Below are 62,225 nucleotides of genomic sequence, written 5' to 3'. Positions count from 1 at the left end.
ACACCTGGCTCTAGGAATTATTTTCTATTTTTCTATTTTTTGTTGGTTTTTTTTTTTTTCAAGACAGGGTTTCTCTGTGTAGCCTTGGCTATCCTGGACTCACTTTGTAGACCAGGCTGGCCTCGAACTCACAGTGATCCACCTGCTTCTGCCTCCCGAGTGCTGGGATTAAAGGCTTGCGCCACCGCCACCCAGTTTAGGAATCATTTTCTATAGTAGGTCTCTGAGCTATCCCAGCCTCTGGCTCCTGACCCCCTGACAGTGTCAGTGGTGGGCTCTCCCGGTCAGCCATTGGTTGGCCACTCCCACAATTTCTACGCTACCTTTTCCTCCCCAGCATATCTTATAGCCAGGGCAAATTGTAGGTGAAAGGTTTTGTGGCTGGGTTGGTGTCCCAGTCCCTCCACTGGAAGTCTTGCCTGGTTACAGGAGATGGCCAGGATTCTCCATTGCTAGAAATCACCCTCACAGATTCCTGGGATCTTCCATTGTACTGGGTTTCTAGCTTGTTCCAGAGATGGGCCCCCACCATCCCACCCCACCCCATTCCATCTGTTCCTGTACCCACCCCCGACTTAGATCTTCTTCCCAGGCACCCCACTCTGTCCACCTTCAATGTCTATTCTATTTCATTTTCACAGGGAGATCCATGTGTCCCTTGAGCCTTGCTTGTTACTTAGCTTCTCTGAGTCTGTAGACTGTAGCATGGTTATCCTTTTCTTTACAGGTAATATCTGTTTGTAAAAAAAAAAAAGCCGGGTGTGGTGGCGCACACCTTTAATCCCAGCACTCGGGAGGCAGAGGCAGGTGGATTGCTGTGAGTTCGAGGCCAGCCTGGTCTACAAAGTGAGTTCAGGATAGCCAAGGCTACACAGAGAAACCCTGTCTCAAACAACAACAACAACAACAACAACAACAAAAAGTACATGCCATATTTGTCTTTCTGGGTCTGGGTTACCTCACTCAGGATGATTTTTTCCCCCTAGTTCCATCCATTGCCTGAAAATTTCACAACGTCATTGTTTTTAACAGCTGAGTTATACTCCATTGTGTGAATATACCACTTTAAAAAAAATCCATTCTTCAGTTGGGAGACATACAGGCTGGAACTCACTATTTAACCCAGGCACAGGTGTGACCTGGCAGGGTAGGAGAAGGTCCTGTCACCTTGCCCTGACTCCAGGGTCTTGGAGGCCCAGGCTCCCTTTTCAATTGTGCGGACTTTCGCTTTCCCTCAGTGTATTGTGGTCTCGCTGACAACGACAGAGGGCAGCCCAGGGAGGACTTTGGCAATCTCCCTGAGTGTCACAACTTGCCTTGCACGATGAAGGGTAAGCCCCTGCCAAAACCCTTCACGTTTGCCCAATGGCTCTGAGGAAACTGGAGACCTCCGGGAACTCAAAGGGGATGCTCCGTGCATGGCCAGCCAGCCATGTCACTAACACCAGGCTAGCCCATTAGTCAAGTGCATGTCAGCCAGTCTCTCTGGGAAAGGGCAGGAGGGAACATATTTTAGGCTATGCTCAGCTCTACCGCCCCCCAGGGCCATGGCAGAGGTTACACTGTTCTAGAGGAAATATCAAAATCTGACCCTGAGCCTCAGTTTCCACATCTGCAAAATGTGCGTGACTAAGTGGCAGTGAGGGCTTAATGGGATAAAGTCTACAAAGTGTGAAAACTAGCATATGTATGCCAAAGGACTGCGTAAATAGAGCTGATATTGCTAATTACTTGCTTGACAGACTGCCCTGAAAATGTGAATTCACACTTATACAGCTTTCACGCGGTCTGCATCGTTGCTTCCAAAGAGGTTAGGAGTTAGCTCAAGACAGTCTGACCCACAGCCAGTGTCCCACTGTCCACCTTCTCTCTCCCTCTGTCTGTCTGTCTGTCTGTCTGTCTGTCTGTCTCTCTCTCTCTCTCTCTCTCTCTCTCTCTCTCTCTCTCAGAGTTTCTCTGTGTAACATCCCTGGCTGTCCTGGAATCCACTTTGTATACCAGGTTAGCCTCGAACTTACAGAGACTTACCGACCTCTGTCTCCCAAGTGCTAAAATTAAAGGCATGTATGGCTGCCATTGCTGCCACCTGCTCTTTCTACTTCTTCTTTTGAGACAAGGTCTCACTAACTTTTCTAGGCCAACCTTGCACTCATGTTGGAATCTAACCAGTTCTTGAGTTCATGATCCCCCTGCCTCAGCCTTCCCAGTAGCTAGGATGACTGGAAAGTGCCCTCCTGTCCATTTTACTGCCTGTCGGCTAAAGAGATTGAGCAACTGAGAGTACAACTGGGGGAATTAGCTGGTCCAAGCAAATAAACACAAGCTCCACCGGCCACGGGATGCCACGCTGGATTTCTGCCCAAGATGTCAGCTTGTAGCGCCTTTGCCTGCCGCCCTCCTCTCTTCATCTCCAGCTGTGTTTTCTTTGGATCCCAGCCCAGCTTGGGGAAGCTGAATCAGCCATCTCCTCTCCTGCCCATCCCCCCACTCAGTGACCACCCAAGTTGCTCCTCAGGAAACCACAACACCTCCAGTGCCCCATCCACAGAGTTCATGTGGCCTGTGTGGGTCATCATAGGCCAGCCTGGGATCACGTGACAGGAGACCCGAGGTGGGACACACGGAAAACGGGCAGCTGTCTGGCCATAAAGACCATGATTTACATCTGTTTCCAGAATGCAGCGGACAAAACAGTCCCCGTGAGCCTGGACAGTCGCCAAATGGGGAAAAGGGAAAGGCAGGGCTGGGTTTTTCTGAGTTCAGAACTGTTGACTGTCTCTCCGAGGCTATCAAGGCTTGAGGCCGATGTTCTCTGTTCCTCTTTTCTTCCTTCCCATTTCCTCCTTGTAAACCAGTTTCTGTTTCTGGGGGAAGAGCCATCTGCCCGATCCCTGGAGGCCTTTCCAGGTTTGAAACTTGAGGGTTTGAAAGTTTCTTTCATGGTGCCATTTCCTCACATCCTTCCTACCCAGGGTCATCTTACTGGCTGACCTGGGCCTTTCCATCTTGATCCCGTTGTTAGCCTTGAGCAGCCTCTTTTTTCTTTTCTTTTCTTTCTTTCTTTTTTTCTTTTTTCTTTTTTTTTCCGAGACAGAGTCTCTGTGTTAGCCTTGGCTGTCCTAAACTCACTTTGTAGACCAGGCTGCCCTCAATCTGCCTGCCTCTGCCTCCCGTGTGCTAAGGCGTGCGCCACCATGCCCGGCTTAGTTTACTGTTTTAGTTTCCTGTTTTCTTATGGTGGTCCTGGGCCTGCCTAGTCTGTACTCCACACTTTTTTTTTCAATTATTATTATTTATTTATTGTATATGAGTACTTTATCTGCAGAAGAGGGCACCAGATCACATTATAGATGGTTGTGAGCCACCATGTGGTTGCTGGGAATTGAACTCAGGACCTCTGGAAGAGCAGGCAGTGCTCTTAACCACTGAGCCATCTCTCCAGCCCCTGTACTCCACACTTTTATCCCCAGCTTTTCTTCCTCTCCTCCTTGCTTGCTTGCTCACTATGTGTATGAGTGTTTTGCCTGCATGTATATAATGTGTACCTGGGGTCCAAGGAGGTCAGAAGAGGGCATCGAGTTAACCACAGTTGTGAGCTGTCATGTCGGGGCTGGGAATTGAACCCGGATCCTCTGAGAGAGAAGTGGGTGCTCTTAACCACTGAGCCATCTCTCCAACCCTATATATGTTTATTTTTGAAGCAGGATCTCTCTACATAGCTATGGGTAACCTGATACTTGTTATGTAGACCAGGCTGGTTTCAAACTCACAGAGATCTGTGATAGCCTGTCTCAGCTGCTGAGACTAAAGGTGTGGGCCATGACACTGCTGAGGCTCTTGTTTCTCTTTTGTCTGTCTGTCTGTCTGTCTGTCTGTCTGTCTGTCTCTCTCTCTCTCTCTCTCTCTCTCTCTCTCTGTGTGTGTGTGTGTGTGTGTGTGTGGTAAGATAGATAGATAGATGATAGATAGATAGATAGATAGATAGATAGATAGATAGATAGATAGATCGTATGTACATGTGGAAGCCGGGGATCAACTTCAGGTTTCCTTGTATCAGCTACCAGTGACCTTGGTTTTTCTGTTTGTCTCTTTCAAAGACAAGCTCTTTCACTTGGCTAGGATCTCATAAGCTGCTGTCTAGACAGTGATGGAGCCTCAAGATTTCTGCAGTCTCCACTTCCCCAGCACTAGCATTTCTTGTGACTGCACCCGGCCAGTGTTTTCAAAGGTGCTCTGGGGTCCAGCCTGAGGTCCTCATGTTTTCACAGCAGGCTCTTTAGGAGTTGAGCTGTCTTCCAGGCCTCCTCTCCCCTTCCTGTTCCGCCTTCCTTTCCCATTTCTCTGCCTCTTTCACAGGCTTGACACTGACTCACAGGGGCCCCCGCCCTCCCTGGTCCTAGGTCTTCTGACACTCTGCTTCATTACACTGTCTGGCTCAAACTGTTAGAAGGAGAAGGGCATCTGTTTCACCAGCTACAGGGGGGACAAAGGGAAGGACTTCCTCTTTAGTCGGGCTACCATCACCAGCCTACGCTTGATGGCTTTTTCCAGGGCCTTCCTGGAGCTTACAAACAAAACAAAACAAAAAAGTGCCAGGCAGTGGTGGTACACGCCTTTAATCCCAGCACTTGGGAGGCAGAGGCAGGAGGATCACTGTAAGTTTGAGGCCAGCCTGGTCTACTGGTCTACAAAGCGAGTCCAGGACAGCCTAGGCTACACAGAGAAACCCTGTCTCAGAGAGAGAAAGGGGGAGAGAGAGAGAGAGAGAGAGAGAGAGAGAGAGAGAGAGAGGAAGAAGAAGAAGAAGAAGAAGAGGAGGAGGAGGAGGAGGAGGAGGAGGAGGAGGAGGAGGAGGAGGAGAAAAGAGAAGAAAAGAGAGGCTGAGAATGGTAGCAAATGCCTAAAATGCCTAGAGTCCCAGGAAAGTGGAGGCAAGAGGCTCAGTAGTTCGTGATCATCTTGATAACATAGTAAGTTTGAGGCCAGCCTGGATTTTCTTTCTTTCTTTCTTTCTTTCTTTCTTTCTTTCTTTCTTTCTTTCTTTTTTTCTTTGTTTTTTTTTTTTTTTCAAAACCAGGTTTCTCTGGGTAGCCCTGGCCATCTTGGAACTCGATCTATAGACCATACTCAGAGATCCACTTGCCTCTGCCTCCCCAGTACTGAAATTAAAGGCATGTGTCACCATGCTTGGCTAAGCCTGAGCTTTTTCAATTGCTTTCATTAAAAAATTAAAACAGCCCCACGGCGGTGGTGCATGCCTTTAATTGCATCACTCAGGAGGCAGAGGCAGACCAACCTGGACTACAGAGTGAGTTCCAAGACAGTCAGGGCTACACAGAGAAACCTGTCTCAAAAAGCCAAAAAACAAAAAATAATTAAATAACGTAAAAATTAAAACAGAGCCCTCGTCTCAAAAAAAAAACAAACCAAAATATAAAAATAAATAAAGTAAAAATTTAAAAAAAAGCCAGGTGGTGGTGGCGCACATCTTTAATGCCAGGACTCAGGAGATAGAGACAGCTACAGAGTCCCAGGACAGCTAGGACTACACAAAGAAATCCTGTGAAGCAAACAAACAAACAAAAATTAAAACAAATAAACAAAGTGCAAGGGAAAGGAGGAGGAAAATAAGAATGCTAGGCACGGTACCTGCCTATAATCCCTGTATTTGGGAGGCAGAGGTGGAGTTCTATGAGTTTAGGGTCAGCCTGGTCCATGGACTGAGTTCCATAACAACTAAGGCTACACAGAGAACCCCTATCTTGAAGGGGAAAGAAAGTAAGGAGGAGGAGGAAGAGGAAGAGGAGGAGGAGGGAGAGGAGGAGGAAGAAGAAGAAGGAAAAGAAGAAAGAAAAGAAGAAAGAAAGAAAGAGAAAGAAAGAAAGAAAGAAAATTCAAAGCCAGCCTGACTCAAAACAAAGGGTGAGGGGGGTAGAAACCACAGCATTTTTTTCACCCTTCTCAAACCCTCTATGGGTCCCCCATCCCACACACTACTAAATCAAGATCCCTGCTCTAAGTGCCCTAGCTCTTGCCTGCCTCCTCCTGTAATTCCATCAATCTGCCACTATTTGGACCACACAAGCAGGATCAGCCTCAGGCTTTTCGTGACTTTCCCTGCCATATAGAACTCTGCTCTCACAAATCATCCCTGAGAGAGCCCCCTCCACACACCGGCTATCTTGCTTAGTTTCTTTTCCTTTTTTTTTTTTTCCCTTGCTTTTTGTTTTTGAGATGGTCTCACTTAACCTAGGCCGCCCTTGAACTCCCTCGGTTTCTGGAGATGACTTTGAACTTCCATCCCTCCTGCCCCCACCCTCCGGACAACTAGGATCACCGGTGTGTGCCGCCATACCAGCGCCATCACACTAAATTGTTTTCTTGGTTCTTTACTGCCTGTGTCTTCTCACCTCAGGGCTAGGCAAGAAGCCTGAAACTGACGTTGACACTGACTCCATAAACATTTGTTGAATTCAAGGATGGGTGGATGTCACCATCTGTGACCCCTCAAAGGGAGGAGATTCAGGGTTGGCTTTGTGGGCCCTGGCCTAATTCCCTGCTGAGCCTCTAAGCTCTTTTCTGTATCCTGCTGGCACCGTCCATCACCCGAATTTCTCTGGGGTTATGTGGAGCTGGTCTGCAGCCAGGACTGTCATACTTTCCTAAGCTCTTCTGAGGCCCTGCAGATCCCTATGGTCCTGGGAGTTACCCCTTTGGGATCTCAATTATTTGTGCAGAAATGTGGCCTTTTTTTGGGGGGGGGGGTTTGGTTTTGGTTTTTGGTTTTTCAAGACAGGATTTCTCTGTGTAGCCTTAGCCTTGGCTGTCCTGGATGTACTTTGTAGACCAGGTTGGCCTCGAACTCACAGAGATCTGCCTGCCTCTGACTCCCAGGATGTAGAGATTACAGGGGTGTGCCATGGCACCCAGCTATTTTGAGAGGCTCTTAGTAACTCAGAAGGCCTTGAACTCGTCTTGTTGCCCAGGACGTCCTTAACTTCCGATTCTCCTGCCCCCCTCACTGGAGTGATTACAGGCATTCAACTGACTAGAGCTCTTATGGTGGGCTGCTTCCAAGAACAGCTCTGCAGTTGCCTGGAACCAGAGGTGTATTCACTATACAGAGACACTTACTCCTAAGCATTGTTCAGCAACCAAGGTAAATGTACACTCAAACAAACATGTTTGCGTGTCCATTCCTAGCGGCAGTAATTTTTCCTAAGTGGGGAAGCTGGGTGTGGTGGTGCAAGCCTGTGATCCCAGCACTTGGGAGGCAGAGGTAGGAGGACTTAATGTTGGCCTGGTCTACCTGAGGCATTCAAGGGCAACCAGGGCTATACAGCAAGATCCTGTCTCAAAGAAAGAGAGCCGAGGGGGAAGGAAATGGGAAAACATGGTAGCTATCTTTTTTTGGGTTTTGTTGTTGTTGTTGTTGTTTTTGTTTTTTGAGACAAGGTTTCTTTATGTAGCCTTGGCTGTCCTGGACTCGCTTTGTAGACCAGGCTGGCCTCGAACTCACACCGATCTGCCTGCCTCTGCCTCCCAAGTGCTGGGATTAAAGGCGTGCGCCACCACGCCCGGCCATGGTAGCTACCTTATATAGGGTTTCTGTTGCTGAGATGAAACACCGTGACCAAAAAAAAACAAGTTGGGGAGGAAAGGGTTTATTTGACTTATACCTTCCATATCACCTTCCGTCATCAAAGGAAGTCAGGACAGGAACTCAAACAGGAGGCAGGAGCTGATGCAGAGGCCATGGAGGGGTGCTGCTTGCTGGCTTGCTCCTCATGGCTTGCTCGCCCTGCTTTCTTATAGAACCCAGGAGCCTCAGCCCTAGGTGGCCCCACCCACCATTGGTTGGGCCCTCCCACATTAATCACTAATTAAGAAAATGTTCTACAGGATCTTGTTTGTTTTTCTCCAGACAGGGTTTCTCTGTGTAATATCCCTGTTTGTCCTAGAACTCACTTTGTAGACCAGACTGGCCTTGAACTCACAGATCTGCCTCCCTCTGTCTGTCAAATGCTAGGACTAAGGGTGTGTGCCACCACTTGTCTGCCTCCCAACAGGATTTTATGGAGGCATTTTCTCACGTGAGGGCTTTATTCAAGTTTACACAAAACTAGCCAGCACAGCAGTATACTCCTGGCATTTAGGATGCTGAGGCAGGAGGATTTAAAAAAAAAAAAAGCCAGGCATGGTGGTGCATGCACTTAATCTAAGCACTCGGGAGGCAGAGGCAGGTATTTGCTCTGAGTTCGAGGCCAGCCTGGTCTACAAAGCGAGTCTAGGACAGCCAAGGCTACACAGAGAGACTCTGTCTCCAAAAACCAAAACAAACAAACAAACAAAAAGATTATATAAGGTTTATTAAATGAGCATGGGGAGAGAAGAAAAGGAGGAGGAGAGAGAGGTACAGAAAGAGTAAGAGAGAGTAAGAGAGAAAGGAGATAAGGGGGTAAGGGGGGGTACAGGCGAGGTAGGTCTGTCCTTTTACATACTGGGCCCCCATGGCAGGTAGACAATGACATCACAGGTAGGCCAACTGAAGCAGAATTCTAACAGACATAGCGAGCAGGCTGAGAGGGGGTTCCTCAGGGCAAGCTGGCTGGCTAGACTATCTGAATCGGTCAGCTCTGGTTCAGTGAGAGACCCTGCCTCTGGAATCAAGTGGAGAGTCACCAAGGAAGACATCCAAAGTCCACCTCTGATACACGCACGCACGCACGCGCACAAACACAAACACTCGCATACACATACTTTCTATAGTGTTGGGAGCACTGCAGGAAGGCCCTTGCACCCACAGATCTCCGGACAAAGCAGGAATGCCAAGCATGCAGGATTGTCTTTGCAGTGGAAACGCTGTAAAACCTGTTTTTTCCCATCCAGAAATCTGGGAATTGGAAGTGATTACCAGCCTGGTGATCTGCATTATCTGTTGGGCCAGGCCATAACAAGCTCCTACAGACAGGTTTGGAGGGGCTAGTAATCTAAATGACCCTTAACAGCCATGGGCTCCCCAAGCTCCTCCAACGAAGACCAGAGATACCTAAGAGTCTAAATGACCCTTACATTATCTATATAGCCAGGGGCTCCTGCAAGCTCCCCCAATCAAGACCAGAGGTGGCTAATAGCCCAAATGACCTCTACACTATCTGTATGACCAAGACCAGGCCAGAGGCTTCCTTGGGCCCTTAAGCTAGTACAGGTAGCCTGTCTCTAGAACTCATCCTCTTAGAAATTATGTGTACCCCGAGTCCAGTTTCAATGTAATAATGCTTCCTTGTGCATCAGGAATTGTAAATACACCAGGAAACCTTCCAATCATACTGTAGCTAAATTGTTTTTTAAAATATTTATGTATTTTTATGAATATGAGTGCATGCCAGAAGAGAGCATCAGATCACCTTACAGATGGCTGGGAGCCACCATGTGGTTGCTGAGAATTGAACTCAAGAGCAGACAGTGCTCTTAACCACTGAGCAGTCCCTCCAGCCCCCTGCAGTTGAATTCCTTACCTGGGAATAAACCACCTGGCATCAGGCTTCTCTAGAAAGTTTGAGCCCAAGCTGGCGAAATCAATCTGAGCCGAGTTATCGGTTTCCCTTCTTTGCAGTTTGTTTCCCTGTCTGACACATGCCGGGTTCCCCTCAGTATAGGACCCAGCAAGCCTCTCTTCGGCATGTGCCCTAAGGACTCCAAACCAGCACGGATCAGAGAAACCGAGTGTCAGGGTTTTCGTGTAGCTCTGGTCTGTTGTATTAAAGAGAATTCTGTTATGAAGAGATTTATTTGAGGGAAGGAAAGGGGAGAGGAGCGAGGGCCTGCGTGGGCCGCGAGTATTAGGATTTATGTGGTGCAGCTGTATGGAGAAACAGAAATCACAGCAGGCGACAGATCCTCGTGAGAGAGTTTACTGGGGGAGCGAGGGGGGAGTATACAGAGACAGTGTCTGGAGACACAGGAGGGGACAGAGAGAGGGGGATGGGAGGAATTCCCTCTATAAGACGACTCAGCGTATGGGCAGAAAGTGCACGCATAGTTTAGGGGACCTAAATCGGGCTAGCTGGCCGTGATGTGTTTCTGGGGTGGCTTTGAAGTTGCCTGTTTTCCCAAGGACGTCATGGCCTTTGGGGTGGCTGCATTGTTGCCTGATTACCAACAATGAGGATAGAGAGAGACAGAGACAGAGAGACAATGAGAGAGAAGAGATGGGGGAAGCAGAGGGTGGGAGCCCAGACATAAGGAGGGAGAGAGAAACCCAGGGGGGGGGGGAGAGAGAGAGAGAGAGAGAGAGAGAGAGAGAGAGAGAGAGAGAGAGAGAGAGAGAGAGAGAGAGAGAGAGAGAGAGAGAGAGAGAGAGGGCGCGCGCACAGTGATGAGTGGGGGGTGGGCCTTTACATCTGCTGAGCAGCTGAAGAGCATCTGGCGCACACCTGGCAGTGGCAGGTGATAACATCAGAGGTTGCTAAGCCTAGAGTCAGGCTAGCTGGGGCTGCCTATATGCTAATTTACCTCCCTTTTCCTTTACTTTAAAAAAATGAGGGCTGAGCCGGACGTGGTGGCCCACACCTTTAATCCCAGCACTCAGGAGGTAGAGGCAGGCAGATCGCTGTGAGTTCAAGGCCAGCCTGGTCTATAGAGCAAGTCTAGGAAAGCCAAGGCTACACAGAGAGACCCTGTCTTGAAAGAGAGATGGGGGGGGGGGGCTGGAGAGATGGCTCAGAGGTTAAGAGCACTGGCTGCTCTTCCAAAGGTCCTGAGTTCAACTCCCAGGAACCACATGGTGGCTCAAACCATCTGTAATGAAATCTGGTGTCCTCTTCCAGCGTGCAGGTGTACATGAAGGCAAAACACTGTGTATATAATAAATAAATCTTTGAAAAAAAAATGAAGCTGGGCGGTGGTGGCACACATCTTTAATCCCAGGACTTGGGATGCAGAGGCAGGCGGATCGCTGTGAGTTCAAGGCCAGCCTGGTCTACAAAGTGAGTCCAGGACAGAGAAACCCTGCCCCGAAAAAACAAACAAACAAACAAACAAAAAAAAAAAATGAGGAACTCGGAAAGAGTGGTGAGGTGAGAGTGTTGTGTTCATAAAAGACTGCTTCCAGTGCAAGACCAGTTAACCAGTATATGAATGTAGGTTCATTGGAAGCAGCTCTTGGCTGCCATGCAAGGGCTGGGGGGACAGCAAGACTACCAAAATGTGCGAAGTATCTGCTGAAGGGGAGGAGGAAGCCCCTGTCCTGGAAAGTGCAGGATGGATGGCGGAGTATCTGGGAGAACTTGGAGCTGTCTGTCCCGTCTGAAGCACACCATTCCAGCCTTTGCTGATAATGGATAAGGGGTGAAGAAATCAGTCACCTTTGGCTGCTTCCTATTGACACTGAGGTGGTGATGGAGGGGCCAAAAGGCTGTCGAATTTGCTCTCCAGGGTCTGAGGACATCTGCGGCAGGAGGGAAAATGCAGGTCCAGCTGGCGCAGTCTGTGAGGCTGGACTGGAGCACCTGTGGGTAGCTGCTTTGGCACTGTCCTGGATGTAGGAAACCTGGCAGGATACTGGAACATATGTATGGCAGAAGACAAAGTTAAGTAGGTTAGGGAGAAAATTCTTTTAGGTGTATATTTGAAACGTTTGGGGAGAGCAAGCAGAGAGGGAAGGTTTGGAGCAAGGAAGAGAAAAAGCTTAAACCTGGGGGGAGGGGTCTCCTTCCATTTACCCGATTACTGGCAGTAATTTAAAAGGTCCCGTTTTGGGGCTGGAGAGATGGCTCACAAGTTAAGAGCACTGACTGTTCTTCCAGAATCCTGAGTTCAATTCCCAGCAACCTCATGGCTGCTCACAACCATCTATAATGTAATCTAATGTCCTCTTCTGGCCTACAGCTATACATGCAGAGCATTTTTTACATAATAATAAATAAATAAAATATTAAAAAAAAACAAAGGTCCCATTTTGGATCTCTCATCGAAAGGATATTGAGGCCAAGTTTGGTTGCAGAGGCATGTAAGCTTGGAAGCCCTTAAAGCAGGTGCAAGAAGTAGGGATCTGAAATTCTCCAGAAGGCTTTCCAGAGGGGAACCTGGAGGGATAGGCGAATGGCCTTCCCATGGGGACAGTAGGAGTCAATGACCTGTCAAGGAGTCCCAAGAGCAAGGCTTGACTCAAGGAAATTGGTACAACTGTTCCAGCAGCTCATCAGGCAATCTCTGGTCAGAGATCGGGGCACGATTGCCCAGACAGACACGGTTTACTGAGAGAGATGAAACCATGCTGGTAGAGGGGAAAATCTCACCCACAGGAGACGGTCCTAGATGAAGGCTTTGGATGTAGGTTGGCAAGAACTTCAGGAAGCATTTATTCCAACCAGAAGGGGAAACTTACCAATTAGCTGGTGTTGGGGACAGGAATGTAGTGATCAGGCATCCAGAAAGCTGAGGGAGGGGAGTCCCAGAGGAATCCTACCTCTGAAAAAGGCTAGAGGTAGGAAACTTAGGATGTTGGTTAGAAATACTTGTCTGGAGTCCATTTGACCCGAGAGGTGGATTTGGGTGAATTTCTTGTAGCTTATAAGAATCTTTTTATTTTTAATTTTTTTATTTAATTATTTATTTATTATGCATACAGTGCTCTGCCTGCAGGCAAGAAGAGGGCATCAGATCACATTACAGATGGTTGTGAGCCACCATGTGGTTGCTGGGAATTGAACTCAGGACCTTTGGAAGAGCAGGTGGCGCCCATCCCACAGTAGAGGCTTGGGGGAAACCTTGGGTTAAAAGCATGAATATTCTCTGAAGTGAGTTTAGGAAAGGCAGATGCTTTACAGACCTTTCTGACATCTGTGAAACAATATCATGGGTGTCCTCAGGGAGGACAGAGACCTCCTGTAGAGCATGAACGAGGCGCTTCTTCCACCTATCCAGAAGACTGGATGTATTTAATCAAGCACAATTAGAAACATTTTAAAGTCTGTACTTAAAAGATAAACCAAGAGCCGGGCATGGTGGCGCATGCCTTTAATCCCAGCACTCAGGAGGCAGAGGCATATAGATCTCTGTGAGTTTGAGGCCAGCCCATTCTACAAAGCAAGTCCAAAACAGCCAATATAACACAGAGAAACCCTGTCTTGAAAAACTAAAAAAAGTTGGGCATGGTGGCATACGCCTTTAATCCCAGCATTCAGGAGGCAGAGGCAGGCAGATCTCTGTGAGTTGGAGGCCAGCCTGGTCTACAAAGTGAGTCCAGGACAGCCAAGGCTACACAGAGAAGCCCTGTCTCTAAAAAAACAAAACAAAACAAAAAACCAAAAAAAAAAAAGGTTGCATCTGAGACCTGCTTTTTAAGTCTGGTAACAAGGTAAACTGTATCTACTCCTGGCAGTAGCAGCTCTAGTACTGAGGCTTAAGGCCCGGTCCCTGCACATGAAGAGGACTGAGAAGGCCGCTGAAGCCAGTTTATCTTTAACATGAGGTCAGAAAGTAAGGCAACCCTGTTTGCCTTTTTAAATAAGAGATCTAGTGCCTAGTAGTTTTAACTAGCTAATAAGTTAACTAATGAACTGACAGTGGATCTAATTGTCTGTTCTCTGGCTGTCAAGTGTCGGACTCTGCTGGCTAAGGTCAAAGTCCTTCTTCAGATAGCCAGTGTTGAGCTAGGTCTAAGAAGAATGGACTCCCTTTCTCAGCGGGGTCCTCACTCCACCTGTTCCGATGACTTCGGATTTTGTAAGGGATGTCACAGAGTCCTAAAAGAAAAAAACAGGCCCGACCTTTCCTGATAACAAACAAGCACAGGGAATTCCAGGAAGTACCCTACCCTGTGATGAGATCTTAGCCTCCAACAAACGGCCTTTAATTATACCTTGGCACCTTCCCTTCACACATAGGATAATCTGGTTTCTTCCTGTGATAAGGGCCCCCATGTTGTGTTACCGAGGCTCTGTATCACTGACTATAGATGAGGTATCCTGCCACCCTTAGCCCTAGTGAATCAGACACATTCGCCCTCACTCCCAGGGTGTACAAATCCATAATTTACAAGTAAAGTTCTCTTTGATTTCTCACTCCACCATGACTGTCTGAGACTTCATTTGTCCTGGGGGGGGGGGGGCGGGGAACCTCTGCTAGATGCCCGGTGACCAGGCTGCAATGACGGAACTGCCTTTGGAGCTGCTGGGGTTTGCTCGACTACTGCCAATAGCTTGGTGCTGACCCCTGGAGAAGCACTGGCTAAGCTGCATCTCACCCTATCTGCCGGCGGGTTTTCGGTGTCCGACTGAATCCCCTACCAAGCCAGGCTTGGAACCACAGTCAAGGTATTGTTAGCTTAGCCCTCAATGTGACCAGAGACCTGAGAAGGATAAACTGTAACCTAGAGGAGTCCACATGCCAATCAAAATGACAGGGATGACTAGACGGTCCACCACCCAGACAGCTGTCCCAGGCTCCTCTGCTTTCCATGGCACCGTGGGCAGAGACAGTCTGGCCATCGGGCACGGAAGATGAGAAGCTGTTTCTATGGAAGAAGAACATCAGAGAGACTGACTTCATTTCATTTTCAGCAATATGAGATAATAACTCTCTGGGTGTCTGGTTTGTTCACAGTTCAGGCTGTGGTCAAGGCATTGGGGGCAGGCTTGACCAGAGGTTGGAGTACCCCAATCCATGGTTGAAGTCATCTGTCATTGTGCCCAAATCGTCTTGGAGACCTTGGGGAGCTACTGCTAGGACTTGGAAGTCTCTGTCTGTCATAATAAGCTTACATATGTTTTTGTTTTGTTTTGTTTTTTAAGCTTACATATGTTAAATGCCATATTCAGCAGATCTCTGACAAGCTTGAGGGTTGGCATATTTGAGTTAAGAAATCTTTGTCTGTTTTTAGTTATCTGCTCTAAACAATGCCTTGCAAATTTCCAGTATGATTTAGTTTAGAAAAAAATCTATAGCTTATAAAACTTTAAGGCTATATTAATAGATTAATTACATTATCATATTTAGAAAACAAGGATATATGTATATATACTTTTTTTTTTTTTTCTGAGGCAGGGTTTCTCTTGTAGTCCTGGCTGTCCTGGACTCACTTTGTAGACCAGGTGGGATTAAAGGTGTGCACTACCACACCTGGCTCAGGATGAACACATTTCTAAAACAGTGATTTTTTTTTAACCTTTTAAGAGTGGAGGTAGGACATAATAACAAAGTTCTAACATGGTAAACAAATGAATGTCTCCAGAATCAATGTATCCCAGTTTCCAGAGCTGGCAATACAATAGAACATCATTAGACCACCACTTTAAAACTGCATTTGAGGCAGGTCCGCGCAATAGGCACAGGTCACGGAGTTTGAAAGATGAGGACCTTAATGCATTCTGAGGAGGAGGATTATGTTCCAGAGCTACACAGAAATGTTCCCCACCACCCCACCCCACTCCCGAGAGCGCTCTGATTAAGAGGAAACACTTAACGTAAAAAGGGGGAGGTGTAAAAAAAAATACCCAAGGGAACAACAGTGAGTGCACAGCCACCAAAGGACCATACTGAGAGCTCCAAAACACAGTGTTGGTGTTTCCCAGAAAGCAAGAAATCCTGTCATGTGGATTGCCCATGCCGTCTCGCTGCAGGACCATGAGATCACGCTCAGGCCGCTTTTCGGATTGCGGCCCAGTGCAGTGAGCACCAAGGAGATGGCGTTCGAGGAAGGGGTGCTGTTCGAACCGAGGACTGCACCACTCATACCACAGGCCTCACGGACCTCCTCTCACAGGCCGGAACCATGGTCAGTGCCATGAGCTGGATCATGCAGAGGTGGACACTAGGGGCAGCACAGAGGCGGGGACCCATGGCAGATGGAACACGCAATGGAACCAGAGACTCAGGAGGCAGAATCAACAGAGTCACAAGTTCCCCTGGACAAGGAGCTGAGCTGGGCCAACATCAATGGTTTCTGTGAGCTATTCAACAAAGACTTTGAGGGGCCTCTACTTGCCACCTGCTTGATGTCCCACAAGATCTCATAGGAGTAGGAGGCCATCCAGGCCTTGACAGCCAGCAACAATCTGGCGAATTGAACAGGAGCAGGGGAGCAGACCTTGCCCTGAGGACATGGGAGCGTGTGCGCTGGTCCAGCCTTGATGACATAGGAGCAGGAGAATGGGCCCTGCCCTGAGGACAAGGGAGTAGGTGAGCCAGCCCTGCCCGGAGACATGGGAGCAGGAGAGCTGGCCCTGCCATGATGATATGGTATCGAGAGAGCGGGCCCTGCCCTGAAGACAAAGGAGTGGCTCTGATTCAGGGCTCTGAGTGAACCTCACCCCAACATCTACTCCATGTATGGCCTGCTAGAACACATGAAAGGGCCAGATCTGCAGATTCAAAGATTAAGAATCTCCTTGACACACAGAAACAATGGGATATCCGACAGCAGTCCCAGTGAGGATCTGGTAACAATAGTGTAGGCCTCCAACCAGACCCATGACTCAGCAATGAACATGTGAAAGTAAACATATGTGAACAAAAGGCTATATACTGCGTGATACACTACAGCTTCTGTGACAAGATTTTTTTGTTTGTCTGTTTCATTTTACTGGGGGGAGGCGAGGGATTTGGTGCATGACATATAAATCATAGACATTCAATAAAAGTTTTTTTAAAAACTGCATTTGAATTTATCACATCAAACCCATTGGCCAGGAAGCCTGTAGGTGACCCCTGAGCACAGGCAGCTGGTGACAGGAAAAACAGCATTTACTGACTCATGCATCCAGGAACAAGTAAAGACATAAGTAGTTAGACATACATTTTAAATTAGTGTATTAATCTCAATAGACATTTATAACCTTGAAATTTCATCATCATATAAAAACATTTTGAAAGCCAGGCATGGTAGTACACACCTTTATTCCCAACACTCAGGAGGCAGAGGCAAGGGGATCTCTTTGAGTTCAAGGCCAGCCCGATCTACAAAGAGAGTTCCTGGACAGCCAAGGCTACACAGAGAAACCCTGTCTCAAAAAACCAAAAAGAAGAAGAAGAAGAAAGAAAAGAAAAACCAAAAAACCAAAACAGAAACAAAAACCATTTTGAACCAGGATTGAGGGATTGTGTCATATATATATATATATATATAGTATGATGTAAAAGTATAACTTTGAATTTCTTTTTTTGTTGTTTTGTTTTGTTTTTCAAGACAGGGGTTCTCTGTGTATCCTTGGCTGTCTTGGACTCACACTGTAGACCAGGCTGACCTCAAACTCACAGTGATCCGTCTGCCTCTGCCTCCCGAGTGCTGGGATTAAAGGCGTGCGCCACCATGCGCAGCATAACTTTGAACTTCTATAAAAATCCATACCAATTTAAAACAAGACTTGTTTTTTAGTCTAAAAGGAAATAAAATGATGAGCAGAGAGTTCATTAGGACTCAGAGGCTTTATAAATGTTGTTCCATACCATGTGGTCATCTTAAGATGGTGACGACACATGGCAGGTATTTTAAAAATCTGTGTTGACTTAAGTGAGCTGCATTTAAGTTAGACAAATATACACATGGAGTTGAGCTTCTTGTTTTCTTTTGTTGGGTTTTTTTACTTTTTTTTGTTTGTTTTTTTGGTTTTTTGAGATAGGGTCTCTCTGTGTTAGCCTTGGCTGTCCTGGACTCACTTTGTAGACCAGGCTGGCCTCGAACTCACAGCAATCCGCCTGCCTCTGCCTCCTGAGTGCTGGGATTAAAGGCATGCACCACCATGCCCAGCACTTTTTGTTGGTTTTTTTTTTTTTGAGACAGGGTTTTGAAAAGATAGAAAAGTTGTTTTTCAACCCTGGCCACTCGGTACCTTCCGAGATGGCCTCAGGGCTGTTCTATACTCTCTGAGAAAAACCACACCCTCATACCTGTCCCCAGCACCTGACAGCACATGATGTCCCAAGCTGAGCTCTTGCCCCCTCAGGGATAAAATAACTAACCAATCATTTTAAAGGGCATTTTTAAGAACCAGTCATGGTCCAACAACTCTGCACAACCTCCAATTCTGCTCCTGTAAGAGTATAAAAGACCCAAGCTTTGCTTATTTGGGGTCTCCAGCTCAATAGAGCTTGGTAGACCCCGTCGCAAAGGATTAATAAACCATCCCCCTGCTATTTGCATCGGATTGGACTCTCATGTCTCACTGGGCTCTGGGAAGTAACACCTAGCCTCCCAGATCTTACATTTTCTCTGTGTAGCCTTGACTGCCCTGGACTCACTTTGTAGACCAGGCTGGCCTCGAACTCACAGCGATCCACCTGCCTCTGCCTCTCGAGAGCTGGGATTAAAGGCATGAGCCACCACGTCTGGTAGAGTTGAGCTTCTTAAGAGTTGGGAAGTAAAGTCTTAAAGATAAGAAACTTTGAGAGGGTATAGCCGACTTTAGGTATCTGGGAATCATGTGTAAGAATTGGGAAATTTGCCGGATGGTGGTGGCACACGCCTTTAATCCCAGCACCTGGGAAGCAGAGGCAGGTGGATTGCTGTGGGTTCGAGGCCAGCCTGGTCTACAAAGTGAGTCCAGGACAGCCAGTGATATTAGAGAAACCCTCTTTCAAAAAAAAATAAAATAAATAAAACAAAACAGAAAGGAAGGAAGGAAGGAAGGAAGGTGGGAAGAAAGAAAAAGACAGACAGACAGACAGACAGAAAGAAAGAAAGAAAGAAAGAAAGAAAGAAAGAAAGAAAATAGAGTTTAGAAAAAGTAAATCTGTTCGGGACAGGTGGGAAAAGGTATTCCAGTGTACAAGGACAATGGAACTGCCCCCCAAGTCACAACACCAATGTTATAATATTGATAAACATAGCGACCATGCAACAGATCTGGTGGGAAGGTATTTATTATATGGAGGCTGAGAGAGAGAGAGTTGCTTAAGAAAGCAAGCTGGGAAGACAGGGATGATGGTGCATGCCTGTAATCCCAGCGCTCAGGAGACAAAGGCAGATGGATCTCTGTGAGTTCGAGACCAGCCTGGTCTACAAAGGGAGTCCAGGACAGCCAAGGCTACTCAGAGAAACCCTGTCTTGAAAAACAACAACAATAACAACAAACTGGGTGGGGCTGGAGAGATGACAGTCACTTAGGGAAAGGGGACCTGAGTTGTAAGCCAAATAAACCCTTTCTTCCCCAAATTGCTTTTGTCCATGCTGTTTAACACAACAGAAAAACAAACTAGGACAGGAACCAGTCTAGGTGTCTGTCAACAGAGGGACGGATGAAGAAAATGTGCCATTCATGATAGAATGTTTTTTGTTTTTTTCAGAGCTGAGGACCAAACCCAGGGCCTTGCACTTGCTAGGCAAGCGCTCAACCACTGAGCTAAATCCTCAACCCAAAAGATTGTTTTTAAGCCATAACAAAGTTATGTTGCTTGCAGGAAAATGGATGCAAGTAGAGCTACTGAGCAAAGACAAATATTATGTTTTCTCTTATTTACGAGGAGGGAAAACCTCCAGTCCCAGCACTTGAGAAACAGGTAGAACGCTAAAGGTCAGCCTGGTGTAGATTTTTATATAGTGACATAAAATCATGTTTGTGTTGGTGAAAGTAAAGGCCTAGAAGACGGCTAATGAAAGTACTGGGGGGTAGAAGGAGAGAGTGGAACTGAAACTGCCTGAGAACAAAGGAGGTTCAAGGGGGGATTCAGGTTTAGACAAGGGAGCACGGAGGATGTGCTCAATCACAGTATATATTTATATAAAAAATAAAAGTACTGGGAGATTGCTCGGTTGGTAAAGTTCAGCCCTGAAAGTGTAAGTTTGAGCTGGGTGTGGTGGTGCACGCCTGTGATCCCATCACTCAGGGAGGCGGAGGCAGATCACTGTGAATACGAGGCCAGCCTGGTCTACAAAGAGTGTCCAGGACAGCCGAGGCTACACAGAGAAAGCTTGTCTCAAAACAAAACAAAAACATAAGAAAGTGTAAGTTTGATTGTTAGAACATGTCTGTCATCCAGCCTTGGGGAGGCAGAGACAGACAGGTGGATCCCCAAGGCTCCCTGGTTACCCAGCCCAACCTAAAGGCTGAGCTGCAGGCCAGTGAGGGACTCTGTGGCAAAACAAACAAACAAACAAACAAACAAACAAACCAAAAACAGCCACTGAGGAATGCTGACATGGGGCTTGTCCTCTGGTCTCTACACATGCATGTACACACACATGAACACACACTCAAAACTGAATAGTTATGATTGTAAATTGCTAACTTGATAAAAATATTTGATTGTATGCTTAAACAGTCAACTGTACAGATGCATTTGAGACAAGTGAGTCTCCTGTGTATAAGTCACATTCCTTAAAAAAGCAGTTTAAAGGCCGGGCATGGTGGCGCACGCCTTTAATCCCAGCACTTGGGAGGCAGAGGCAGGCGGATCTCTGTGAGTTCGAGGCCAGCCTAGTCTACAAAACCAGATTAGGACAGCCAAGGCTACACAGAGAAACCCTGTCTCGAAAAACCAAAAACCAAAACAAACAAACAAACAAAAAAGCAGTTTAAAAGCGGGGTGCTGGTGGCATACACCTTTAAGGTCCAGCACTCAGGGAGGCAGAGGCAGGTAGATCTCTGAGTTGAAGGCCACCCTGGTCTACAGAGCAAGATCCAGGACAACAAAATGTTTCTCCAGCTAGTGTCAAGCCTGCTGGCTTTAGAACTTAAGTGTCTTAGGAATCCTTCAGCTATGTTCACTCAGCCAGATGGCCTCCTCTCTCCCTCCTCTCTAGGACATAGTTCTCTATGATCTCAGGGTTTTAGGAATGTCAAACTGTCACTGGGTCTCTTCTTTTGGAGAAGTCTGGAATTTAAATCTGCTTACTCGGCCCCTCTGGGTGTAAACATGTTGGCTGTTGACCGAAGTAGAAAAAAATGTAATGGATATAGTGGAAAGTAGAGGATGGACAGTGGTGTCCTCCAAGTCTAGTGAGGTGCTAACCTGAAACAGTACTGCAAATCAAGCCCTGGCAAGGCCCGCACCCCTCCCACTCCCCCTTTGTGCTAAGACTGGCCTGTTGTCCAAGCTCACCATCCCCTGACAAACCTCCCAGCCCTGGTACAGGCTGTCCCCTTTCCTTGGCTACCTGGAAACTTCTCCTTTGTCATCTCCTTTGAAGGCTTCTTGGCACACTCACTGGCTTGGTATCCCCTTCCAGCCTTATCTCCCTGCACAGAGGGATTGTTTATGTGCCTGCTTCCCCCCACAGCCCTGTGGGGGCTCCCTGAACACAAAGCTTGTTCTATTTATTGCTTGTTCCCAAGGCCCTAGTACAAACCTCAACACATATCCTGCCTAGCCAACCAAAGCAATGACGGGACCCTCCCGCCACATCACACAGGGGCCAGGAAGACCCAAGCGGACACTCCTTTCCCTAGTCTATTCTTGGCTAAAAGGGTTTCTCTTATGTGATCCCAGAATGGCCAGAGAGCCACTCCCTTTAGTAACCTCAATAGGGCAGAAGCCTGCCCTCCGCTTGCTTTGAAAACTGCCTTAGTGTAATTGAAACCACAGAACAGGGTCCTGGAGCCACTGCAGCCAGCCCAGAGTAGGATCCTGCTGGAGCCTCCCTCCCACGCTGCCAGGACCTGGGCAGCAGAGTGAGGTGCTGGTCCCTCAGGACAAGACTGGATTGCATGACAACCTGAGGAGTAGGACTTTTTTTCATACACGCTGTTTTCTTCTCCTGGGCAACGTCTGTGAGGGTCCTTGTACAGAGGTCTCTCTTTCAGCTTTTTCCATAGGTTCTGGGAATTGAACTCAGGACCTCAGGGTTGTGCAAAAAAAAAAAAAAAGCACTTTTACCAGCTGGGTGTGGTGGCGCACGCCTTTTATCCCAGCACTCGGGAGGCAGAGGCAGGCAGATTGCTGTGGGTTCCAGGACAGCCTGGTTTACAAATCGAATCCAGGACCGCCAAGGCTACACAATGAAATCCTGTCTCAAAAAACCAACCAATCAACCAAACAAACAAAAAGGCACGTTTACCAGATGAGCCATCTCACCTGCCCTGTGTGTTGTTACAGGCCAAGCTGATTTACATAGTGACGTCCAGGACAGCAAGGGGCTGTGTAGAGAGATGAAACCCTCTATAAAGGGGGCGGGCTGGGCAGTTAATCACTTGCTGCTCCTCTAGAGGAACCACGTTCAAGTCCTACTACACACAAAACACTCACAGCCACCTGTAACTCCAGTTCCAGAGGATTTAATGCCCCCTTCTGGTCACCTGCTGAGACTACAGGTGTCACTTATATCTGCAATGTCTCACTGTGTAGCCCCAACCGCCAGCCTAGAACTCAGAGACCCGCCTGCCTTTTGACTCTTAGTGTTGGAATTAAAGGTGTGCCACCTCAAAATCTGAGGGTCCTCACCTGAATGTGTGTGTGCCATGTGCTGGGATTAAAGACATATACCACACCACCAAGCTCATAGTTTTAGTTGATCAATCTCACTGGGGTTTGGTGACTTCCCCCGCCCCTTTCCCCGAGACAGGGTTTCCCTGTGTAGCCCTGGTTTGTCCTGGACTCACTTTGTAGACTAGGCTGGCCTCGAACTCTGTGATTCGACTGCCTCTACCTCCCAAGTGCTGGGATTAAAGGCATGCACCACCATATTCGGCTTGGTCTTTGGTTTTGAAATTGCTACGGGGCAAAAAAACAAAACAACAAAAAAAGAGCCGGGTGTGGTGGCACAAGCCTTTAATCCTAGCACTCGGATGAGAGGGGCAGGCAGATCTCTGTGAGTTTGAGGCCAGCCTGGTCTACAAAGTGAGTCCAGTACAACCAGGGCTACACAAAGAGACCCTGTCTCAAAAAACAAAACAAAACAACAACAAAAAAGGGAAACTGCTATGGGGTATAGACTGGCCTCAAACTCCTCATCCTTCTGCCTCTACTTCTTGTGTGCTGGGTTCACAGGCATCAATTTCTGCCTGTGTGGTTTTTTGTTTTTGTTTTTTAAGATTTATTCATCATGCAGTGCTCTGCATGCATATATAACTGCAGGCCAGAAAAGGGCATCAGATCACATTACAGATGGTTGTGAACCACTGTGTGGTTGCTGGGAAACTGAACTCAGGACCTCTGGAAGAGCAGACAGCCATCTCTCCAGCCCCACCTCCGGTTTTAAAAACTCTGTATCAGAAAAATTGATCTTTAAAAAGATCTATTTACCCTGCCCTTAGGACACAGGAGCAGGTGAGCCAGCCCTGCCATGATGACATAGGAACAGGTGAGCCATCCCTGCCCTGAGGACACGGGAGCAGGAGAGCGGGCCCTGATCCAGGGCTCTGAGTGGACCTCACTCCAACATCTACCCCATGCATGACCTGCAGATTCAAAGATTTAACAATCTCTTTGACAAACGGTAACAACAGGATATCCGACAACAATCCCAGTGAGGTTCCAGTAACAACAGTGTAGGCCTCCAACCAGACCCGTGACTCGTAGCAATGAACATTTGAAAGTAAACATATGTGGACAAAAGGCTATACTGCGTGATACACTACAGCTTCTGTGACAAGATTTTTTGTTTGTTTTATTTTACTGGGGGCGGGGAGGAGAGGGATTTTGGTGCATGACGTGTAACTCATACATACAATAAAAGTAAAAAAAAAAATCTATTTATTTTATATGCGTTTGTACTGCAGAAGCCAGAAGAGGGCATCAGGTCCCCAGAACTGGAGGTGCAGGTGTTGGTGAGGCACCAAACCAGAGTGCTGGGAACCAAACTCAAATCCTTTTAGAAAAACATTAGCTATCGCTTCTGGCCCCAAATTGAGTATTTTGAAGCCAGTTTCTTTCCCAGGAGTATGGGGGGTCCTAGGTTTGGTTCTCCAGCATCTTAAGTCAGAATGTGGGGGTGCATAGTGAGGGAACATTAAAGCAGCCACAGGGCTTAGCATGAGCTCATGCTTTGCTTGGCTTCCCCAAGTACACCACTTCCATGTTTCCTCTGGGACGCCTGAAACTCAGCTTTCACACTATGAGACCATCAAACAAGAAGTCGGACACAGGGCTGGGCAGGGAGGGAGATGGGAGTGCAGTCTCTCATCATCCTTCTGCAGTCTTAATGATGTTGCTAAATTCCTCTGCTGAGGAAGATGCATACAATAGTTACCCCTACTCCTGATGTCCCAACAGCACGCCAAAGTACAGATTTCTCCCAGCCCCCCAGAGTGGGACAAGGCATTTATTAGGCATTCTCACAGAAGAATAGGTGAAGGTTACTGACAAGAGCAAGCACTGCAACAAGAAATGATGGCCTGCCCATGGCTGCATCCTCTAGCCCCAAGACTACAGTGCAATCAGGGCAGAATTGTGAGGCGGGTTAGACACTTAGTCCAGAGTCCTGGGGCCCTCCCCACCACCTGTGCCTGTAGGGGAGTAGTTCACAGCACCAGCTGTCATCTTTCACAAGTGGGTGAAACAAAACTTTCCAACATGGTAGCAGTTTGGCTAGGAAGGTACCCCCCTGTACAGCACAGGCAAAGACAGTGGGCAAACGCCTTAAGCTCAGGCCATTGTGAGAATACCAAGTGGGAGGGAGGATGGACTGGAGGTGGGAAGGTGTCAAAGAATTCAGGGAGGTTTACCCAGTGCTTAGCCTCCGTGGGCCTGGACCTGAAGGGTGAATCATGCAAATGGTGGAATGGGGGGGGGGGGGCACAGACAGCCGCAAGCGTCTGCTGTCAGGCTGGGCGTGGTGGCGCACACCTTTAATCCCAGCACTCGGGAGGCAGAGGCAGGAGGATCTCTGAGTTCAAGGCCAGCATGGTCTACAAAGTGAGACCAAGACAGTCAAGGCCACACAGAGGAACCCCCGCCCGCAAATAATGGTTGTGAGGAAGCACAGCTGTGAAAGCAAGGAGAGAGTACTCTAAAGCAGAACAGGGCTGCAGGAGCTTCTACTTGGTGAGTTGGTCAACTGGCTGAATGCTGCCAACCCACTGTTCACTTTCTGCACTTTATGAAGCAACTGCTTCTGCAGGCATGCTTTATTTTCCTCAGATGGCACGTCCCTCTGTCATCCAGGCTCCTCCTCATTCAGCCTCCTGGTACCTGGACCTATAGACCATGCCCCACTCTGGCTTTGCTTGAGAGTATCACTACACTGTGTAGCCCAGGCTGACCCGGGACTTAGAATCCTCCTGCTTGGGCTTTTCTAGTGCTACAGAGCTGTTGGGGTTTCAGGTGTGCATATACTTGACTCTGTTTTTTGCTTGACAGACCAGAATCCTGGGATTAAAAGTACCCTCTACACCAAGCGACACCTCTAGTCAAGCCCCCTTTTAAACTTCTCACTCTTGTTGCTCTGCTGACCCCAAACCAGTGCCTCCTGTGTCAGTCTCCCAAGAGATGGGATCACAGGTGTGAGCTGAAAGGCCCAGCTGCTACTGCTTTTCTCTAAATAAGGTCTCCTGTATGACTCCTACCCTCTTGCCTTCACCTCTCCAAGCGCAGGCAGTGCACACTACCACCACCACCACCCATTTTAAAAAAGGCTGGAGAGGCAAGCTAGTGCATGCCTTTAATCCCAGCACTCAGGAGGCAGATGCATCTCTGAGTTTGAGGCTATCTTAATCCAGAGAGGCTGCCATCCAAAGCCACACAGTGATATCCTGCTCCCTTACCCCTCCCCCAAATAACTGAACGTAGTAGTCGTGCCTTTAATCCCAGCATTTTGGAGGTAGAACTCCTGAGTTGGAGACCATCGTGGTCACAAGTTCCTGGTCAGCCAGGGTTATATAATAAGACTTTCAAACAAACAAACAAAAAAATACTAATATGGGGTTGAGGGTGAGGGTAGACTGGTTAAAATCCGAACTTTTTTTTTTCTTTTTTGTTTTTTTTGAGACAGGATTTCTGTGTAGCCTGGTTGTCCTGGACTCGCTCTGTAGACCAGGCTGGCCCTGAACTCACAGCAATCCGCCTGCCTCCCGAATGCTGGGATTAAAGGTGTGCGCCACCACGCAGCTGATACCAACTCTTAGTAGCTTATATTGTGTACTGCCATTTTTTGTCACCTCCCAACATCCTTCCTCGAAGCTACAGGAAGCCAGCATGGCCATCAGAGGCTGACCAGCTGGGGTATCTGCTTCACTAGTCCAGCAGCAGGTGGCAAACTTGTCCTTCAAGCTATTTTAACTGGGCGGTAGCTTCCTTAGGAGGCCACAAGTGGGTGGAGCTAGTAGCCTAATTCCGGCAGGGAGCCTAGCAAGGGCCCCTGGCATTTCCGTCTCCAGCTAAGCTAACTTGTATAGCTGTCACAACTTTCCAAATGCTTAAAGCCACCTCTACTGTACCAGCACTCCTCCGAGAGCTAGGATTATTCAAGAGCAATTTGTGATCAGGTTATTAACAGGAAAAGGGTTCGATTTGCACGTGATCTGGCTTCTGGGTAGAGAAAACATTCCAAGACCTTTATAGGACAGAGGCCCTGAGGGAGGGTAGGACCCAGGTGCCCACAACGTGGAGGGCTTATGTCATTACTCCGCCTATGCGTCCGCAACTAACCCAAGAGCCCCCAGAAGATTCCAAACCAGTTTCATGTATCCTAAATGGTCCGAGTAGACCCTCGGGCCCTGGGAGTTATGTCCGGCAGGGAAATTGAGGCAGGGGCGTGCGTATAGATTCATTCCTTCCCACCTACACGCCAAGAACAGTAAATTGTTCCCCCTCCCCGACCCATCGGGACCACACGGGACAACAGGGAAGGAGGGGAAAATGGGGAGGGGGGCCGAAAGCAATCAAGGGCTGGGGAGCCAGCCAACATTGCCACACTCAAGATGGCGGCGGCGCCGTGGCGAGGTCCCTCAGAGGCGGTACCAACGCATGCGCAGCGCGGAGTCCCGGCTCGGGACACAAGATGGCGGCAGCGGCGCTGGGGAGGGCGAGGCGGAGGCGGCAAAACGGGCGGTCGAGCAGAACGTGTGGCCGCATCCCCTCGAGTCCGCTTCAGGCAGGTAAGAACCCCAGGAAGCCATGGTCCCGCCGCGAGCCGCGCCAGGGTCCCGGAGTCCGAAGCAGAACGGTGGAGGCCCCTCCGGCGCTTCCCGCTCGGGGCTGCCGCTCGCCCGGTCTCCTTCGTCGCCGCCATCTTAGACCCGCGGGTGGGCAGCAGGGCCGCTGGCTGGGGTGAGTGCAGTGGGCCCGGAGAGCACGGGCGGAGCGGCCTCTAGGGTCCCTCCGCTGCTGCCGCTGCCTCCGTCGCCACCGCCTTTGTGTCGGGCTCCGACTCTGAGTCGCCTCAGCCCGGGGGCGGGAGCGCGCGGCAGGGCGGGGGGCGGAGCCCGGGAGATAGGCCTGCGCGCGCGCACGCCGAACATCCCGCCCCGCTGTGTTTGGGGGTGGGGTGCGCGGGAGCGCGCTGGGGGGGGGGGAGTAGGTCCCGTGTGCGCGCCTGCGCACTTCGCATGCCCCCCTCCCCCCGTGGCTCCGCCTGCCAGAGCCGGAGCTTTACGATTGGTACACTGGGAAGTGCTCCCGCCCGAAGTTCCTCCAATCCCGGAATCGGATGCTTTTTCTTGCACGGGTTCCGCTCGTTACGCAGATACAGTTGTTTGTCCCTAGACTACGCTGCGCTTCTCCGACTTTGGTATGCCTGGGGGGTCCGGAAGGCACAGGCTGAGTGAAAACCTTAACATACTGGGAGCAGCAGCGAGAGCGCACCGTGTGCCGGGGTCAAGTGGGTCTGTCTTAGAAATCGGGATGGAATTTGGGTCTGGCCAACTTCAGAGCTGGTGTTTTGGACAGAGACCTGCTGCACGCACCGTCTAAAGGAATTTATCTCGTTTTATTTTTAAGAGACAGGGTCTCTTTGTCTGGCCCTGGCTATCCTGTAGCTTACTATGTAGACCAGTCTGGCTTCGAACTCACAGAAATCCGTCTGTCTCTAGAGTACTGGGATTAAAGGCTTTTGCCATCATACTTGGCTCGTTTAATATTTAAATTATTATTTGTGTGTGTATGTATGTGGCGCTGGGGCTATAACATATGCCGGGCAGTCACAGCATTACGTGTCTTCACCACCAGCCCTTAAAGTCTAAGTTGATAACATTTTCAAGCCGTGTAAAGTGAAAACAATTAGTCATCTTGCCTCCCACTCCCACCTGGCTGCGTTTAGAAATTCCAAGGTCGTGTCCAGGGTGATGGCACAGACCTGAAATTCTAGCACTTACAGATGGAGGCAGGATGGGATGACCAAGGGCAGAAACCTTCACACTTGGAGATAATTGGCAGGATGATTGCAAGTTTAAGGCTAGTCCCAGCTATGGGAGAGCCTGTCCTAAAGTGACACTTCTGTAGCTCCCCTTCCTGTTTCTGACTCCTAACAGGTGTAATGGGGTACAGCAATCTGCCCCACACGAATCTGGTGACAGCTGGTTTGGGATTGCTGCAGTGTCCCATTTGGGTGGCACTGGGCCAGGTTGCTTCTGCCTTCTCTAACAAATGCATCTATGAGGTGCATCCTTCACGTTTTCTGGGATACACAGTTTTCAATAAAGGTGAATGAGATGTGCTATACGTGTTTGCATGTTTTAATTTTTAAAAGACATTATTTGAAGAATTATGTCTTTTAGTAGTTGGGGGTGGCTTGAGATAGTACCTCAAATCTTCCATATGTGTGCTGTTCCCTTTGGTCTATAGACACTTTGGTTGGCACAGCTGGCTGTGCAATGTATGGGGGCTCTAGAGTGCAAAATGAAGACATGATTCCCATTGGCATGTGTCTGTATCCCACCTAACGGGAACGCTGAAACGGAAGGATCTTTGGACCCCAGTGGTTGAAGACTAAGCTAGGCAACACAGGTAGATCCAATTCAAAAAAAGCTGATGATGGTGGCTTCTTATCTGTAATCCTAACACTTGGGAGGTCAAAGAAGACAGATTGGGAGGTCATGGCCATACTCAACTGCAAAGTGAGTTTGAGGCCAAACCTAGACTATTTGAGTCCCTATCTCAACCCAACAACCAAAAAAAGAAAAAAATGTCAGTAGGGTATGGTGGTGCACGCCTTTAATCCCAGCACTCAAGAGGCAGAGATGGACCTCTGTAAGTTCGAGGCCAGCCTGGTCTACAAAGAGAGTCCAGGACAGGTAAAGCTGCAAAGAGAAACTCAGTCTTGAGAAGAAAAAGGGGCGGGGGGGGGGGGAGTGAGAGTGTTTGTGTGAGTGTGAGTCAATCCAGGACCACAGGTGGGATTGCTTATTGGAGCGCTTACTTATCCTCCTCAGATCTGACTTTGATCTCCAATAAAGCAGTTTTGTTTTTTCTTCTTCAAGTCCCTGTAGTACAGGCTGTAATCTCAGCTAATCCCAGAGACCAAAGCAAGAGGATCCTATATTCAAGGCCTTCTTGAACTACAGATTAAGTTCAACAATATTCTTGTCCATTTTTTGAGACCCTGTCTCAAAAGCTAGAGAGGTCTGGCTCAGTGGTGGAGCGCTTATCTAACATGAGCAAGGACCTAGCTCCCTAGTCCCTCATGTAGGTATTTGTTGACCTATACATAGTGGTCTCAATCAAGGGCACTTGCCTGCCATGTACTAGGCTCTGGGTCCCTAGCACTACAAAAGCAGCCAACCAACTTCAAGGTGATAGGGAAGCATTAAGCCAAGCTCAGAGCTCTGTTGACGAACCAAGGTCAGGACCCAGGAAAGCAAAATTTGTTGGTTGAAAGCTTGAGAAGTACATAAAGCCAGAGATGGTGGGGAACATCTTTAATCCCAGAACTCTGGAGAAAGAGGCAGGTGGATCTCTGAGTTTGAGGCCAATCTGGTCTACAGAGTGACTTCCAGGACAGCCAGGCTACCCAGAGAAAGCTTGTTTCAAAACATCAAACCAAAACCAACCAACCAACCAAAGGGTCTGTTTCAGCATGTTTATTTAGACAGGATCTTGAACTTTGGCTCCTTGAGCCTCTAACCCTCCCAGTGTGTCCTTGTCCTTCTGCTGTTGTCCTTGCCAGGCAAAGTTTCATAGGCCAATGACTCTTTTCTTATATTTGCTCTCCAGCTGCTGATGCACGGAGTCCCCTGGGTCCCTGTCAACTACACTGCTGACCAGCCCACCCATCTGTGCTGCGCCTTCCTGTGGGCCTCCCCCCTCTTCTGTGGGACCCCGTGACGTGGGTCCAGTCCAGTCAGAGAAGAAAACCCTCTCATGCTAGTGTTGCAGACCCCAGAGGGTGAGAGAAAAGGGAACCTTATTCAGCCTTGAAACCCATGGGCTCAGCCCCTCAAGAAGTCATTCCAAATCTTTCTGTAATCAAGGCCCTCCCTCGTGTTACATGTGTCCTGCTGCCCTGTGATTTTTATCTATCTGCCAAACTGTGTAGATAAAGTAACTATTGACTTTTCCCTTTCCAAATTATCAGATGTCTCTTGAGTGTACAATAAAATAAATGTTCAATGATTCCTATGATGTTGTCAACAACCAGTCAGGGCTCCTGATCAGCTTGCAAAGAAAAATCTGTGAATCATCAGCCTTTGTGGTCTTACTGTGGGCAAGGGTTTCTTGTGGGATTTGTAACATACTAAAAACAATACACGCATCATCAGTCTGATCCCAGGCGGCCCCTTAGTGGTACCAGATCCAGACTGGGACACTTGTGGCCTCTCAGGCCTCTGCCGAGCGTGCTTCGGGAGTATGGGGGAATACAAATCTGAAGAAGCTGGCTTCCTGCTGGTGTGTTTACGTGGGACTTCCGAGGGACTGAATCAGACAGTGCTCCTCTCTTACACCGGTTCTTTTAGCAACAAATTGCAACCAGCTAAGAGTCCACACTTCCTCCCCAGCTGTACTACTAGCTAGTAGAAGCAGTAAGTTTTCCCAAGAGAAGGCACTGCACCTTGTAGGAACAGCTTCTCAGGGGCTGACCCTGTTCTTGTAATTTGTAAACATCTGCAGGATTAGAGCTCTTGGGTCCAGGGGCCATTCTTAGCTCTGGAGAGCAATGCACTGGACCCAGTCTAATGAGGCAGTCCCACTATCTTGTTTAGGCATCTAAGCGCTACAATGTATTTTTTCTTGGTACTGGAAGAGCTTTGCCTTGCCCCATCAAACCTGGGCAGGAGGGCCATAAAGGAAGGTTCCTGGAGGCTGTGCGCCCATGGGCAAGCTAGGCTAATTAGGAGGAAACAGCCTGTGGGCACCTTACAGTTGAAGGGACAGCAACTTTAATCTCTAGTGTTCCTCTGGCACCAGAGCCCTAGCTTGTAATTGGTGGGTGGAATGGAGCTGACACTCTTGGTCCTGTGTGGCAGGTCCCGTGTGGGTGCTGAGATGGCCAATGAGAATCACGGCAGCCCCCGGGAGGAAGCATCCCTTCTAAGCCACTCTCCAGGCACCTCTAATCAGAGCCAGCCCTGTTCTCCAAAGCCAGTTCGCCTGGTACAGGATCTCCCAGGTACTGGAGGGAGTGGTGTGGGTTGGCAAGATAGCAGGGGGTGCTACGCACAGCCCTGACTCTGGGTTGTACTCTTGTTTGCAGAGGAGCTGGTACATGCAGGCTGGGAGAAGTGCTGGAGCCGGAGGGAGAGTCGTCCCTACTACTTCAACCGATTCACCAACCAGTCCCTGTGGGAGATGCCCGTGCTGGGCCAGCACGATGTACTTGTGAGTGCCAGCTTGGGGCAAGGGTCTCAGAGCAGGCCTCTAGCCTTCCACAAACGCTGTCCTGAACAGCTAGGTGTCTAGCCCTGTGCTGATATCTGCAGGTAAAATGTCAAGCAAGATAGTCCCTGACCTCACAGAACCTTCAGTCAGGAGAGACTGACAAGTGAGCAGATGGCTAGTTTAGCATACTAAGCATGCACTGTGTGAAGGAGATGGCCACCAGCAAGACAGACATGCTCCTTGTCTTGGTCTCATGTTTGTTCTGTGGCAGACAGATTCCAGGTGTGGGCTTACTTAATGCTACTGAAGCTAGGCATGGTGGAGGCAGGTGGATCTCTGTGAGTTTAAGGCCAGCCTGGTCTACAAAGCAAGTCCAAGACAGCTAGGGCTACACAGAGAAACCCTGTCTCAAGCCCCCTCCCACTCCCCCATCCCCCCAAAAAAGTGCTGTTGAAATCCTCTGGAGATCCTGGTCTGGGGAAGAAGCAAGAGTTTCCCTGAGAATCCAGGTTTAGAGTGAGGCTAAGTAGGAAAGGAAGAGTGTTCTAGGTTTCTTACCTTACCACAGTTGTCAGGTAGGAACCTCTGCTCTTGGATCCCTTCCTCACCTGGAACACTCCCTCCCTCCCTAGTTAAGCAGGGGCCTCTTTATTCTGCCAGTGAAGACACTGAGGTTCAAAAGGAGGTAACTGGCCCAAGGCCATACGGCTGCTTGTAGGCAGAGGGGCATTTGCAGCAACTCTTGGTGTTACTAAGAGGTCTATGCAGAGCCTTGCTCTTCTGAAAATAACATTCTCCTGATTGCTGACTTCTGTTTTGTTAAGGCACTGACCTAACACTAGACATCATGGCACTGACTTGTGTCATAATGTCATGGTGAGGTAGGGCTAACAAGGCCTTCCTGAAGGTGAGGGAACCAGGAAGCAGATAGCTCACCCCTGGCCACAGTGGCAGGTAGCAGGCACCAGTGGAGCCCAGGGTTCTCCATCTGCATCCCAAGCCTCTGGCTTTCTTGAAGAGCCAGAGCTGGGTGGGAAGGCCAGAGGCTGAAGAGCTGGGGCTCCTAAGCCACTGGCCCTGTTTGCATTTCTGCCGTTTTCCCTCCTCTAGTCGGACCCTTTGGGGCTGAATGCAACCCCACTGCCCCAAGACTCAAGTTTGGTGGAGACTCCCCCAGTGGAGACCAAATCCAGAAAGCGGCAGCTCTCAGAAGAGCAGCCAAGTGGCAACGGTGTGAAGAAGCCCAAGGTTAGTGTCTGGGGTCCCAGGACACGGCTGCCAGTGGTTACCCTGGGCATGTGGCCAGCTGCGCCCTATAAGGGCTGGGTCAGGAGGGACTCCCAGGTGCAGCTGGACATGACCTGGGCCTGGCTGCTGACTTGATGTCTTGTGGTTTCTTTCCCTTCAGATTGAAATACCTGTGACACCCACAAGCCAGTCGGTGCCCAGTTCCCCCAGCATCCCAGGAACCCCAACACTAAAGATTTGGGGTGCATCCACTGAAGATAAACAGGCAGCTCTCCTCCGACCCACTGAGTGAGTCCCTGCTGATTGCCTTGGATCCCTCCATTGTTGATGGGCAGCCTACCCAGGACTGTGTAGTGGTGGTGGGCAGGCCATCTTCACAACTGCTGTCTGTGCCCCTAGGGTGTACTGGGACCTGGACATTCAGACCAATGCTGTCATCAAGCACAGGGGTCCTTCAGAGGTCCTGCCCCCACACCCTGAGGTGGAGCTGCTCCGCTCTCAGCTCATCCTGAAGCTCCGCCAGCACTACCGGGAGCTGTGCCAACAGCGGGAGGGTGAGGGCCCTGCAGCCTCTCCTTGGCTCTACCGCTTGGGCTCGTGTGGGAAGGGGGCCTGGTGGGTCTCAGTGCGTGCTGGGGGAAAGTAGACCTGTCGGAGCCCAGCTTGAAGTGCTGAGTGTATTGCTCGGCTCATCTGCAGTTTGCACACCTGTGAGCTGAGGACCCAGAGTCTTAGAGAAAGCATGCTTGGAGCCCACACCACCCAGCTCTGGGGAGGTTCAGGCAGGATTGTGAATTCTAAGCTAGTCTGGGATGCATCACCAGGCCCAGTCTTAAAATATAAAGCACTTGCTGGCCATGGTGGTGCAGGCTTTTAATTCCAGCACTTGGGAGGCAGAGGCAGGCAGATCTCTGTGAGTTCGAGGCCAGCCTGGTCAGAGTGAGTTCCAGGACAGCCAAGGCTACACAGAGAAACCCTGTCTCGAAAAACCAAATAAATAAAACAAAAAGCAGTCCTGATTCTCAGGATATAGTTTGGGAAATGAAGTCTAGGGCTGTGGGTTTTCGTGTCTCAGTGGACCCCTAGCAGTTCCTTGTCCCATAGGCATTGAGCCACCCCGGGAATCTTTCAACCGCTGGATGCTAGAGCGCAAAGTGGTGGACAAAGGATCTGATCCCCTGTTGCCAAGCAACTGTGAACCAGTTGTGTCACCATCCATGTTTCGTGAAATTATGAATGACATTCCCATCAGGTATGCCATAGCTCGGCTGCTTGGTCACTGTGCCAAGTCTCTTGTAGTAGGGCTCTAATTCTTGCCTATTTTCTAATGCAGGTTATCCCGCATCAAGTTCCGAGAGGAAGCCAAACGCCTGCTCTTTAAATACGCAGAGGCTGCCAGGCGGCTGATTGAGTCCAGGTTTGGCTTTCTCTACCCCACACAATCAAAATGGGGTGGGAGAGGGGTGCATCTGGCTAATGCTCATTTGTCTATGTTGCCAAAGAGGGATGGGAGGTAAGTTTAGAGGCTAGTGCCTGAGATGGTAGAGAAGTGGGAGGAAGGGGCAGACAGCCTCCAGCTGGGCCGTACACAGAACACAGCTTTCTTCTGCCATCAACCTGCAGGAGTGCATCCCCTGACAGCAGAAAAGTGGTCAAGTGGAACGTGGAGGATACCTTCAGCTGGCTTCGGAAGGACCACTCAGCCTCCAAGGAGGACTACATGGTGAGAGGGCCCCAGGGAGAGGTCAGTTGATAGGCCCTGCTTGTCAGGCTGGCTTCAGAATGGCCACAGAATAGTGTGGCCGACCCTGATGCCCATCAATTCCCAGAATCACAACTACTGAGATGCTCAGGCCCATGGCTTTCTCTCAAAGAACAATTCCATTAGCATTCTTTCTGTAATCTTAAGCTCAGATACATAAAACCTGGTAAGCATTTGACATGTCACCTCAGTAGATCTTTGAGAACACATCTGCCTTTTCTTGTGTGTGTCCATATTACAAATAAAAGCTACCTTTAAAGCCAGGTGTGGTGATGCACACCTTTAATCCCAGCATTGGGGAGGCAGAGGGAGGCAGATCATTGTGAGTTCGAGGCCAGCCTGGTCCATTACACAGAGAAACCCTGTCTCAAAAAACCAAAACAGCAATAAGAACAAAAGCTACCTTCAGAGGCTGGAGAGATGGCTCAGCAGTTAAGAGCACTAACTGTTCTTCCAATGGATTGGGGTTCACTTCCAGCACTTACTGGTGCTTACAACTGTAACTGCCATTACAAGGGATCTGATGCTCTCCGCTTCTGTGTGGTCACCAAACATGTTTGTGTTATACAAACATAAATGACAGTAAAACATTCATATATGCACACAAACAAAATAAATATTAAAAAACAGCCAGCCACTATCAGATTCCTTCCCTGCTCTTAGTATATCCACAGCCATCCTGTTCTCTGGCCCGTGCCTATCACTCAACCATCTCCATCAGCACCTGCAGTGGGCTTTCTTTTCAGGACTGTTTCTCACACATTACATCAGTAAGTGTAGCCGACACTTGGTGTCAAAGACAGGTACACTCACTATCCAGAGTTAACAGGTTCTCATGCTGCAGTTTCATGGGTATATTTCTCTTTAGAAGTACTTAAAGCACAGCCTTTAACTCTGCACAAGTTCCCAAAGCTGTAGCAGCCCTCCCTCCCAATAGACAGCTAATGCTATGAGGCGAGGCCTGCCTGGCTTGCCTCTTTCTCTACCAGTTATCTTGGGTTCTGCCAATATAACTGCAACAAAAAGTGCAGCCATTAATTGGATGCTTACATGACAGGTGCTTGGTGGGTCAAGGGGAGTGACACTGACTATTCACAATGGCCTATGTGCTAGTTTGAATTGCCTTGTTAGAAGCAAGAGTCAGAGAAGCCAAGGGATCTGTCCAAGCAACATGCCTAGTAAACAGTGGAGCCACTTTCAAAATTGGGACATCTGGGATCCAATAGCCCCACAAGAGTTCCACCTGCCAGCCCCACAGAGGCCCTTTTGCCACCAATGTCTGACCAGGGCTTTTCTCCAGGACCGCCTGGAGCACCTGCGGAGGCAGTGTGGGCCCCATGTCTCTGCTGCAGCCAAGGACTCTGTGGAAGGCATCTGCAGCAAGATCTACCACATCTCCCTGGAGTATGTCAAACGGATCAGAGAGAAGCACCTTGCCATCCTCAAGGAAAACAACATCCCAGGTAGGGCAAGATGGGAGCCAGCTGGCATCTAGTCTGTGCCCTACACCCTGGTTGAAAGAACACATGAGGTAGTACCTCAAGGCCCAGTGACTGCACTGATTTGGGGGACCCTGTTTTTTGAAGTAGCATTGGGTAGAACCTGCTATATCCTCTGGCTCTGGGTTGTTAATGCTCCCCTGGGAAATGAAGCGATGAGAATGGAAGAACCAGAAGCTGATGAAAGATGGGCCAGTTAAGTAGACCTGGAGTATTCCCTCAACCTTTGCTTTCCCCAGACCCAAGTGCACTGAGAACCTGTCATGGCAGCATGAGTGTTCTTAGCAAACAAACTGCACAGGCCTAGAGATCCGTACATAAACTAACTTAACTATGCAGGCAGAGCCGCCATCTTCATACTTCTGATTTGTCTGGCAGGCCTAAGGCACTGCAAAAGAAGACTGCATCAGAGCTAAGCACGCTGATTCAAGCTACCGGCTAATGTCAGTTGACTGGTAGCATTTTTTAATGGCCTTGTTCCTTTTGTTATGGAAACTGTTTCAGTTTCCTGCTCCCTGTAAGCACTGGCACAATGGGTAGGAAAGGCTGTCCAGAGCTGGACAGCTCCTCACTGCCCTCCTTGCCCACAGAGGAGATGGAGGCCTCAGAGTTGGAGCCCCGTCTGGTGTACTGCTACCCCGTGCGCCTGGCCGTGTCTGCACCCCCTATGCCTACTGTGGAAATGCACATGGAGAATAGTGTGGTCTGTATCCGGTATAAGGGAGAGATGGTCAAGGTCAGCCGCAGCTACTTCAGCAAACTGGTAAGAGCTAGGGAGGCCCTTGCTGATGGCCCAAGTGGAGGCTTGGGATCTTCCTTGACTAGCAGCAAGCCAATGATGAGGTCAGGAGATCACTGCTGGATCCCTCTCTGTCTACAGTGGCTCCTTTACCGCTACAGCTGTGTAGATGACTCTGCCTTTGAGAAGTTCCTGCCCCGAGTCTGGTGTCTTCTCCGTCGATATCAGGTACAACTCGGGTCAGGAAGGGCTCCCTTGGGAGGGAGCAAGGAGACAGCCTCACATTGACTAAGGCTCATCTGCAGATGATGTTTGGCGTTGGCCTCTATGAGGGGACTGGCCTGCAGGGGTCACTGCCTGTGCACGTCTTTGAAGCCCTCCACCGACTCTTTGGCGTCAGCTTCGAGTGCTTCGCCTCACCCCTCAATTGCTACTTCCGCCAGTACTGTTCTGCCTTCCCTGACACAGATGGCTACTTTGGCTCCCGAGGGTGAGATCCAGGGGTTGCTGGGCCCTTCTACCGATATAGATGTCCTCTAGGGCACAGGTTCCACTTGAGCCAGTTGCTTCTTAATGCTTAGGGCTTGGGGTAGGGCAATCTGGGAGGTTGCTCTCACACCTTTACTATTTACCCACCGCGTGACCTCTGGACATGCTACATAAGCTCTGGGAGCCTCCAGTTTTCTGGCAGCATGGAGGCACAGAATAGACACTGTCTAAGCTGACCTGTGGACTTCCTCATGAATTGGCCTAGGTTTGAAATAGGAATCCCTGGCTCCAGGCACTGAGGGGTAAGGAGAGTAAGGCAGACCTCAAAAGTGGCAGGGTAAGGAGCACAGACACCAGACAGGCTGTGTCCAGGAGGAGGAAAGTACTCAGAGGAAGAAGAGAGCCCCAGCCCCTTGCTGTGGTCAGCAGCTGGAGAAACTTTGGGTGTGGCTTCTGCTGTGGTGGTTCTGGAGTCTAGATCCTAAACTTGGTGGACACAGGCACACCCACCTGGCTTCTACCTAGCCTCTGTGTTCAGGTTACACACACAGGGGACAAGGTCTTTTCCTGCCTGCCTGTGGTCATCTGTTCATTGTGGCTGCCTAGAGGTGGGGACAGTATCCGTGTCAGTGTGAGGGACTGGGTGCTGGTGGGGCTACGATGCTCACCTTTCTGTAGGCCCTGCCTGGACTTCGCCCCGCTGAGTGGTTCCTTTGAGGCCAACCCTCCGTTCTGCGAGGAGCTCATGGATGCTATGGTCTCTCACTTCGAGGTGGGTATGCGGCCAACTGATGGGGCAGGCAAAATTGCAAGCCTCCTGGGGGGGCAGTACCTCATGTCCACCCCATACTTTCCCTCCCACAGAAACTACTGGAGAGTTCAACAGAGCCCCTGTCCTTCATTGTGTTTATCCCCGAGTGGCGGGAGCCCCCGACACCAGCGCTCACCCGAATGGAGCAGAGCCGCTTCAAACGCCACCAGCTGGTCTTGCCTGCCTTTGAGCACGAGTACCGCAGTGGCTCCCAGCACATCTGCAAGAAGTAGGTGCCCGGGCAGCAGGGGAAGGAAGCCAGGTGGTCCAGCTGGCAGGCTGGGTAAACAGGCTGGCCCGTTCCCTTCCCTGAGCAGCTGCCTTTGCCCACAGGGAGGAAATGCACTACAAGGCCGTCCACAACACGGCCGTGCTCTTCTTGCAGAACGACCCGGGCTTCGCCAAGTGGGGTCCAACACCGGAGCGGCTGCAGGAGCTCACCACTGCCTACAAGCAGTCGGGCCGCAGCCACAGCTCCAGCTCTTCCTCCTCCTCCTCGTCAGAGGCCAAGGACCGGGACTCAGGCCGGGAGCAAGGTCCTAGTCGAGAGCCTCAACCCACTTAACATATCCTGCGGGGAGGAGGAGCCCCAGGGGTGCTGTTACGGACTGCTGGGACTCAGTCCTCAAGGCTGAGCAGGCCCTAGGCACCCCCACCCTGGGGTGGCAGCAGGACTTGAGCTGCCAGAAACATAGGAATATGATGGCTCTGCCAGGGCTCCCCCTTCCTGCTCCCACATCTTCAGACTCAACAGGTCCCTTGTAAATAGTCCTATGCCTTCCCAGCCCCACACTGACCCTGTTGCTGCCTTGTTTCATTTGTAAAAGTTAATACAGAAACTTCCCAAGAGTGTCTGGGGGTCTTGGGGTGGCTGGCTCTCTGACCACTCCCTACCAAATCCAGGTGCCCCCTATCAAGATCCCTAGGCCTTCACACCCACCCCTGGATCCTTGCAAGACAATTCATAGAGGCTGCTACCTGAGCTCAGCAGGTGGGGCCGGCGAGAGCACTACTGCCGTGCCTGCCTACATATACCTCCAGTTCCTGCCTAAACCAGACCTTAGGCTGCTCAATGTTTTATGTCTAGCTCAGGAGGTTTAGCCTCAATGTACAGTACCTACCCTCTGAAGCCCTAGAGACAGGGAGCCCATGAAGAGGCTCTCTAGCTCAGCCCTCTCCTGAGATGAGGCTGGTTTGGCTTGTATTGGGGCCACTGTTCATAAGAGGCAAGGTCAGCTGACTGTAGAGCCAGATAGGCAGCCTCCACTTGTTGAGACTTCTGCCCTTACCTGGTTCAGGTTATTATTAGCACATGTACAAAGACAGCTGCAAGGGCTGGACTCTGGTCCCTTTATTGAGACTAAGGAGCCAGTGGGTCCATCAAAACAAAATAAACCTCTCCCAAAGCCTGCCAGCAGGCTAAGGCATCCAGCATGTCCTGGCTGGAGCCCGTGTCTGCCCCTTACGAACACAAGTCTGGCTCCTTTGGAGTCAAGGGATACTGACTGCAGCATCTGGAGGCCCGAAGCAGGACAGGAAGTCCTTGGTCTCAGGAGAGCTGGCCCGATAGCCATGATGAGTGTTGTGCCCTTGAGGCTCAGTCATCCGTGAGGGTAATGACGTCGTACTCGATGCCCTGGTGTTGCAGCTGTTGGATGTGTTCGGGCACTGCCTCCTCAGTGCCAAACAGGCCCTGGGCTTGGGCCATGGCAGCATCAGCCACCGCTGCCAGGGGGAAGGAAAAGCAGAGTAAGCCTGAGATTCCAGGAGCTAGGCCTGGCATCGTTTCCTGGCCATCAGGGTCAGTCCCATACCTGTAACAGCAGAATGTGCTGCAGCCTCTAGCTGAGCCTGGGTGACAAGCTGCTGGCCTGGGGACACAGGTACATACTGGATCTAGAGAAAGAAGCCGGTAAGAATACAGCCCTACAGGAGCCTCACTACCCGCAGCTCTGCCTGGTCCCCCAGGTACTCTACCTGGGACTCCTGCAGGAATGGAGTACCTTGCTCATACTGGATGTGTGTGATCTGGCCCTCCTGGACCTGGAGATAGGAAGCTGGCCAGTGATCCTACAAGGCTACAGCCTTCTTCCTAGCCCCACCCTGCCCCAGGCCTGGCCTACCTGGATATGATGGCCATCAGGGACCACAACGTACTCCTGAGGCAGTAGGTGCTGGACACCATCCTGAGAGATGATATACTGAACCTAAGAAAGGGAGAGGAGACAGGTACTAGGGGTCTACTAAGTGGAGCTGAGGTAAGAGCAGAGTAGAAGACAGCTATAGACAGTGGCCCTGGTGGTCTGAAAACTTCTGTTCAAAGTGAGTCTTGGGGTAAGGGGACAGGAGTTTACCTGGTTATCTGAGGTCACCAGGTGTTGTACTGTCTGGCCATCGGCTGTGGTGATTTCCTGGATATAAGCAGCTTCCTCCTGTCAAGGCCAAGCCAGCTCAGCCTCAGCTTTTATGTACTCATATGATCTGTGCTGTGTTAAGTGTTTTTGGTGTGTATGTGTCCCTGACCCCAAATGGAGGCCAGGAGCTCACAACAGGGTGCCAAGCCAAGCATTGTTCTCCACTTGTTGCCTGTTCTGTTGAGGCAGGGTCTCTCCATGAACCTGGAGCTCCTGCTCGGCTGGAAGTCACACAAATCCTAGGGATCCTCTTGTCTCCACCTCTTTGGAATGGGGCTTACAGCAGTGCACGACACACCGTACACCTGGCTTGTTAGGTAGGGGGAGCTGGGATCCAAACTCTGCTCCTCACAATTGTGCAAGTGCTTCTAAGCCCAAGACACCTCTCTGGTCCCTCTAGCCTCAGTTCTGTCTGTCCCATCCTTTCAGCAGGGGCTCCAGACCTTGCTCCTACCTGATTGGTCACTGTCTGTTCCTGGGCTACAATGATGTGTTCCTGGCTCAGTGCTTGCTGTAGCCGGTCTGGACCCAGAACCCCATGATTGGACTGGAGGGCAGCTGGGCAGAGAGAAGGGGGCTCATTAGAGGATTCAAGGACAACTTGACTGCCCTATCCCTGGGGTTCCCTTGGGCTGTGGTTCTCATCTTTGGACCCAAATGGTCCACCCTGTGGCCCAGGGGCAGCTCACTGTGTAGTGTGGCCAGTGTCTCTTCTTCACTGTTGAGGATGATGGTCTGGGCTGGGGGTCGGGCTGGAGAAGTCCCAGTCCTTCTCCCATCGCTGCTATGTAGCCGCTGGATGTGGAATTTGAGGTGCCCATTCCGGTTAAAACTGAGGAGAGGGAAGATTCAGCATGAAGTGGCTCTGCTGGGCGTGTGCATGGAAGTCCCCCTACTAGCCGTTTCCAGCCTCACCGCTGCCCACAGAGGTGGCACGAGAAAGGCTTCTCATTGGTGTGCGTTAGCATGTGCCGCCTCAGATCCTTCTTGTTCTTGGATGCGAAGCTACACTGGTTGCACTGGTGGGGCCTCAGGCTTGAGTGCTGTGCCATGTGAGCCTACACAGGGTAGAGACCAGGCACCAGTGGGCTAGCATGAAAGACAAGTCTTCACAAAAACCAAACCCACGACGCGTCAGTGACAATCTGGACCAAAAGCATGAACTGATTGGGACTGGTCTACCACAGACAGAAGTGACAAGCCAGAGGCTGCGCCATTACACCACTTGGGCAATTCTGTCTCGGTCTGTAGTTCTGTATTATAACTTGGAGGTGCTGCCAAGGGAACTCCTGCATGTTAGGGCTTAGTCCTGCCTCACTGGGCCTCAGCGGTCCCATCGGAGGGTGGGGCTCGAGACTCTGGCCCCATACAGAGCTAAGAGGACGAAGTACTGGGTTAGATCTGGAAACTAGGAACTCTCTGGCAAGTAGAAAGCTCAAGATATTGATCAGAAGCTATCTACTGTCTTCAACCATCCCACGCTGGCCTTGAACTTCTGTGCCCTCTACTATCTGCAGTCACCACCCACACTCATGCTGTCACCCTATGTGCCTGTGCTCCACTGTTGTCTCCCTAGCCACAATGCCTTGCTGCCCCTGCTCTACTCTCCACCCTTCACATTGGGAACACAGTCTGGCATTAGTCACTTCTCATCTGGCTGTTTCCTCACCAAGCGGCTCCCACAGTTGGGATCTTGCCGAGTTATCCTCTGGCTCTAGAGAGGACCAGAGGACCAGACTTGAGGAGATGCTCAACAAAGAGTTCTTATACCACTGAGTGGCCACAAGAACAAAGGCAGAAGCATGGTGGGGGAGTACCTACCCGGACCTCAGGCCATTGGCGAGCACTGAAGGGACAGTCTGGGCACTTGAAGGCAGCAGGCCCAGCATGGGCCCGCTTGTGACTCTCCATCTCTGCTCTGCCAGGGAAGGCCTCTGAGCACACCTTGCAGGAGAACTTCTTTGCCGATGAAGCTACTGCAGATGGTGGGGATGGGGGTACTACCAGATCTATTGTGTGGCTGGCTGCAGGGGGTGGCGTGGAAGAGCCCTGGGGGCCTCTCATGGGGTGAGTCTTCACTGGAGACAGAACCTCAGGACCACCTCTGGGTGGCCCTCCACACTGCAGCAGGGGCCACTTGGTTCCAGGGGCCAGAGTATCTGGGCTGGGGAAGGAGATGGAGCCATCTGCTGTCAACTATAGAAAAAACACAGCATGAGGTGCTGAGGACAGACAAGGAGGCAGGACAGTAGGTAGGGTATCCCAAGACTCACCTCGATGTGGTGCAACTGGGTCCCATCAGCTGCCATGATGTAGTGGGTACCAGCCTCCTTGAGAGTGTCACTCACAACTACAGCCTGGGCTGCCTCCCCTGGAGGCTCTTCACTGAGGGAACAGAGTACAGGGATGAGGAAGGGTTCCAGAAAAGCATCAAAGGCTACAAGAATCCCTCACAAAGCAACAGTTAAGCTGGAAGACCCTGAATGAATGTAGGGCTCAAACCTGGGCCCCCCTACCTCTTCCATAAATGATTGCCAAGAGCTCAATGTTTCACCCGACTCAAGGGGTGCCCCTTAGTTCCATTGGTAGGAAGAAAACAGCACCCCAGGAATTCAGCTCAGGTCTGGCCAAAAGGGAGGAGAGGGCCAAGCCAACAGGAGTGAACAAAATCGAACTAGTACCAGATACCCAGTAAGATACAGCACAGACTGAGGCAGCCTGTCTAGATGCTGCCTCAGAGCTCCTGACCCTCATCATAGCACAGGTCAGAGCTCCTCAGATGGCCCAAGAGTTTAGTGAGTGGAGAAACATGTCACAGATTTGCAGTAGAGAGAAGACACACACAGACTCCTTCAGTCAGCAGGTTAACAAAGGAGGCACATGTACAAGCAGTCAGGACCTATGAGCTAATGGAGGCAGGGGATGGAGCGATGGTGCAGTGAATGAGAACACTGGCTGCTCTTGCAGAGGACCCAGGCTTGGTTCAGAGAGAGAGAGAGAGAGAGAGAGAGAGAGAGAGAGAGAGAGAGAGAGGGAGGGAGGGAGGGAGGGAGGGAGGGAGGGAGGGAGGGAGGGAGGGAGGGAGGGAGAGAGGGAGAGAGAGAGAGAGAGAGAGAGAGTGTGAGTGTATACACCAGGGTTCAGAGCCTCACCTAAGCACCTGACCTCACTAGTAAAAGAAGAAATGTGCATCTTGGGAATCTTGTGGGAGTTAGCGAGGTAAGTCCATTAGTGCTAAGTCCCAGAATGGCAACTTCCCACCCTGCACAGGACAGTCTCCTAATGTCCTGTCACTGTACAAACCAGGATCCTGCCTCCTGCTGACTGGATTGGAGTGAAGAGCCCTTTTTAAAGATCAAAAGCTATGGGCTGGAGAGATGGTTCAGAGGCTAAGAACACTGCCTGTTCTTCCAAAGGTCCTAAGCTCAATTCCCAGCAACCACATGGTGGCTCACAACCATCTGTACTGAGATCTGATGCCCTCTTCTAGAGTGCAGGCACACATGCAGGCAAAACACTGTACACTTAATCAATAAATCTTAAAAAGATCAAAAGCTGTAGTGAAGTTTTGTTTTTGTTTTTGTTTTTTTTTGAAAACTCAGTTATGTTTTACTCTCAGGTGTATGGGCTGCTTTAGTTTGTCCACAGCTGCTAACTATGGTATCTTGTGCTCTGCCAGGAGTGTGATCTTTGCCAGCTGCCCATAGTTTTGTTTTTTTGTTTTTGTTTTTCAAGACAGGATTTCTCTGTGTAGCCTTGACTACCCTGGACTTGCTTTGTAGACCAGGCTGGCCTCGAACTCACAGCGATCTGCCTGCCTCTGCCTCCCGAGTACTGGGATTTAAGGTGTGCGCCACCATGCCTGGCTCCATAGTTTAATTCTAAGGACTCTGAGAGCGTATAAATACCGTAACTGGGAGACAGCCAGGAGACCCAAAAGAAGAGGCTGTTACTCCCCGTGCTCCCATGTTGTTGCTGGTTTGCTGAGTATCATGACTGAGATTGGTATTGCCCCAAAGAACCCAATGACCCTAATGAGCAAGAAGTAGTAAAGAGACCTCCACCCTTTCTCCCCACTGACTTTCTTTTTCTCCTACCCTGTATTGGAGTGTTGGGATAAGGGATGGTGAAGGGAGGTAGAGGTATAAGGAACACAAATCAAATAGTTTTAAGAAAGCACTAATAGGGGCTGGCGAGATGCCTCAGAGGTTAAGAACACTGGTTGCTCTTCCAAAGGTCCTGAGTTCAATTCCCAGCAACCACATGGTGGCTCACAACCATCTATAATGAGACCTGATGTCCTTCTCTGGCACACATGCAGACAAAACATTGTATACACAATAAATGAATGATTTTTTCTAAAAAGGCACTAATAGAAAGGGTCAAGTTACCTATAAGGTGTGCCAGCTGATGTTCTCTCCTCCATTGGTGGCGTTGTGATGACACTGTAGCTGCCCCCACCAAATGGCCCAGATGGCAAGGCAATCTGCTGTAGGTCAGAGGAGCCTAGCTGGCTCTCAGCTGCCACACTGCTCCCTGGCTCTGCCACATGAAGTGTCACCACCTGTGGGGTGGCATCCTCGGAGGAAGACTGCCTACTAGTAGATGTCAACTCTGCCTCCATGCTTTCTGACTTCACCACAGCCACCTGCAATGACACCAGTGGGCACTTCTGGAAAAGAGCTGCTGTCCAAGGTCATTCTTGGGGCCTTAAAGCTTAGCATCCCACCAGAGTCTCTGCTGTCACCACTCGTTCACACATCCCAAACACCCTTGAAGCTAGTTGTGGTGGCTTGTATCAGGGATGCTGCAAAACAAAGTGCAGGGTGGCCTACACAACAAGGCTTATCTGGCTTAAAACAGCAGCAGTGCTGTGACCAAGAAACCTTGGGGTAGAAGGCCAAGTGTTAAACCATTAAAGCCACAGGCAAGTGTGGTGACACACATCTGGAATCCCAGCACACAGGCAGCAGCACTAAGATCAAAGTGCAAAGCCATTTGAGGCCATTTAAGGATACATGAAAAAGAAAAACAAAACAAAATGTATACAAATATTTTATAGGAGATTTTTGTAACCATGACTGAAAAAGATAAAATCTACCAAAACAAACCATGAAATGAAATAAGACAACAGAATTGGAGGGGAATATCCATCAACTACATGAAGGAAGAGGTAGCCGTCCTTCATACTCAAAGAGTTTTTGCAAAGCAGTAACAAAGGCCTAGCAACTAGATAAGAAAAGTACTAGGATTCTGACAGAAGGTACAGACAGATATCTAGCCTTTATGTATTTAACAGAATTGTAAAGTAGTTCCATAAACTGTACCCCCATCAATTACTCTTCTTGAGAGACACAACATGATGACATCATAAAGAATGATACATGCACACAGTGGCCAATCTACACATCACCTTCTGCACAACAGATCACTGAGGAGCAGAGCAATGAGCCTATTCTTTATTATTATTTGTTTTCTCCAAACAGGGTTTCTCTGTGTAGTCCAGGCTGTCCTGGACTCCCTTTGTAGACCAGGCTGGCCTCGAACTCACAGAGATCCGCCTGCCTCTGCCTCCTGGGTGTTAGGATTAAAAGTGTGCACCACCATGCCCAGCAATGAGCCTATTCTTAAAGGAGTATCTAGGTTTTAGTTTGCACCTGAATGGAATCTTGAAGAACCTTTGTCAGCCCATTAACTTGCTATCTGAGGGCAGGGAAGTCATGCTCCAGACTTTTTGCTTTCAGAATTGAACTTTAAAATTTTTTTTATGTTAGGGGGTGGAATGATGGCTCTATAAGGTGATCTGATGTCCTCTCTTCTGGCCTGCAGGTATACATGCAGATACAGCACTCACAGACATAAAATAAATACATCTATAAAAAAATGTTCTAATGTGGGGCTGGAGAGATGGCTCAGAGGTTAAGAACACTGGCTGTTCTTTCAGAGGTCCTGAGCTCAATTCCTAGCAACCACATGGTGGCTCACAACCATCTATACTGTGATCTGATGCCCTCTTCTGGTGTGTAGGTATACAAGCCAAACACTGTATACATAATAAATAAATAAATCTTTAAAAGTTTATGTGTATAGATGTGACTTCAGAGGCTAGAAGAGAATGCTAGATCTTTCGCTCTGGAAAGCACCCAGTGCTCTTAACTGCTGAGCCAACTCTCCAGCCCTGTTGTTGAGACAGGGTCTCACGTATCCCAGGCTGGCCTCAAACTCTTTATGTACTGAGACTGGCCTTTAACTCCTTAGGCTCCTGTCTGCTCTGCCCAAGGGCTGCGGTTACAGGTACATGTTATCCCAGTTCATGCTTTATCTTTCCAAGAGGCCAGGACACAAAGGTGGTGCGAGCTTCCTTGTGTTTTGAAGATGAGTTGGGTTGTAGAGATGGAGGAATGATGAGCCAGGTGTGTGTGTGTGTGTGTGTGTGTGTGTGTGTGTGTGTGTGTGTGTGTGTGTGTGTGTGTGTGTGTGTGTGTGTGTGATGAGATAGTGTAAAGGTGGCTCAGAAGTGAGAAAGAGCCTGCTTCTGAGTGCCTTGGGAGTGCTCTGACTGCAAGTAGTGTATAGGAGGATGCTTGCTGTCTTAGACCCCATAGGAACAGCAGACATATTGAGAAACTAAATAAGAGCAGGGAACTACAGGCACAGGCCCTCAGCACAATGGTGTGGTGAGCTGAATAAGAATGCTCCCTTGGCTCATATATTTGAATGCTTCCTTACCAGGGAGTGAAACTCTTTGAGAGGATTAGACAGATTAGGAGGTGTGGCCTCATTGGAGGAAGTGTGTCATTAGGAGTAGGCTTTAAGGGTTCAAAAGCCCAAGCTAGACCCAGTCTGACTCCCAGTCCGCGGATCAGGATATAGGTTTCAGGTATGCTCAGCCCATGCTCCCTGCCATGATGACAACAGAATTAGCCTCTCAAACTGTAAGCAAGCCTTCAATTAAATGTTTTCTTTTATAAGAGCTGCCCTGGTCATGGTGTCTCTTCACAGCAGTACAATGGTGCCTACCTAAGACAAAGGGTCACTAGTATCTTGAGAGTGCCTGGGAAAGATGGCCCTCCTGGGCTCCTTAGAGCCAGATTCAAGTTTGCCCAGCAGGTTTAAGTTGATCTGTTCCTGACAGGGTAGGATGGAGTCACTATTCTGCTCTACTTCATGTCAGCAGAGCTGGCCTGTTCAGTAATTGGGCAGGGGAGTCCTGGGTGCTTACCTGCAGGGCTGTGGTCCCCAGCTCCCGCTGGGCGCTCATGTTCAACAGCAGATCCAAGGCTGTCTGAGTGGCCATTGCAGTGGACTCCTCAGCTCCTGAGAGGGACGGGACCTGGGCTTGAGAACAGGCTGGACACTTGGCACCTAACGCCACCCATGTCATTTTCCCACCCTACTCCCTGCTTTCTTCAAGGCTCACCTGGCTGGTAGATGATTGTGGCAGCACCTAGGGCATCAGGACAGAGGAGTGGGGGGGTCTCAGGTGACTGGAAAGGTGCTGGCTGTTGAGGGGCCTGGGGAAGGGAATGATCAGGCCTGAGAGGGGTGGCCAGAGTACATCTCCCAAGTACATCTGTTGCCATCACTCCCACAGGTCCCTGTTTATCTGACCTACTATTTTTAAAGTATTTACCAGCTCAGTGCTCAGTGGAATGGTGAGGCTCAGAAAAGTGGAAGGGCTGGGATTTGAACTCAAGACTACCAACCCCAGAGCCCATGCACTGTCAGTGTGATTGTCCTCCTAGGGCCACTGGGAGCTCCCACGATGGAACAACAGCTGCTTATCCCAGCTCTGCTTACCCCAAATCCAACTCCCCCTCCTCTTTAATACTAAGACTACATTTGTGTGCGCGTATAGGCACGAGTGCTGCAATGCACATGAAGGACAAGCTGGGAGCCAGTTTTCCACTTCCACCATCCAGCACCTTGGGGATCCAAATGAAGTCACCAGGCTTGATGACAAGCATCCTAACTTGCTGAGCCATCTCCCAAGCACTGTCACCTTCTTTCTTGTCTTCAGTATTCCTAGTTTCATTAGAGAACGCAGCACACCTATCTACAAGACTACCCTTCTCAGCATTTCACGACTCTGAGTGTGGCCACCCTCAGGGACTTCCAGTAGGGTTGTGAGGAAGACACGGGTAAATGACTGCAAGCATCCTTTATCATCATCTCCCACCCTTTCCTTTGCTTCTGGCCTGGAGTGCGGCTGGGATTCTTGCAGCAGTGCTGGACTATGAGGGTAACCACAAAGACCAAAGTCAGATCCTGGGATGTGCGAAAATATTCAGAGAGCTTGGTGACGTGGCAGCTCAGGACTGCTGAGCTTTGCAATTATTTCACATCTAATGATAATAAACTACTGTTTATTACTTATTTATACCACATTGTTGTTGGTACTTATACTGTAGACCAGTACTAGTCCTCTTCTAAGTTTAGAGCTGCATCCGTGACTTGGCTGGTGTCTACCACCGCCATGGAGGCAGTTCATCTTGCTGGACCAGTGTGCAAATGAGACTCGGCCTGTTCCCTCTGTGTGTGCTGCCTCCCAGCAGGGCCTACCTCAGGTCCTGGTGAGCTGGGGGGAGCGCTGTGCTGCTGTTTCAGCTCTTCTATCTGTTGCAGGGAGAAGAAGGGGCGGCGGCGGGAGGGGGGCTCCTCAGGGTGGCGCCGTCCCCACTCCTCAAAGCTGCTTGCATGTCGGCATCTCACGTGCAGGCGCAGGTTCTTCTTGTGGCGCGTGCTGAAGTGGCAGTACTCACAGGCAAAGGGCTTGGCCCCTGTGGGCACAGCGGATGCTTGCACCCAAACAGCCCTCAAGAAGGCCCTCCCTGGCCCCAGGGCCCTTAGGCTCACGACAGCAATTCATTACCACGCTTGGCCAAACACTGCTGTCCACTCTGTTGGACTAGAGCAGACAGGACCAAGCTACCTCCGTGTTTAGCCTTCCTTTGAGGGGCCATTCTCAGGGTGACTTTCCTAACCATGACACAGTAGCTACCTCCCATTTCCTCTTTCGTAACTATGGCAGAGAAAGCAGGCAACCGGTGCTGGGCTCAGGAAAGAGGGAATGCCACAGGAGTCCTTTATAGCATAAGGGAACTCCTTATCTGTGGCTCCGGGCTTGTTGAGAGGGGCAAAGAGGGCTGAGCTCTGATGTGGTGTAAGGCCTGCAAGGGCTGGCCTGACCTGTGTGCTTGACAGCCACATGAGATAGCAGGAAGTCTTCACGGAAGGTGCGGTAGGGACAGAAGCTGCATTTGAAGGGCTTGTCGCTAACGTGGGACAGCTGGTGGTTCAGCAGCGCCTTCTTGTCCTCACAAACAAACTCACAGAACTCACACTTGAACCTGGAGGCAGTTTGAAAGGGGAGAGGAGGCTCAGGAACATGAAGGGTTCCTTCCTAACCCATGGACTTCTGGTGGTGACATACCTGCGGTTGGCCACAGCCTGGATGTGCGTGAGCAGGTGCATTTTGAAGGTGTAGCGCTTCTTAAAGGACTTTCCACACTGAGGGCGGGGAAGGTGGAATTAGACGGGGAAGGCCCAGAGAAGGCCCTGCCTCCAGCCACAGCTCTGCCCTGTCCCACCCACCTTGTCACACATGTGTGGCTTCTCAGTGCTGTGAGTCTTCATGTGCTGCGTTAGTCTCTTCTGCATGGGGTACACACGGCCACACACTGGGCAAGGGAAAGAGCTCAGCTTTGGGGTCTGGAACGGTATAATGAGACGTCAGGGGGAGAGAGGAGAGGAGGCAGCAGGCAGCTCTCGCCTCCTGTCCCACCACCCTATCAGCAGACCAGGGCCCTTCCCAGGCCAGGGTCCCACACTCACCGGATCCGGCCTCTTCTTTCTGGGAAAGAAGAAACCAAGTGTTATACCTCAGCTTCCCTATGGCTGCCCAGTCTCACTCCTGATCACCCTCATTACCCTCTTCCAAACCCTCAGAAAACCGGTGGGTGTCCACCTAGGAGTGCGCCAAGGCTCCACAGGTGGTGCTTTGTGCTGGTTAATCTGAGACATGGTCTTTCCCCTCTACGCACAGAATACATTTCTACACTAGAGGCTCAGAAAAGTCCCACATGAAAAAGCCCTAAGGAACAGGCTTCAGTCTGGGGACCAGAATCCGAGCTGGCTACACAGCTCCTTCTCTTTAAAACTATAAGCTATCCTATTCCCAGGACCTCAGGGATCTTGACCCACCTCTCACTGGTGCGGCTAGGATTCTGCACAGGCACTGGACGCATACCCTTCCCCCACCCCTAGATCTGATGGCGAGGGTGGTAGTGCAGACTCTGGAGGGGCTGCCGGGAAGACATGGCATGGCCCAAGAAGCCAATTCTTTGCTGAAGCCACAGGCCAAGCCTGAAAACATCTGATTTGCCCAGCCCTCATCTGTTCTCAGCACCAGGGCAGGGCCCGGCAGCTAACCAACGTGACCTTCTAATCACATATGAACTTCTGTAGTCACATAAACTCCTCGGCCCCTCAACAACTGTCTCCATTTCCCAGTAGAGAAAGTAAAGCTCCCACTTGAAGGAACCTCAAGGCCTTGGCCCTGAGGAGTCTGGAACAACTGATCGGGGCAGCTGATTTTGCATCCTGAATGTTTTTAACACAGTGTGAATGACAGACCCAGAGTGTGTGTGCTACGTGAGGCCTCAAGTGCTTCTGGCCAGGTGCTCTCCCTGTCTAGTCTCCAACGCCCCAGCCCAACTCACTGACCGGTCCTGGCTGTGCACTGCTGCGTGTCGGATGACATCCTTCCGGTAGACACTGGTGTAGCTGCATTCCTCACACTTGTAGGGCTTGCTGCCCACATGGTTGAACATGTGCTCCTGGGAGAGACAGACAGGGCTGCAGGCTCAGCTTCTCCTCCCTCTCCCTCGCCTGTGTCAGAGTCTTGGGGTGAGAGTGGACAGCAGAGCCTGTACCCTGGCTGGGAATTCCAAAGAGGACACGTGCTGCACTATCCTGTCGCTGGCTTACCATCTGACCAAAAAGAAAATGAAGGCTCAAAAAGAAGAGACCTTGCCAGAGCAGAGTTTGGAATTGGGCAATGTGGCCCTATAGCCCATGCCTTTCCCACTGCACTATGGGACAGTTCCCTGAGGAGCCCAAAGAACAATTCCAGGTCTGTGTTCTGTGTGGGAGGAAGCAGCAGCACAAGGGGAAACAACAGAGTCTGAAGGATGCACCTACAGCACTGGTGTGGCCAAGCTGCCGTGTTCTGCAGTAAATTGGTTCAGTCAATACCTGGAACTTCACTGGGGCACACAATGACAAAAAGCAGCTTGTACTGCTGTTGGCTCACACCCCTGGGGTAAGACTGGGAAAAACAAAAAACAAAAAAACAAGCCCTTTCCTGAGACACACCACTGCCACCTGTTGGACCGACCCACCAGCCAGTCCTGCAGTGAGAATGAACACGTCTAATAGGATGTGAACCTTGAAAGTGAGCTATCACTCACTGGACACCCTGTCAACTGCCTATGGTAGAACTCTTCAGGCCCCATGTCCCAGCATCCTTCACAAGCTAGATGGCCAGAGTGCATAGGAACTCCACACCCTCCTGGGTGATTCTTGGGGGCCTGTGACCTCCTGAACAGCACACCTTGAGCGAGGACCAGCGGCGAGAGCGGTAGTTGCATTGTAGGCACTTGAAGAGCTGTGGGTCACCAGCCTCGTGGGAGTTGACATGGAAGCGAAGGTCCTCGTGGGACAGGAAGCGTGAGCCACATATGCGGCACAGATAAGGCCTGAGCAGCGGCTTGGGTGACTTGTAGTAGTACCTGCCGGAAGGGGTGGAGGCAGCTGGCTGGGTTGCAGGCCCAGGGAGGGCCCATGCCCACCCCTAGCCTGTCAAGCTCACTTCTGCTCCACTCTACTTACTTTCGGTATTTCTTCCCTAGGAACCGTCTGGAGGGCCGTCCTCGGCGTCGGGGCGGGGCATCAGGTTCATCTTGGCAAGAGGGGGCTGCGTTCTCAGCATCTGACTGACTCACACCAGATTCCACCAGGCACCTCCCCACCTTGCCCAGGGCTCCTAGGCATCCTGGGCCTGAGGAGCTGGGGGCCTCGAGATCCTGCAGCTCTGGAGGGCTCTGTGTGCTTTGGGAGCTCACTAGAGGCTCTCCTACACCTGTCACAGACACAAAGACCACAGGAAGTCACACATGCAAGCACCAAAGGCCAGTCCGCTCCCCGAGCTAACCACTGATGGATGGGTAGGTACACAGGCAGTGTAGATGCTACCCTGCTGCTGACCTGACCTACTTGGCATAGCAGACAAATGCAGTAGTGTCTTAGTGACAGTCCTGCGGGCGAGGCTCTAGATTTAGCACACTCACTGGGTGGCTGTGCATCCTCAGGCCCTCTCCTCCCGGAGTCTCATCTGTCTCATCTGCTGACTGGTCTAGTGACCCACAGGGACATTGTGAATTTTGTAGACAACAGTGGCTTTGATAACGGCACACCCTTGTGAGCCTGATGACCCAAGGAAGAGTCCACAGCAAGAGGACTTCCTTCCATGGACAGCTTACAAACTCTTTGAAGTCTAATCTGAATGTGGTATCTTTTCTTTTGTTTTTCAAGACAGGTTGTTCTCTGTGTAGCCTTGGCTATCCTGGATTCATCTGTAGACCAGGCTGGCCTCAAACTTATAGAGATCTGCTTGCCTCTGCCTCCTAAGTGCTGGGATTAAAGGCAAAGGCATGTACCATCACACACAACTTTTTTTTTTTTTTTTTAAGATTTACTTATGTGCCTTGGCTGTCTTGAACTCCTTTGTTCCTATGCTGGCCTGGAACTCAGTGATCCACCTGCCTCTGCCTCCAGTGCTGGGATTAGATTAAAGGTGTGCGGCACCACACCCAGCTGCTGTATTTTGTTATTTCTACATGCTTGTGTGTTTTACCATGTGCATGCAGTGTCTATGGAGGCATCAGATCCCTGGAACTGGAGTTAAAGATAGCTGTGAGCTGCCATGTAGGTGCAGGGAATTGAATCTGGGCCCTCTGGAAGAGCAGCCAGTGCTCTTAACCACCAAGCCATCTCTTCAGCTCTTGAAATAGTATTCTTTAAAACACTGTTTGAAAAGGTATCACATTGGGCTGGAGAGATGGCTCAGAGGTTAAGGGCACTGTCTATTCTTACAGAGGGGCTGAGTTCAATTCCCAGCAACCACATGGTGACTCTCAACTATCTATAATATGATCTGATGCCCTCTTCTGGCATGCATGTTTATATGCAGATAGAGCACTTATATACATAAATAAATCTTTTTTGCTTGGTTGGTTTGGTTTTGTTTTGTTGAGACAAGGTTTCTCTATGTAGCCTTGCCTGTCCTGGACTCACTTTGTAGACCAGGCTGGACTGGAACTCAGCAATCCACCTGCCTCTGCCTCCCCAAGTGCTGGGATTAAAGGTGTGCGCCACCACACTTGGCAGGAAATACACTCTTAAAATCAACTGAGATGTAGCCCAGTTGACAGCATCAGAGGTAGTGGGGGTCAACTAGTATGGTAATCATCTTTAATCCTGCAGGTGGGGGATCTTTCTACATAATGAGTTCCAGTCCGCCAGAACTATACAGTGAGACCCTGTCTCAAACAAAACGCAACACAACACCCCACAACAAACCAAACAAACAGAAAGAACTGGGTTGGTATGATGGTTTAGTGACCAGACAAAGGCCTTTGCAGCCAACCCTGAGCTCATGGGCTCAATGACCAGGGCCCAAAGGGTGAAGGGGAGCACTAGCTCCCACAAGTTGTCCTCTGACCTGCACAGGCTGCATGTGGCATGCTTATTCTCTCACACACACACACACACACACACACACACACACACACACACACCATATGTGCTAATTTTCTTTAACTTAAGCATGATACAGACTAGGAAAGAATGTCTCCTTTGTGTGCATTGTACAAGTGTGACGTATGTGGGTGGTACCTGTACCTATTCTTGTACCGGCAAAGGCGACAGTCTCCTGCTCCTCCTTCTTTGCCTTATTCACTCAAGACAGGTCTCCCACTAAACCTGAAGCTTACGTCTTGACTAGGCTGGATGGCTAATGAACTCTCAGGGCCAACCTGTTTCTGCAACCCAACACTGGGAGGGAGCACAGGCATACATGGCCACTGCAAGCTTTCCTTATGTGGGAGCAAACTCTCATCCACTGAGCCATTTTCCTGACTCTTTGAACCAATACCATTTATTCGCTTCATGAAACCACTGTCTACATGGAGTCTATTACATTCCTGCAGTTTTTCTGAAAAGACTACAGAATTTACTTTTAAACTGTACATGCACAGCTGTCACCACACAAGCAAATGCTGCCACCCTTCCACTCATAAACATGACATCCATGGGGCAAAGGGACATGCTCTAGGTTAGAGACAGTAGATGGCAGAGCTTGTCCTCACCCCACAAGTCATCCTGTGCCACTATAACGCTCAAACCACAGCTCAAAGGTCACAGCAGCCAACAGGTCTCCTTTCCCTCTTCTCATTTCAGTTTCATTATAAGCTTTTATTTGTTTGGTTATAATAAATTGATGTGACAATTTGTCACCAGAAGGTATCTTCTAAAGCTGGGGGTGGGGATGGGGGCTCCTTTCTCAGGAAGACTGCAGCCAGTATTTGAGGCTGCTGCTTTGCAGGTACTCAGTCTCGAGTACTCCAGAAGCATCAGGCAGCAGAGCCAAGTGCTAGCCCCACACGAAGCCTGCCCCATAACGGAGTCTTACCATCATGGAGGTCTGAGGTCTCTAGGCGAGGCAGCTTTCTAGGCCGGCCAGGCCTTCGTCGAAGTCGTGGGGTACTGGGGGTGGGACGCTGGAGCCGTAGCTGCCGGCCCCGGGGCTCATCCTCAGCTGGATTGTAATCACTGTCCTCTGTAGAGATAGTAAAGGACAGTGTCTAGACCCACACTCTAGTCCTGACTCCTTACCATAACTGACAAATCCACTTCCCCATCCCTGCTTGCTTCCCTCTGTACCTTCTCCCACAGAGCACTGACTATTCTTCCTTTCCGGGCACCTTTCCTGGAACCTGCCAATAGCTCCCCTCAGTCAGAAGCACAGAGAGGTACCTGGTTCTCAAGCCACTTAAGTCACTGATAGAAAACAGGCAACAAGCCTATGAATTCCTAGGCTGAACTGTCCCACCAGGTGGACAATAGCCGTGCATGACCGCTGAATAGTAAAATGAGCCTGGTCCAACTCAGAAAAACTTAGTTATAAGATCCATACCAGGAAGCTGGGCATAGTAGCACACGCCTTTTAATCCCAGCACCTGGAAGGCAGAGTCAGGCAGATCACTTGAGTTTGAGGCCAGCCTGGTCTACAAAGTGAGTCCAGGACAGCCAAGGCTACACAGAGAAACCCTGTCTCAAAAAGATGGGGGGGGGGGGGGGAGAGTTCCATACTAGGGGCTGGAGAGATGGCTTAACGGTTAAGAGCACTGTCTGATCTTCCAGAGGTCCTGAGTTCAATTCCCAGCAACTACATGGAGGCTCACAACCATCTATGAGATCTGGTGCCCTCTTCTGGTGTGCAGGCATACATGTAGGCACAACACTGTATATGTAATAAATAAATCTTTAAAAAAAAAAATCCATACCAGATCTCAGAAAGTACAGGAGAAATAGCGAGTCAGTTATGTTGGCACACATTTATAATCTCAGTCTTCTGAGGGAGCAAGAGTCTGAGGCCACCACAGGCTATAAACAGAGAAACTCCATCTCAAAAAAATTATGGGGGAAAAAAAAGACTGGAGAGATGGCTCATTTGCTGCTTTTGCAGAGGACCCTTGTGGGTGCTTTTTCCTAACACCCACATGGGACAGCTCACCACTGCCTGTAACTCCAGCTCCAAGGGGACACAACACCTTCCTCTGGCCTCCAGAGGCACTGCACTCAATATGCACATACCCACACACAGGCACACACATAAATAAAGCAACAAAAAACTTTGGAGAAAAACAAGAGGTGGGGGAAGTGGCTCTGCCAATGAAGTACTTGCTGTAAAACACAAGGATCTGGGTTCGATCTCCCAGAATTCATGTCAAAAAGCCATGCATGGGAGCATATGCCAACTGGAGAGACAGAGACTGGTGGAGCATCTCTGGGGCTTCCTAGCTAGGCAGTCTAGCAGAATCAACAAGCTCTGGCTTCAGTGAGAGACCCTGTCTTAAAAACTGAGGGAGAAAGCAACTGAGGAAGATACTTGCTATCAACTCTGGCTGCATATGCATCTAGACAAACATGTACACATATGGGGGAGGGCACACAAAAAATGTGAAATGTTTTTATTTGTTTTTGGTTGGAGTCTCATGTAGCGCATGTTAGCCTCAAATTACTTAGTGGTAGTGGCCATGAACTCCTGACCTCTGCCTCTACCCCACCCCCGCCCCCAGTGCTGGGATTATAGGCACGTGCCACCGTGCTCCATTTTACTAATAGGTTTTAGTTTTCTTTCTTTCTTTCTTTTTTTTTCCAAGACAGGGTTTCTCTATATAGATTTTGCTGTCCTGAATTCTCTCTGTAGACCAGGCTGGCCTCAAATAAAATAAACAAGAAAACCCACAAAACAAATCAATGAAAAGAAGTACACCGGCTTACCCTCCAGATCATCAATGGCTCCAGCATCCACAATGTCATCTTCCTCCTCCTCCTCTGGCCCTTCTTCCTCTGTGGTCTTGGTAGAAGTGCCCCACTTCCGTAGACGCCCCCTTTTACCAGGTGCTGCTGCTATTGCTGCTGTTGCTGCTGCAAGAATGAAACAAGCTGCCATGTGTGGCTCTGTGTCCGGCTTCCATCAGGCCTCCTGGCTCCCACAGACATACCTGGGCGGAAGTGCCTCTCCCGCATGTGGCGGAGCAGTGTTGCCTTGGTGCTGCTCCGGTACTGGCACATCTTGCACTTGAACTGCTGTACAACCACCACCTCCATCATGGCCTCCAAGCTCTGCAGGTCCAGCTCCTCAGTGCCAGGGGCTGGAGGTGGCTGTGCTAGAGGGCTGGGCTCTCCCCGGGGCTCTTCAGGAGGCTCTAGGCATGTAGATGTGGATGTGGGGCCATCGGCCAAGGCTTCAATGGCTGCGAGACTGTTGGCCAGGGTGGAAGTAGACATTGGTGATGTCATGGGAGCACCTGAGGACAGGAGAGAAAATAGAAGGCAGGACTAGCCATGAGCCTCAGCTGCTCTTCCCAGGCAGGTCCAAATTCCCCCCCAGAGGCCACCCTGTCAGAGGCCAGGGCAATGGCTAACCCTCTAGGGTCACATGGAGTCCTGTCTTCTTCTACTCTCATCCATTATAAGGGTCCCTGGGACTGGCAACAGAGTTCATACCATCATCTGGGCCCTGCAGGATCAAGTACTGTGTGGTCTCAGCTCCGCCCTCCTCAGCACTGGTCACAGTGATGCAGCCTGGCGGAAAAGGCAGAGGGTGACAGTTCTCAGAGGGATCCTGGCTGTAGACCCACACCCTTGGGCTCTACTTGGAACAGGAGATCAGCTGCATCACCCCCTTGAGCTTTGGGTATGTCCACTGCAGGCTGGTGGGAGCTCTGGGGTAGGTGCTTTGCTAGCCCAGTCACCAGGATGCCAGAGCTACCCCAGCTGCCCAGTCTTTCTCTGTTCTTTCCAGACTTCCTCATGATACAGGTCCTGCAGGCACTCTCTTTCTCAGACCATGCCAGCTCTTTGTGGGATGCTGAACTCTGTGCTTGTCACTAGCCATAAAAGATGCAGCATAGTACTAAGCACCTTTGAACTCGGGGGTCACCTATCCGGGCTTACTGCCCAGGACCACCCTCCATTTACCAGTGTCACTAGCTAAGTCATTATAATTCTCATATGGACCAAGTTAACAGCAGCCATTTCTTCTGGGGGTCACTGGAAGATCTGTGACCTATAGGACGAGTATTTATAATTGCCCAAGCACAAAGCCAGATACAACTGCATTAGTTTATTTATTTGCTTGCTTGTTTTCGAAACAGGGTTTCTCTGTGCAGCCTTGGCTGTCCTGGACTCACTTTGTAGACCAGGCTGGCCTCAAACTCACAGAGATCTGCCTGCCTCTGCCTCCCTAGTGCTGGGATTAAAGGTGCACACCGCCACGCCTGGCTTGCCTTTTTAGAAAAATTAGTTACTACTGCATGCACATCATGCGTGTGGAAGTCAGATGACACGATTTTGGAGTTGGCTCTCTCCTCCTACTGTTATGTCCAGGGTGGTCACCAGGCAAGCCCTTTTGCCAGTTGAACCATCTTACTAGTCCCAGCTGCAACTATCTCTAATACTGAGCACTGTGACGTCCAGGCATCATACTAAGGACTTAAATGTGACACCTTGTTTGATCCTTGTGTTATTTACCAGTAGGAGAAAGGTGTCAGTTCGTTCCCCTCACACACTCCACAGTGAGGTGCGTAACACTTTCATCCACATAGCTGGCTGTGGGATTCTGCGGAGCCGCACCCTCTCCCTACTCACTCTGGATGAGGTCCGGGCCAATGGTAGACTCAATGATCTTGTCAATGGCAGAGCCTAGGTCTGAAGAGGAAGCTGCGCAATCCGACACCAGCATGCTGGGGCCGGGGAGAGCACTGGAATGCACCAGGGCTGGAGGGCCACCTGGCACCTCTCCTGCTGGGCTCCGGGACACAGAAGATGAATCAGGGAGGTAGCCATGAGGCAAGGGGTCTGTTGAAATGCTCTCGGATACATCCTCCTAGGAGCAGGAAGCAGAGGGCAGTTCAGGAGCCAGGGGCAGAGTACGGCGGGACAGAGCAGCCTTGGATTCCCAAGAACAAAGCAAATAAAGCCACCTACACTTCTACCCCACTAAAAGAGCTCTCCAGTCCCCGGGAGCTCTGGTGCCCACAGGAGCCCTGGAGCCCACAGATGTAGTCTGGCACTACCCAGGGTTAAAAGAAGGACCTCTCTAGCCCACACACCACAGCCCAGAGGGACAACTGTCACTGGGCTTTTGCATCAATTGCTCTCGCAGCCTCAAACTCTTCCACCACAACCCCACCAACAGTCTACACCCAATCTTCCCATAACCACCCAGGCACTACCTCCTCTAAGAAGCCAAGATGGACAATACTTAGGACCTTTTTCCTTCTGCAGTGACACTGTCACCTCCACTACACTGCTCTGATGACAGGTTGGGCCTACACTCCGAAAAGCTTTCCAATAAGGGCCCAATTCCTCAACCCAATCCCATCCCACCCCTGCACCTCAGTGTTTCCCACACCAGGCTGGTGTTCTCTGCAGGGACCTGGCCCACACCTATCCTGTCCCTAGCTATGACCCCATAATTTAGCACGGTAGACTCAGAGTAGGCCCGATTTTGCTGACATAATGAGGCCCTAAACTGTGTACCAAGGGCCAATGACTTAGTATCTCCATTAAGTGGTGTTAGGATACAACCACTACCTTGCTAAATTACTCATGAAGCTCCAGAGATAAATGTGTTTATTTTGTTTTGTTTTGAGACAGGGTTTCTCTGTGTAGCCTTGACTGTCCTGGACTCCCTTTGTAGACCAGGCTGGCCTCGAACTCACAGAGCTCCACCTGCCTCTGCCTCCCAAGTGCTGGTGCCATCACACCCAGTGATAACATTTCTAATTCTCACTTGTCAGAGGAGTGAGGTAAGGGCTAGAAGCTGGGTAGCTTGCTCAAGACCACAAGGTACTGGGTCAGGAAAGAAATGGCTCACAGCCTAACACCCACAAAACTGAGCATTTCCATTCCATTAGACAGACAGGTAACTGGGACGCTCAACATTGAGCCAGGAAAGGTTCAGAGAAGATGAAGTAGGAAATGGATATTGAATTCTGGTTCTGTCGGCATGCTCTGCCTCAGTTTCCCTTTCTGGAGAATCTGAAACAAGTAGTTTAGTATGGCCCTTAACTATGGGGCACAGCAGTTTGGCATGGCATGGCATGGCATCTGTCTCAGGAACAACAAATATTTTCTACAAGTAAGCTTTGCTGGATGGTCCTCCGGCCCTCGCCATCCAGCCTGGTACATACATACCACAGCGCGGCTGCCACGGTCTGAGCTCTGCCCCACGCCCGAGTCGTCGGCCTCCGTTAATGCTGGGGCGGTCGCCGCGTCGCTGCTGTCCGCGGACACCGCTTCCGACGTGCCCACACCCAGGCCGCTCTCAGAGGGTTCCTCTGGCTGGCCAGGCCGAGGGGCCGCGTCGCTACTACTTTCCACCTCGTTCTCCTCCATTTGTTCGGGGGACCGACCGACAGCGAAGCGCAGGGTATGAGGCTTTCACTCTGCCAGAAGATACAACCATGGCTGCAACAAGTGGTCCACTTTTCGGGCCCGGCCATGCTGGACCCACCCAGATGCACCGGTGTGCCCATTCCGCAGATGCAAAGACTGAGCATCCGACCAGACAGGGCGGGGTTTCCTCGAGTTCTGGAAAAGGAAGCTTCCAGAAAAGGACAGCGACGCCTCGCCTCTCAGGCTAGGGCGCCTCAGGAAAGGGTGGTCGCGGCGGGTGATCACCGCTTTTTTGCTCCTCCCAGAGGCGTGGATCGCCCTCCAACCCCGGGCCGGCACAGAGGTCCAACCCTCCGGACCCCACGTCCCCTCGGATGAGGAGCCAGTGGTACAGCCCGCAGGCCCCCGGGGTCAGTGGTTCGCTCCCCCTCCTCGGGCTCCCCTGCGGAGGGGGCTGACAGCGACGGTCTCGGGGCCTGGTGACTCGGGGCTGTCCCCGGCGCTGCCTGAGCTCCAGGCCCGACGCCATCTTGTGGCGGCGCCGGGTTTCCGCTCAGGCAAATGCGAGAGCGGCCAAAGGGCCTGGGACCCCGGGGCCCTGTCCGGACAGCCCCGCCGGCCCGGGAGCTCGCCGCCCGGCAGCCCCGCGGTAGGACCCCAGTGCACGGCAGTGTGCAGCGGGGCGGCCCCACTCCGGCTGTCACTAACCTGAGCTTCTGGCTGCTGCGTCGCTCTCCGACTCCGGCATCGACGAGGTCGCCATCCTCTCACCCCCGTCGCGGAGGAACCCATCAGGCTTCCTCGAACCGGAACTACTTCCTCCGCCGCCCCTCGGGGAAAGACAGATTTGCGGAGTTTCAGAAGGGCTATCAGAGGCCTCAGAGTCGTTGTCTGTCCTGAAGGACGCTAGGAGTTTACATGCTGCCTAGCGTGTGTCCGTGAGCGGTGAGGTCAGTTGGGGCGGGGGACTACCTTTTCTCGTGGCGGACGGCTACACGGGAAGTGAAGTGACGTCACGCAGGTCCCAGCCGAGGCTCGCTGGACGAGGCGCTGAGCTCTTGTGGGTGTGGCTTCCAGAGTCTGGCCACACCTCCTGGGGTCGCCTAGGGAAGCGTCGCCTTGAATGGCTTGGCGGTGTGTAGAGGGGAGGACACACCAATCATTTTCCTGGCTTTTCACCTATAGCTTAAAGCTCCTCAGGTTTGTTGTGCCTAGGGCAGGGGAGTGTATAGGGAGGGGAAAAACCGAGATTTAAGAACAGGAAAGTTGCCGGGCCTGGTGGTGCACGCATTTAATCCCAGCACTTGGGAGGCAGAGGCAGGCGGTTCTCGTAGTTCGAGGCCAAAAGGGTTAATGTTTGGCCCTTGGTGCGCTTCACAGCTGGTTTTCT

At 50.4% G+C, this 62,225-nt stretch overlaps 2 protein-coding genes across 5 annotated transcripts; one reads left to right on the top strand and one right to left on the bottom strand.

Annotated features, from left to right (window-relative positions):
- The first annotated feature begins 31,224 nt into the window (after positions 1-31,224).
- On the top strand, positions 31,225-39,023 carry PCIF1 (phosphorylated CTD interacting factor 1). Its single transcript, XM_084777940.1, has 15 exons — positions 31,225-31,414; positions 31,499-31,623; positions 32,734-32,871; positions 33,032-33,159; positions 33,271-33,425; positions 33,976-34,123; positions 34,205-34,288; positions 34,495-34,594; positions 35,934-36,096; positions 36,723-36,895; positions 37,013-37,099; positions 37,177-37,361; positions 38,039-38,132; positions 38,225-38,400; positions 38,505-39,023. The coding sequence occupies exons 1-15, from the start codon at positions 31,240-31,242 to the stop codon at positions 38,734-38,736; spliced, it is 2,163 nt and encodes a 720-aa protein (XP_084634066.1). The 5' UTR covers positions 31,225-31,239; the 3' UTR covers positions 38,737-39,023.
- Positions 39,024-39,501: 478 nt separating this feature from the next.
- ZNF335 (zinc finger protein 335) lies at positions 39,502-61,759 on the bottom strand. 4 transcript variants are annotated; one of them, XM_084777936.1, is made up of 28 exons: positions 61,544-61,759; positions 60,635-60,885; positions 59,084-59,321; positions 57,941-58,018; positions 57,436-57,741; positions 57,212-57,358; positions 55,338-55,484; positions 52,478-52,727; positions 52,200-52,377; positions 51,311-51,423; positions 50,420-50,438; positions 50,180-50,296; positions 50,019-50,095; positions 49,775-49,935; positions 49,148-49,365; positions 48,006-48,099; positions 47,808-47,923; positions 44,977-45,233; positions 42,859-42,970; positions 42,407-42,781; positions 41,501-41,643; positions 41,275-41,417; positions 41,040-41,143; positions 40,526-40,603; positions 40,295-40,378; positions 40,149-40,214; positions 39,986-40,067; positions 39,502-39,896 (listed from the first exon to the last, which is right to left on the bottom strand). In XM_084777936.1, exons 2-28 carry the CDS (start codon positions 60,833-60,835, stop codon positions 39,769-39,771), a joined length of 4,032 nt encoding a protein of 1,343 aa, XP_084634062.1. In that variant the 5' UTR covers positions 60,836-60,885; positions 61,544-61,759; the 3' UTR covers positions 39,502-39,768. The 4 variants fall into 4 exon arrangements, with proteins under 4 accessions (XP_084634062.1, XP_084634063.1, XP_084634064.1 ...); XM_084777937.1 differs by having other exon boundaries at positions 47,808-47,902; XM_084777938.1 differs by having other exon boundaries at positions 47,808-47,902; positions 57,212-57,355.
- Between the last annotated feature and the right edge of the window lie 466 nt (positions 61,760-62,225).

This window comes from Acomys minous (genome assembly GCF_964271855.1).
Source record: "Acomys minous genome assembly, chromosome: 3".
NCBI classification, from domain to species: domain Eukaryota; kingdom Metazoa; phylum Chordata; class Mammalia; order Rodentia; family Muridae; genus Acomys; species Acomys minous.
The sequence above is the reverse complement of the archived record's forward strand: the minus strand, read 5'-3'. Positions and strand labels throughout refer to the sequence as shown.

Excerpts from the sequence above, each read along its gene's own strand:
- PCIF1 (XM_084777940.1), top strand. The coding sequence starts at position 31,240 with ATGGAGCTGACACTCTTGGTCCTGTGTGGCAGGTCCCGTGTGGGTGCT. Across the intron at positions 31,624-32,733 it reads TGGGCCAGCACGATGTACTT|TCGGACCCTTTGGGGCTGAA; the intron begins GTGAGTGCCAGC and ends TCCCTCCTCTAG. Across the intron at positions 32,872-33,031 it reads ACGGTGTGAAGAAGCCCAAG|ATTGAAATACCTGTGACACC; the intron begins GTTAGTGTCTGG and ends CTTTCCCTTCAG.
- ZNF335 (XM_084777936.1), bottom strand. The coding sequence starts at position 60,835 with ATGGAGGAGAACGAGGTGGAAAGTAGTAGCGACGCGGCCCCTCGGCCT. Across the intron at positions 57,742-57,940 it reads CCTGCAGGGCCCAGATGATG|GTGCTCCCATGACATCACCA; the intron begins GTATGAACTCTG and ends TCCTGTCCTCAG. Across the intron at positions 47,924-48,005 it reads CACAATCATCTACCAGCCAG|CCCAGGTCCCGTCCCTCTCA; the intron begins GTGAGCCTTGAA and ends CCTGTTCTCAAG.